Source organism: Mytilus galloprovincialis, chromosome 5, assembly GCF_965363235.1.
Source record: "Mytilus galloprovincialis chromosome 5, xbMytGall1.hap1.1, whole genome shotgun sequence".
In the NCBI taxonomy this organism is placed as follows: domain Eukaryota; kingdom Metazoa; phylum Mollusca; class Bivalvia; order Mytilida; family Mytilidae; genus Mytilus; species Mytilus galloprovincialis.
The window spans coordinates 5,736,383-5,798,266 of NC_134842.1; the positions used below are offsets into that span (position 1 = coordinate 5,736,383).

General features: G+C 31.9%; 2 protein-coding genes across 3 annotated transcripts; both read left to right on the top strand.

Moving 5' to 3' along the window:
• The first annotated feature begins 4,454 nt into the window (after positions 1–4,454).
• LOC143075025 (uncharacterized) lies at positions 4,455–19,202 on the top strand. 2 transcript variants are annotated; one of them, XM_076250260.1, is made up of 6 exons: positions 4,455–4,683; positions 11,023–11,134; positions 12,131–12,154; positions 13,750–14,055; positions 17,567–17,678; positions 18,996–19,202. In XM_076250260.1, the coding sequence occupies exons 1-6, from the start codon at positions 4,651–4,653 to the stop codon at positions 19,147–19,149; spliced, it is 741 nt and encodes a 246-aa protein (XP_076106375.1). In that variant the 5' UTR covers positions 4,455–4,650; the 3' UTR covers positions 19,150–19,202. The 2 variants fall into 2 exon arrangements, with proteins under 2 accessions (XP_076106375.1, XP_076106376.1); XM_076250261.1 differs by lacking the exon at positions 4,455–4,683 and having other exon boundaries at positions 10,966–11,134.
• Positions 19,203–47,798: 28,596 nt separating this feature from the next.
• LOC143075026 (uncharacterized) lies at positions 47,799–61,355 on the top strand. The gene is made up of 5 exons (XM_076250262.1): positions 47,799–47,944; positions 48,820–48,843; positions 52,556–52,861; positions 59,261–59,372; positions 61,149–61,355. Exons 1-5 carry the CDS (start codon positions 47,896–47,898, stop codon positions 61,300–61,302), a joined length of 645 nt encoding a protein of 214 aa, XP_076106377.1. The 5' UTR covers positions 47,799–47,895; the 3' UTR covers positions 61,303–61,355.
• Positions 61,356–61,884: the final 529 nt, after the last annotated feature.

The following is a 61,884-nucleotide window of genomic DNA, read 5'->3' on the forward strand; positions in this document are numbered from 1 at the left end:
TCAAATATGATCGCAATATCGATAAAATGAGCTGGATTTGTGTTTTTTTTATTTAGATAACATAAGGAATGTTAATTAAAAAGTGAAAATTTTGAAAGAAGACTGTTTTTATTATTGAATATTTGATTATAACATTTTGGGTATATGGTTGTAAAATGATAAAAAAGATAAATTTTCAACTTATACTATTGTTTGTGACAAATTTCTTTTAAAATTTCTAGATTGACAATTTTTAGATACATTTTTAAGTATAATTTAGACTAGTAAGTGTAACATCTCCGGTCTCGGAAAAGTCCCTTTCCACGTCATCTCATGCTTTGAACTAAGCGTCGCAATGTACTAACAAGTATGTTTTTCCATTTCTGAAGTAAGGCTGCTCGTAATTCACTATTTGAGAAGCTTGCACTGTGTTAATGATTGTCGACCAATATCCAAGACAAACTCTTTGGGTGACATGACTGACCAAGGATTAGTGTTAGTTGCCTCCTGACGTACAAAATTTGACAAAATGCGTGCTTTATGAGGCCTAGCATTATCCTCCATTTTGGTCTAGTTGCAAGATTGTGATTGTAAAAATGTGGCACAACGATAACTCAGATGATGTTATCGCGATTTTTTTGGCCCGTCATAGTCTGATTCAGACTAGTAAGGTCAGTTTTACAGTCGAACGAAAAGCATCCGCAAACTGTCAAAACCCCAACACTGAACGATATAGTTACAAGGACGTGCTGTTCCCTGTAAGCCACCATGTATTCCCCCGTTTTCGCGTAAGAGATATGCAATAGTAAATGGATGGCGACAGTTGACTATGAAAGACTTGCAGATGTTGTTCGTGGCCTACCAGAACGCTCGTGCTCATCAACGGTCAAACAATCTCTATTGCGCTTAAATGACATCGAAATGACACTGTATGCAAACCGCATATGAAAAACTATTCTGCGCAGACTCAAAGCGGCAGTACGCATACCAATGGCATACAATTTATGTGCATCTGTGAGTTTATGTATGGTCATCTTCCAAAACAAAATATTATATCGTAAATCCTGACATAGCAGCACGTTTTACTGCACGAAACTTGCAAGAAAGAAAAACTTGTATGTGTATGTTGCTTTAAAAGACCTGCTTGTTTTAGGATACTTAGTAGTATAATTTATACCCGAATTAACGAAACGAATTTAAACAAAGCAGTTACGCATTTGATTCTACAACACACAAAAAAGAAGCAAAAATATTTGGATGTTCCTTAACTTTTTGCAAGGTGTATATAAGAAACCAAAGTTTTAACTCCCTCGCGCAAAGTTGACCCTAGATTAATTTGGCTTTACTGTTATGTTCTTTTTACTTCATATAACTCTTCGAGTGTTTAGATGAATATACATTCATGGCTTAAATATATTCGGCTTTAGAGTTCCTGATGGCAGAAAACTGCTTCGGACGCATGAAATTTATAACGTAATTTTTTTTTATGGATGACTATCTACATTTCTAATTTTTTTTTCTACATTAAAAAATTTTTCATATAAAATTATCATGAATGTGATAAATTAATTTAAACCAAAACAAGAAGGATACTAGCTTGCCTGACACTTTTACAATTATTAAGGATCGCAACAATGACCATTTATATGTTCTTTAGTATGAAAAACCTGAAGAAGACTCCTAGCAATAGTATTTTTATGTTTTGTCACAAATTGAAAGAACAATTTTCAAGATATTACGACGTTGCAACTTATATCTTTTTGAAACTGAATCAGACTCTTAACCAAGCTTTCATACGAGATTAAACGGTACATATGTTGTAGCCGTTGAATGATATTTGCTGGTGAATTATGGTTTAACTGTCCATAATTACGAAGGAGATCAGAATATGAACTTCTTCAGGAAAAACGTGTTCGTTAGAGAAAGACATAAACATATCATCGGTCAAAGTCTTGAAAGTTACCATTCGATTGACAAGATGTTAGAAAATTTAGTTGCTGTCAAGTTTGAAAACAAGTCAACGTTGAAGAAAAAGAAAACAAGGATTATAGAAAAAAGCAAAATCGCAAAAAAAAACTCCCTGAAAAAATCATAATGGAAAGTCTCTAATCAAATGGCAAATTAAAATCAAAAGCTTAAACACATCAAATGAATGGATAACAACTGAATTGGTACGGGCATGTTCTTATGTGTGAATTTGCATTGCTATACGACGTGTCTCAGTATTTTGTACAACCAACATCCAACATTTATGTGTTTTTTTATATTTGAGATGTATTTTCGTCAAAAAGCCTTGTCATTTTAGCGATAATTATAAGCATATGCATAACAACGGGAGTTTTTATTGGCCATAACTCCCGCTTCAACTCACCATTTTTATTTAAATGTCTAGTACCAAGTCAGGAATATGTCAGTTGTTATCAAATAGTTCTCGTCTATTTATGTTGGCGTTTGGTTTTGTAGCACTTTAGTGTTCCTCTTGTGCCTTTGTTTTCGTCTTTATATTGATGTTTTTCATTTGGTTTTAGTTTGTAACCCATATTTATTTTCTCTCAATCTATATATTACGTTTGAACACCGGTATAATTCTTTTGCTTTTAAAAGGGTTAATATCTGTATATTGAATATAAAGCAGATGATTTAATTTTTCTTATTATAGATACCATACATTTAGCAATTCATACACATTAGATAAATATTGATTAATAAAGTGAAAAGTAAAAAAAAAAATACCTCTACAAGACAGTTTCTGGATCTACTCCTTTTTTATTTTATTTTTACGGGAATTTTTCCTTATTTCTCTGTTATTCTAGAAAGGTTGTAAAACATATTACATCTAATATGATCTGTATAAATACAAAAAAAAAACCATCTCTTTTAATAATACGTTTTTTTCCAATTACACACCATTTTTTATAAATATGTCGTAAATGGTTGCATACTTTTGACAATTGCAGTATAGAATTATGTTTCTTTTTTATTAAAGTTTTTTCAGATGTAAACATTGCCTTAAACAAACCAACAACAATGTCATCAATATTTGTGCAAACAGGATATATTTGTTGTCACTCTGAATTAGCCGTTGATGGGAAAAAAGAGTTACGGAAAGGTGACGTTTTTATGTGTGCACATACAGATAGAAACGATGATCAGCCGCCATGGTGGGCAGTCGACCTACTGAATGTTTATGATATCAATGTGATAGATATTTATGGACGCACAGATGATTGCTGCCGTGAGTGAAGTCAAGTATCTATATAAACCATATGTTGTACATCGATCAATCTAGCAACTGAATTTCAAAATGAAAAAAAATTGTCGATAAGCAAATTAAAAAACTTAACTTATTACATACAAATTAAATAGAAACAAATACGGAAAACATGAAATTGTTAAGAGTGGGCAATAAATATTTCAAATGCAATTACCGAGTTTAAAGGTATATCAGGGCGGACATAATGTTTTTTTTTCACAAATGCACCTTGGTGACTTAGCTAACAATTATTTTGATCTTGATCTTCACTATGCTTTTTCTTTCCCTTTTACGTGACACACTTTCTACTTGTTCTAGTAGTGGTTCATAATTGGTTTAAGTTTCATCATCAAATCTCATGTATTTGAAAGTTAGTAATTCGAAAAAAAATTTTCAACATGTTCACAGGACTGAACATATTTTGTTTACCAAAAAATATCTCTTATTTGTTTCGTTGTATACGATACACTTGTTAGGATTGTTTTGAAAATTTAAGTGCAAACATCTAAGTTATTACAAAGTGAGATTATAGGAATGATTGGCTCATGAATACCTCATGGACAGACAACTACCTCACTTTATCCATGTTGTTCTCAAATTTCTCAATACTACTATGTTCCATGGACCAATGGTAATTAAGTCGAACTACTAACTGTTCAGAAGTAATGACTCTTTGTGACATTAAAAACTGAATTTTATTGTTTATTCATGATAATGAAAATATTGCTTTACCATATGAATGCGGGTTTGACATTGACCGTTTAGTAATTATTCAAATAGGTTTTAAAAAATAGATTTTATTTGTTTTAGATGACAATGTAAGTACCGTTTAAAACATAGTATAAAGTGTGTTCACTGGGTCATCTTATTGTAGATTTAAAATTCTTTGAGATGACCCCTTTGTTTATCGTTATCTGTGTTACTTGGTAGTCAAAATGTAACTCAAGGAAATTAATGCCGTATTCATATAGAGCCTTTTAAAATATTGTCCTATCTATTAAAAAATGATTCAGAAAATTAAAAGAAGCCGACATTAATCAAAGGTTACGTAAGAGAAACCTACTATCTATATGTGAAACACTTTTAGAAACATTTCAAATTAAACCTTATGCTTCATACATGTAACAATTATTGTACATTTACTAATTACAAATGATATTATATAATACAATATATGTATATAACTATCTAGATTAACATCTATATTCAAACAGCTAACGATTTGGAAAACTTTGATGTGGAAATTATTCTGCCAACATGTAGTAAAGATTTAGACGAGGGAAATATATATCACTGCCACTATCAAGCCACTGGAAGTCAGATAATCACTATAAATTGCCCTCCAAACACCAGAGGGAGAATTGTCCGGATTAAACGCCGTGATAAGAAAACATTGGTTATTTGTGAAATAGAAATATATGGAGATCAGATCAACAGCCTGCTACAGTCAGGTATTTATATATTGTGATGTTATATTATTGTTTCAGATAAAAGTGAAGGTTTTGTACAATAAAACGTTTAAACCCGCTGCACCTGTCCTTAGTCCGGAATCTGATGTTCAGTAGTTGTCGTTTGTTGATGTGGTTTATAAGTATTTTTCGTTTCTTGTTTTTTTTATGTAGATACCGTCTACAGTAAACTGCATTTGTTACTTTCCAATCGTCAATTAATGGTGGCTTATCCGCAACTACTGTACCGACCGTTGTACCTAAGTTATATTAGTTTATGTAATCGTCTTTATACTCATACATTCTGGAGGATATTTCTATGAAGTGAAAAATAAACTTTATCCATCTTATGCACCTAGAATTGTTTACAGATTAAGCTGCATTTTTCCTATGTTCAGTTTCCAGCACCAGTAGCATATATAGTGATTGATTCACAGATCCTTTCAAAGCACATGCGATGACGAGTCCCACTGGTTTTTGATGGGACTTATGGTGCCATGTTTAAAGTTTTATATGTCGTGTTTCGTAGACTTTCTTTTTCTTTTGGTCTGTTTTGTTTTCGGTAATATATTCTTTTAGTTGTCAACAAAGTTTGATTATCCCTTTGCTATCTTCAACATCTCTTTTGAATGTTTCCCATTTATATAATAATCTGTTCCCCAAATTAAAACTAATGACTAATTACCAAAAACGCGAAGTGTGTTATCGATTATTCAAAACACTGTGTATCTCAAACTTAAATTTCAAAACACGATATCATGTTACTTCTGGTTTATTTCTTGATTTAGTCAAATGATGGCGAAATCAACACTACTGGTAAAATATTCGAGGAAGTTTTGTAAAATATTCCCCAAAACGAGTTATTTTTTTAAAAATTAAACGATTATGGTAATAAGTAAGGTCAAAACAATATATCTCAAATTATATAAATTCGGAAAAAATTACTTGCTTCAATATGTATGCACATCAGAAATAAAGCAGTATCTGCCGGTTGCATGTTACTCGTCAAAGAGAGACAAAAATACAAAATTGCCATTTTTAAAAACGCATAAGTCTATAATAAACAATCCCCGCCATGACGAAGAGAAAACAAGAAGGCCAAAAAAACAATAGCACAGAACACCTAATAGAAAATTTAACAATTTGACCTCCCGTTCCCCAATACAACATTGTCAAAAACCAGGATATCATGAGTTTTGGAAGTGCAAAGATATCATGCACTTGTGTATTAAAATAAAATGAATCCATAGAAAAGACAAACATAAATTAAGAAAATATTTTAACTAAATCATACATGAAATAACACCAATTCAATGAGTTTTTAAAAATGACAAACTAAATCCTGCAAACTAATCCTACACGAAGAGTGATTATTCACGAATGATAGTTTTCAACTTGCCTTTAGAAAACAACAATTTTAATACGTTTGATTTACAATAGCTCATTATCATGATCAGTGTCGACAGATTCGTCCGTTGTTTCTACTCATTCATCTGTTTTCAGTTACATTCAAAATAAATTGCCAACTAACATTTTGGTGTCATATCAACTATAAGACATTTTTCATTGATTTGATCTGTAACCTGTCTACTAAAGCGCCTTGTGACACCGCACGCAGAATCTTGGTTTTAGACAAGCCGTTTCAATAGAACATTGTTATATGTTTTTTCTACTTTAAGATGTTTCACTCTCTAAGACTGCATATGCATGTGGAAAAATCGGGTACGGATATATTGGTCCTGTCCTAGATACGTCTGTAGCAAAACATGACATTCAGTGTACAAGAAAGTGCATCACCAAGACAGCCTGTACTGCTGCAGAGTATGACAAGAAAACAAATGTCTGTACACTGAAAGGTGAAAATACAAATGGAACTCAGTCTTTTTTGTTTCAAGACATCGACAAGGATGTTTATATAATTCATTAGGACATCAGTGTGAAGCAATCGTTGTATCAGCTATACTTGCAGAATCAGATTTGTTAATTTTTTTAGACATTTGTAGTTGATTTGCTTGATGTGTTTGATTTTTAAATTTGCTGTCTGATAAAAGTAACATTTGTTTGTTTTCATTGCTATTTAGACGATATTACAATGTTGACTGTTGTACCCCTATTTTTAAAATTTTAATCAATGGTGTCTGTTTGTTTTGTTCACGCAACGTTGTTAATATATAAGAATTTGATGAGACTGTCATACAAGTGAGAGGTTTAACAAGCTATTAAATCTTCCAAATCTACATAATTAAATGCCTGTACCAAGTCAGATGTATGACATTTGTTATCCATTCGTTTGATGTGTTTGAGCTTTTGGTTTTGCCATTTGATTAGGTACTTTACTTATTGATTTTTTCTCGGAGCTCAATATTTGTGTGATTAGACTTTTTATATGTTCATTCAATTGATACACTAACCAGTTTATAATCACATGCGTAACGTTTACATGTTAACTCTACACTATTCATGTTTTCTTTCGAGGAATAACTTGTTGAATTAATTGATATACTGACTATTTTGTCATAACAATGGATTTTCTCTCTTTTTTTCATCTTCCAATATTTATTGCACTACTGGTTGTAACTAATGTCCCTAATATAATTTAGTTGATAAACTTACCAGGGGTAAATGTTACCTTTTCAGATATAAACTATTGGGAGAACAATAAGATCATCATTCTGTTTTTTTTTACATGTGTCCTTCATTTATTTGAATTATATCTGCATAAATTACCTTATGAGCGAGTTTATTTTTTTTATTTTTATTAAATCAATGTACCAGTGATGCTTATCTTATCGAGTTATGTCATCGGTAAAGTTTAACAACTTTGAATAAAACACATCCTTATGTATGGACCACATTTTATTTTAATGTATCATTTTATACTTAACTTTTACTTTACTGATTTATATACAAAAGGGGATTGTATTTATAAAAAAATGAGAATAAAACGCTCATTTTTCATTTCTTTGTTTGCACATATAAATGTTAAAGCTGTCGTTGGCAATTACCCCACATCTACCTAATTAAAAATATAGAATTATATTTGTTGTTGTGTCTTTTGGAGAATACATTTGTTTTTGCTTTTATTGTTTGTTGTTTCAACATGGATTAGTCGACCTGACAATGCTTTAACATGAACTACAGAATCCTTAACTTGTGAAGGCACTTAGTACAGGTACAAGAGTTTGGCGGGATTAAACACGTTTGTAAGCACGTATCCCTCTAATTAGCCCGGACAGTAGTGTTACAGAACAACAAAAGAAAAAATCATCAAAATCAGTAAAAAGGGCTGAAATCATTAGATCGATACATAGCAGAAAAACATCGGAGTTTATTTATGCATCCCTATAATCAAACAAAATACAAAATATACAGATCTTAGACTACTTGCAATTACTGACAGCTAGTATCTAAGACTTTGATATCAATATGATCATATCCAACATCCAATGGATTTAGTGTAAAGAGGTCACAAACATGACCTTCTGAAGTCCACGAGCAGCGGTTTATTCCCGGTGATATTAAAAATAACACTGACGTATGTCTGGATTTAAAGTGCGTCCAAGATCGACTTGCACCAGGAAGATGACAGTGTACTATGTCATAACGTACACTATATTTATCGAGTTTTACATCTGACTCATACCAGGCATGTACTAAGATCAGTGGACATTAAGTTAATTATAAATTATAAAAAGGGAGAAGGTTTGGTACCATTAAAACGTTTAATCCCATTGCGAATGTTTGCACCTGTCCTAAGTCAGGAATCTGATGTACAGTAGTTGTGGTTTGTTTATGTAATTTATACGTGTTTATTTTTTCTCGTTTTGTATATAGATTAGACCGTTGGTTTTCCCCCGTTTGATTGGTTTTTCACTAGTAATTTTTGGGCCTTTATAGCTTTTTGTTCGGTGTGAGGCCAAGGCTCCGTGTTGAAGGCCGTACATTGACTTATAATTGGTTTACTTTTAAATTGTTATTTGGATGGAGAGTTGTCTCATTGGGACTCACACCACATCTTCCTATATCTGTTAACAAAACAGAATTTTTGAAAGACTGAGGCTTTTCTACCTCAAGAAAATATAACTTTAACTGTATTTTGGCAAAACTTTTTGGAATTTGTCGTCCTCAATGCTCTTCGACTTCGTACTTTGTCTGACCTTTTTAAAAACATTGTTTGATTAGAGCGTCACTGATGAGTCTTTTGTAGACGAAACGCTCGTCTGGCGTAAATATAAAACTTGTTATGTGCAATTCTGGTACGTGAATTTTATTTTTGCGTCTCAAGTGTGATGACCCTGATTATATTGATCCTCTTATATACATATATTTCAATGTATATGTCAAGGTAGCTTATTGTTGCAAGTGTACAATGGATTGTTGTCTCAACAATAATCCTCTTCCCATTACTATGAATAAATTTGGTTGAAAAAGTGTCCTTTCATTCTCAAATTTACTGTTTATATCCTGTTCACTTTGGTATTTAAAAAAACCCACTCATTTTGAATTGGGTTTAAGTGCAAATATAAATGTTACTTTTTTGGTTTCAAATTAAATAAAGTTAAAAGATATCATCTTATAGCTGTGACCAATTATTTAATTAATTGATATATATATTTATCGAATCACACCACACGGACTGCGTGTATTTGATTGGATAATCCATAGTAATAAGACTTTATTACGGAATGTCTATTGGCTATTTGGTAGGTCTATGACGACTCTCAAAAGTTAAGACGATTGAAATTTCGTCGAAAGCAACAGACCTATGTGATGTGTTCAATGATACATAAAAAACGTACACTTTCCATTTGACAAACTTCTTTTTGTCAAATTTTGTTACATTCTAAATTGAACAAAAGGACGCAAAATGTCCAAAGATAAGTTTGACACTGTAAAAGGTCATATGACGTTACACTGGAATGTACATTTAATCATTCGTGGATTTTTTTACTAAACACAATGTGATTGTTGATCATACGATAATTTTTTTTTTAATAACTTGTAAGGACGGAATATTGTTTGATATCCTGTTGTTAATTAAGTCTGGTGGGAGAAGGGGATCGGGTCACCATACCATAATATTTCTATCTTAAATGTCATACTGTTCCTCTGGTATCTTTCGCTCATCTTATATAGCAGATGTAGAATTTCGATAATTTACCCAAGAGGGCGCCATTGCGAATAATTTGTCGATGCCACTGCTGGTGGAGATTTATTTCCCCGAGGGTATCACAAGCCCAGAAGTCAGCACTGTTTGTACTGACATGAATTATCATTGATATTGTTATATTTATAAATTAACTGTTTACAAAATTTTGATTTTTTTTTAAATACTAGTAAGGCTTTTCTACCTCAGGCATAGATTACCTTAGCTGTATTTGGCAAAACTTTAAGGAATTTTAGTCTTTATGCTCTTCAACTTCGTACTTTATTGGGCCTTTTAACTTTTTTTGGATTCGAGCGTCACTGATGGGTCTTTTGTAGACGAAACGTGGGTCTGGCGTATATATAAAATTTAGTCCTGGTATCTATGATGAGTTTATTTGTATATTTGTACTTCCCTTGTGGCTTCATAACAACGTTTTTAATATTACCAAATAAGGCTATTATGTTTGCATTTACAGATGACTAAGCGGTCTGTAAACGTTAACTTGACAATCAGATACCAGAGTGTGTATTATTATCAAATTATAATAACAGGATGATTTTATAACCATTATTAGACGATTTTCATCTTTTAAGGTATTATTAAATAAAATCGTGATGCTACGTTAATCTGAAACATGACAGCAAAAGCATGGTTGAATAAAATCATCCTCAACTTGCAAATCGTGACAAATACTTGGATTGTTACCTATTTTACTCTATGAGTAAAGCAATTTGTTAATATCATTTTGAAAAAACATATAAACTACACCAGTTTAACAGAATGAATTTAAATGTGCATAGAAATAAAGAAAATGGACAATGTCTACCCGTCAGCATAATTTGTTTTTGATATATTGTTGATAAAGTGTTATACAAATAATTTAATATGAAATAAACGAAGTGAGCTCTACATTCTGTTTGCATCTAAACTTTGAACAAATGTTATAAATAAAATGGCATGAATATTTTAAGGTCAATTTGACTATTAAATTGATAAATCAAATTATATCAGTTATGTCAAAATAATTGTGAGATACATATATAAAATTGAGAATGGAAATGGGGAATGTGTCAAAGAGACAACAACCCGAAATAAATATATATTTATGATAGTTAAAACTGAAAACAATTTCTGCTATATAATACGACAATAATAGTTCTAACTCGTTTTGTCATTCATTTCCATATAAAAAGCTGTCAGCCAGGAAACATCACCACTCCAAGTTCGATACACGTATATTCGCAACAAACGGAATAATGTGGATTAATTTAGTTTGCCTTTTATCAATAGCAGCATTATGTCCAGGTATGACGCTTATTAATATTACTCTCTAGAACACATTATATAACAATATGATAAACCATTGACAGTGCAACGCTTTCACTATAAAATATTGATCATTTGAGATATAATTTGTTGATCAATATCATTTGTTTGTTTTTTTGTAGATTTCCTAACTGTGAACTTTCTATTTTTCTACCGATGTAAAAATATTTGTTCTCGAATGTTTGTGATACATTTTAACTACAATAGAAGGCAACTAATAAGACAAGACGAATATAACGAATCAAGACACAATTATTATCAGCTAAGATTATGATTACACATTTGTTAAAATTAGATAAAATAAGACAAACCACGCATATAAACATCAGTTGAAAATAGAAACTATTATTTGTCGTTCTCTTCCTGTTAATTGATTCGGTTAAGATTTTGAGATTGTAAAGCTACAAAAGAACCCTAAGCATAGCCGCTGTCAGTATTGAATTATCTCTACGCGATGATTCAGTTTATTTCTAAATTTTTATTTTTGTTTTTAATGCACGAAGTACATCGTAATTGCCACTGGACATTTAATTAGAAATATATAATAGAATAGTTTGAGAACAGTTAACTAAATATTGTAAAGATGCTCTTTTTACTTCCTTCTTGAAAATTTTTGTAAATCTGCGAATCATAAATAACTTCAAATTCCATGAAATTAACACCAAAACTGAAAACAAACTGAAGTACTGCATTGTTCTCATGTTATTGCCTATATAGCTTACCTTTTCACAAATATCATCACAGCAGGTGCTTGTTAATCTCCAACTGTATAAGGACATGGTCATTGTTTTACAAAAAGGGAATTTTGCACGTCGAATTTACCAAACAGGACACATAAATAAGATAGTAATTTGCACATAATCGAACAAATGATACACCAGTCTGATATCTAGAGAAATAGAGGCATCCATAGTACGAAGACTCGTCTAACACTGTGTGATAAACATTTAATGTTTCTGTCCTTTCCATTCACAGGAACGCCGTTAGATGACAAAATAGGTATGTTTTTTTGTTAATATACATTGCTAACTATACTGCACAGTATTATCAACGAATCATGCATTTTTACTACATCGCATGCATATATATGTTATACTTTAATAAACTATACTGTGTTTAACCACAAAAAAAAATGGTACAGAGTATTTTGGGAAAAAGTAAATTTCAACTATATATGTAACAAACAACATTGTCTTTTAGCATAGCACTGTCAAATTAGCAATTGTATTCTCATTCCCATAAAAAGTAAAATAAAAAGAATACTGATCTCCAAGCAAAACTACAAACGGAAAATCCAATGTTAAACAAAATAAGTATTAACTAATTAACATATATTCTTCTGTTTGTTTAAAACTTTCACATCAGAATACAATTAATTATAAATTTGATACATATATTAACAACGTGATAATTTTACTGGTCTGGAATTAGCATGATAGCAAATATAATGCAAGGGGCACTTATAACCTTGTCGACATAACACAATAGGTCCGTTTACAGGTTATGGAACTCCATCAGATTTTCTCGCTTGATTTGTATACAAATGTTTCAAAATTAATTTACGAGTTAAATGCACTTTTTTTTTTTAGTTAAGTCAATGTTTTCATGTCTTTTACTTACATTAACAACAGAGTGTTCATGCTGAAAGGTCTCGTTTTACCAACCATTGATTTTATGTTAATAGTTTTAAATATAAAGATTTACTACACCTAAACTTAACATGATCCAAGAAAATCAGGTAAAGGTAGGTCAGATAAACCAAACCGAAAATACATGTACACCTTACAAACCGTACATACACCAAATATGCTTTAAATATATAGATAATCTACTGCTCTCGTAAGAAAAATAAAATAAGCAGGAAAACTTCAAATTTTAAAATGAACAATGAAAATATTTAAAGAACCTTGCCAGACATACATGTACACCTTACATTCAGTACATTTTTAAATAAAGTTGACCTATTGCATATAGTATCTAAGAAACAAAACAAACTAAACCAGGAAAACTTAAGATTGACCAATTAATATGAACGATATAAATGAGATTACGGTCGGTGATTATTGCAAGATAGACATTTAAACCTTCCAAATATTCCATACAAAAAATACAATATAATATTCTTATGACCTTAAAACTTGTCGACACCACACAATTGAGTCATTGCAAATGAGCTTAAACCTTACAAAATAAATGTCTCTTTTAGTTGTATTATCTTAATCATGCCTGTTATTGTCTGTCTTTATACGTTAATATAAGGTACACCCATATGTGTGTATAACTTCTGTCTCTCTATATATATATATTGTAGTCTGGTACCTATATTAAATCATCTTTTTATGTATATTTTTATACACTAGAATGCGTCTTTGGTGTATAATCAGAGGGCATATTTAGATAATTGAGAAGATTTCAAAAATTTTGCATGAATTAATTATGCAAGATTATGATGCATTGTCTGTGCTTTGCTCCGTCAACAAACAGAAAATATTTAAGTATCGAAATAGTTCTTCTTTCAATAACTTCTTAAAGCTGAAATCTGGTTTTTTTTTCTTCATAAAGTGGTGTTATCTGACCTACTCCTTTTATTTCAGCGATAACTTTGGATGGTACTACATATATCAACCTTCATGAACCTATTAACTTAGTATGCAATGTAACAGGTATTACTGAAGGACAGATAGACTGGTTCTTTAATGGTCACATGATACGTGAACGAGATCCAAGGTGGAAGTCACGAGTACACATAAACGAGTATGTTACTGACGTACCTGTCAGAATGATTGCTAGTGAATTGACATTAGACTATAGTATATTAGAAGATCAAGGCCACTATGTTTGCCGCGGTTTCGCAGTGAACCAGTTTTACGCCACAAGTTTGCCTATATCGATTATACCAAGTGAGTAATGTAATGACATTTAACGGTATCAATTTTCTTGCACCAGATGCGCATTTCGACAATACATGTCTCTTCAGTGATGCTCGTGGCCAAAATATTTTAAATCCAAAGCTTATATAAAAGATGAAGAGCTATAATCCAAAAGGTCTAAAAAGTATAGCCAAATCCGTGAAAGGAATCAGAGCTTTGCATGAGGGAGATACATTCCTTAATTTATAATAGTTTCTATCATTTTGTGACAGCAAATTTTAATAACACAAAAAATATTAGTTACGTGCCAATTCTACAGTTCAGTTTTGAACTTAAAGTAATCAGTAGTTGAATGAACATATCATAAGAATGAACATAGTACAATTACAATGTTCTGTAATTATAATATACATAAACATAATTGAAATACAAGTTTAGGTTTTGATGAATAGGCTGTCTGTGATCAAGAGCAATGCATCAATTGGTTTAACACCATATGTAAAGTATAAAAACAATTTTACAGGTTGGATACAAGTCACATCACCTTTTAGAATTTTATAATAGTTTGTCAAAATGAAGTTTTAATCATGCTTTTTAAAAAATATAAAAAGAAATATGGGTTTAGCTATTATGAAATTCTTAAGATAAGAACTAGAATAAATATGGGGTCACCATAACAAATTTACCTTCATATGCTACTTAAAAGATATCAGGGTCAAAGTTTTTGTTGACATTTCTATTCTTTTAATAGACACACCAAACATTTGTTTTACAACAGATAAACACCAGCGGATTTTTGTAAAAACTTTACGAAAATCATTCTGACATTAAATTTGCTCTTAATATGTACAATAATTCTTGGGAAAAATAAATTTCAAACAAGAGTGTCAAGATTTTTGGGAAAAAAAACCGTAAATTATTTTACAGTATGTTTATCAAATTTAAAAGAAATTCATGTTGGCTTTTTCATTGAAATTGAAAAATAAATGTCATGCGTAATCAAATCTAATGCCATTGTCAACCAGTGGAATCCCTGCACTCGTTTTCAAGTTGAACCAGTTAAAAGCATAACAAAACAGTCGAAACATGCATCTTTTCCCGATATGAGACAGTTTGGCGTCGCAAAAATAACATTTTACGTTAGCAACGTTATCACCTCCCCTGTAACTGTATCGTTTGCCATTTAATGTAAAGAAATTGAAGAAGTATGGAAGGAAAATAGCGAAGCAATCAATGGCAAGTTACCTATTGCGTCAAATCTCTTGTAACTCTAAATAAAATTGAGGATGAAAATGGGAAATGTGTCAAAGAGACAATAACCCTACCATAGAGCAGACAACAGCAGAAGGTCACCAACAGGTCTTCAATGCAACGAGAAATTTTCGCACCCGGAGGCGTCCTTCAGCTGGCCCCTAAACAAATATATACTGGTTCAGTGATAATGAACACCATACTTAACTCCATATTGTACACAAGAAACTAAAAATTAAAATAACAAGACTAACAAAGGTCAGAGGCTCCTGACTCGGGACAGGCTAAAAAATGCGGCGGGGTTAAACATGTTTGTGAGGTCTCAACCCTCCCCTATACCTCTAGCCAATGCAGAAAAGTAAACGCATAACAATACGCACATTAAAATTCAGTTCAAGAGAAGTCCGAGTCTGATGTCAGAAGATGTAACCAAAGAAAATAAACAAAATGACAATAATACATAAATAACATCAGACTACTAGCAGTTAACTGACATGCCAGCTCCGGACTTCAATTAAACTGATTGAAAAATTATGTCTTCATCATATGAGTATTAGGCACATTCCTCCCCGTGTTTATCTATGTTAACTTACAATTTAAAATGTTTACAAAAGGCAAACAATATACTACTCTTGAAAATCATAAATGTGTGTTACAAAATGAACCCGGGGAAAACACACCAACTATAAACATTGTACTAGACCTTAAACTGTTTATTTAGATTACCTTGTCAGACCAAACAACTTTCCTTTATTTCATGAATTTATGAACACATTATCAGATTTATATTTCTACAATATATGATTATATATTCACAAAAAGACATGCAGAATTTAAAATTGCCAACCATGTCCTTGATGTGTTCAATAGTTGCTGCCATAACCTCTTAAACTTGTATGCACATGTTGGTTTTAGTTTGCATACTTGATAATGACAGAGAATACAATACTGCCGTAACTTCAATATAAAACATAGTATTAGATATCAATGCATTAATGGATGAAAGGGGCCGTCAGATATCAAAGATACATTTTAAATCATAAATCGAAAAAAAAACCCATTGACCACACCATAACTGGAAAAGATCATAGGACAACCAACAGTTTACAAAATCCAACATTAAAAACTAAAAACTAAACAACACGAACCCCACCGTTTCCCTTGGATCATCCCATATAAAAACATGAATGGATGATATCATATCAAAACATGAATGGATGATCCCATATCAAAACATGAATGAATGATATCATATCAAACATATAAACGGATGATCTCATATCAAAACATGAATGAGTGATCTCATATCAAACATATAAATGGATGATCTCATATCAAAACATGAATGAATGATCTCATATCAAAACATGAATGGATGATCTCATATCAAACATATGGATGAATGATCTCGTATCAAACATATGAATTAATGATCTCATATCAAAACATGAATGAATGATATCATATCAAACATATAAATGGATGATCTCATATCAAAACATGAATGAATGATCTCATATCAAAACATGAATGAATGATCTCATATCAAACATATGAATGAATGATCTCATATCAAGCATATGAATGAATGATCTCATATCAAAACATGAATGAATGATCTCATATCAAACATATGAATGAATGATCTCATATCAAAACATGAATGAATGATCTCATATCAAACATATGAATGGATGATCTCATATCAAAACATTAATTTCTTTTTTCCCCATGCAATCCAGCAACTCATTAGGCGAAGCATTTTTGTAAGACAGGAATATGACAGTTATTATTTATTCCGTTTTGATGTGTTTTGTCATTTGAATTTTGCCATGATTAGGGACTTTCCGATTTGATGTTTAGTTCAGTGTTTTTGTGATTTTACTTTTTTGTTTATGCTTTAGGACTTCTTTAGAACTAAATATAAGAGAAGTTGAGTAATAAAAAAAAACTTCTAATGTTCAATTATTGTGACTAAAACCTGAAACCTCAACCATTATATAGGGGAATAGAGATATTACCAATTTTCTAGGTTTTAAAGATAGGTATTTAAACTAGGTTTTATCTTCTGGTAGTTTTCGGGCCCTTAGAGCTTTCTGTTTGATGTGATCCATTAGTCCGTGTTGAATGCCGTAGTTTGATCTATAATTGTTAACTTTAAATACATAGTGACTTGGAAGGAGGGTTGTTTCATTGGCATTCCTACAACATATATTTAATAGGTTATTTATGTCATCCAATTATCAATTTACTATGATTAGCTCGTACAGTTTTTTTTTATGTCTTTAAGGTCATGTTGCAGATGAAAAAGAAGGGGCTGTTGAATCTGTCCCTACAAGCAGCCCAGATCAATCATCAACGGAAGATGTACAGATCAATGATGTACATTTAAAGACTGAAAAGTATATATCTACACGTATTAATTTAGAATAAATGGCAATATATAGTAACCTACCGGGTATTGTCAATGTAGCATTCGGTCCCAGTAATTAAAAATCTTAAATTGTGTATGGATGGATATAACCAACGTAATAAAATTTAAAAATAAAAAAGCAATGCAAGAGGTTGTTTAATTTGCTATTTGCCTTTTGTGCTTCTTTGTTAATCTTTATTATTGCGATTGAGTTACTTGTCATTCTGTTATTATTGTTTGTAATATTCTCGTATTATTGTCTTTCATTTTGGTACTATTGTAAAACTTGTTTGTTGATTGTCTTTAATTTTTGCTATGTGCTTTGCATTTTTATGCCTTTTTATTTTTCTTTGTTACATATATGACGTGGCTCAGTACTTATACATCCCGTCATTGTGTTATTGTAAATTTGTGTATGCTTGTCTTTCATTTTTTTCTTATGTGCTTGGTCTGTATTCAATTTGTGCTTCTTTATTAAATATTTGTTTTTTTTTGTTTTTGTAGTGATTGAGATTGTAACACATTGTTGACTGCTGACTTTTTGACTTTTTGACATTTTACCTATTATGTCTGTTTTGTTCACGCCTCGTTGTCAATATAATTGAATTTGATGCAACTTTCATAAAAGTGAGAGGTTTATATAGCTTTAACACCAGCTGGTGCAATCCTCTATTTTCTACATCAGAAAATGCCTTTACCAAGCAAGGAATTTGAAAGTTGTTATCCATTCGTTTGATGTGTTTGAGATTTTGATGCTACCATTTTATTAGCTTTTTCCGTTATAAATTGTTTTCGGAGTTCAGTATTATTTTCTACCGGTCGAAAATTCCTTGTACATTCCTGTACCAGAACAAAATTTGTACTTGATCTGTAACCTGCCATGTATTAAATATCTAATCTATATCCTAAAGCATGCTGAAAAGAGTACTGAAAACAGATTATTTGTGTTAATTTTCCTAGTCAAAGGACCTTAACGCTACGAGAAAAAAAATCATCATACTGAAACCAAATTGCAGTTGATCTGTAACTTGTCATGGTTGCACTATATATAATTTAATTTGTATTGGTTCTTCTTCAATAAATTTTTTTGGTAAAAACAAACCTGACAAACAATTTGAAATGAATGACATAAATATTCAGATGTTAAGGTCTTTTTCTAAATGCAAAGAATAAAACTCTACATCAACATATTTTTAACCTCACACACAAATTTATATATTGTGAGTTACTGTTTATAATAATATACAGTCAACATATTTTGACTGCTCAAATAGAATGATTTCAATATACATTTCTATACCTTCAGATGCAAGACTGCTACGACGAAAATTAAACCAGAAGACATGACTAGAATGCAATACGAGGTTCTGTTTAAACAAAAGAACAAGCTTATTCAACAAACTAAGTACTACAAACTAATGAATCAGAAGTTGAAATTACGTCTGGGCATTAAAGACTGAATGAACTATTTTATTATTTTGATTAAATATACCAGCGTTCGGTTTTAAGAGAAGATTTGTTGTCATCTGTTCACAAATTTCACACTGGTTTGACGCATAGTATTGTTTTATCCATGTTGTCAATGTTGTAGCCATCACGACCTAAAGATCAATTGAAAAGATGTAGATGTGGTATGAGTGCCTATTTGACAGCTCTGCATCCAAGACACAATGTAGTTGAATACACTATTAAGGGTTGCAGTTTGGCCTTGTCTTACACAGAACATGCAGAACATGAAGATATTAAACTTGTTTATTGATAAAAAAAAGGATCCCTTTAACTTTAATTTATACATGTTTTGTTTAAAATTGGTGTTTTTCTTGACGTTTAAGTACTTTTACATGTTTAAAAAGCCTGAATATGTCCCAAATTTATCATTGCTTAATAACTTTTGGCTGATTTTCATGAATTTGAATGCTATGTTTGTACTGTGTAGCAAAAAACCTGCATATATCTTTAACTTTTGTCTATAAAGGTTCTTGTAATGTAGTTTCTTACACCAGTTCCATCTTCTTGGCCATTGTGTTATCCATGATTTATCTCCTCGTCCTTTCCACCATCCAAAAGCTTGTTTTTCAGTGTGAACCATCGTTCTTGACTCCTGTCAGATGGTCTGCAGTATGACGTGATTAAATATAGTTTACAGGCGTAACCACTGTCACCAAGAAAAAAACCATTTGTAAAACGTTGCTTGTGTTACTGTTCCTTAAGATATAACTACACATGACTTAGCTACAGGGACATTACAATTGCAAATAACATAGACAAATTATGTAATATTATACCCCCGCTTTGACAAAGGGGGTATACTGTTTTACCTCTGTCTGTCTATCCATTCATCCGTCAGTCCGTCTACAATAGCAGAGGGCATTATGTTTTCTGGTCAGTTCATTCGTTCGTCCGTTCGTCCTGAACAAGATTTATGTTTTGATCAAGGCAGTTTTTGTTTGAAATTTTTTCGCAGAAAGCGAGACTTTGGATAAAGATCCGGCGAGACGGGGTTCTCTTGACTGAAACGCTATAATATATATGGATGCTTCATTATCAGTTCATTGATGCATTGTGTTACGAATTTTCAATACCTTGAATATCAGCACCTCGTATCTCTTTTTTTTTCGTTTTTTGTATATGCTTTAGTAAAACGATGTTTGGTGTATGAAATAATTGAAGGTGTGTATGTCTGTCTTGTAATAATTTATCTCGCTTTGACCTTGACAACTGCACATTGATAATTTAGATATTAATTCAATGGATTTGATTGTGGTATAAACTTTTGTTTTATACTTTTAATGTAAATGCATTTATGAACATTAGCACAGGAACCAATCTGTGTGTGTATATATGCATGTTTAAAATTGGTTATTGCTGCAACCTTTACGGAGACTAACCCAAATGATATAATTATATTGAAGCCTACCCCGGGTTCCTTACAGTATTACTTACACTTGCCCGCTTTTTGGTCTTCTTTTTAAGTGCGACTATTTTTTTTCTCCCCTTGTCTCCTTAAACTAATCAGCATACATAGTCACCTCATCTATAAACTCTGGAACTCTCTCTGTCAAAAAGTTATTCCCCTCTTTATTACATTACATACAAGTAAATAAAAACTGATTTTTCAACATAAGATCATAAAGTCCATCAAATGTCTTTAAAATATTAGCCATTTCGATCCATTTACCTAAATAACTTTCAAAACGAACGGAAAAACAGCTGAAATATTCCACAAGACTCTAAAACCACCTTCGGTCATGTTAAACCTTTGTAATAAATATGTACAGCATCATAAATAAAAGCAACGTTAGTTTACCGCTGTTCAAAAGTCATAAATCGATTGAGAGAAAACAAATCCGGGTTACAAACTAAAACCGAGGGACAACGATTTATCTAAGGAAGACAAGCATACACATTTAATGTATTACTTTTCAGAATTGCACTCACACGAGTGGTCCATATTGATTTGTCCCATTTTTGCAAAAACGCATATCTTTCATAACAAAGCGATTATGAATCCATATCATCAGTACCTTCCTGAAGAGGAGGTTATTTTATGCACCTTTTAGGGTTAAACCTAACCTTGTTCGTTTTCTTCCTTTTGTTTCCAGTCTATGAGTGTTATCTAACCTTTTGAGTTCACAACATTGCTCTCAGATTATTCTCATATTCCCATTCTTCTTTCACTTTCTTTTTCTTCAACATGTGCAATACGTCAATAGGTTGCATTTCTCTAAATATTAACAATGCAGTTTGTAATAGGAACTACGGCTAAAACTTTACTACTTTTGTACTAAGTAACTACGGCTAAAATTTTACTACTTTTGTACTAAGTTTTGAAAAAAAAATATTTCCTAGAATGGATAGTTCATATGCACTACTATTTTTTTTTTCAACGGTCAAAATATAGGGCTGTGCAGCATATTTTCAACGAACTTCTAGGAGTTTAAAATCTTACACTAAAATTCGGAACTACCCCTACTTATAATAAATGTAATGTTTAGCAGTTAATCATTCCAACATTCAAGAAAGTATCCTATCCTGCCTCTGTCTCCAGTCCACATCTTACTGTAGGCCTATTATCAATGAAAGTTCACAATTTATGCCTCTAATGATCAGTTTAATTTTTTTTGTGACATAGTATTATCTCTAACCATATATCTAACTGAAGTTAGCTAATATATGAATTAGAGGTCTTTAAACAAAGCCCTATTTGCAAAAGTTACATGTATTAAGATACCAGTCTGATGTGTGAGTTCACTAGAAGTTCATAGAAATGACTGCTCACACCTGATGTTTGCATAATTTCCAAGCACAGTTATTGTTTTTTTCTAAACAAAAGACTTTTAAATAAATAAAATCTTAGCACCTACAAGTTAAAATATGAAAATTCTTATCTTTCGTACCATGAAAAAACACAATAAGGACTCGGCTAGTGTCCAGTTTGATGGTAATTTATGTAACTGTTAATAGTTATCAAAGGTACCAGGATTATAATTAAGTACGCCAGACGCGCGTTTCGTCTTCATAAGACTCATCAGTGACGCTCATATCAAAATATTTATAAAGCCAAAAAAGTACAAAGTTGAAGAGCATTGAAGATCCAAAATGTCAAAAACGACTAAGGTTATCTTTGCCCGGGATAAAAAAATCCTTAGTATATCGAAAAATCAAAGTTTTGTAATCAGGAAAGTTATAAAAATGACCACATTATTGATATTCATGTCAACACCGAAGTGTTGACTACTGGGCTGTTACTACCCTCGTGGCATGTGGCATCGACCCAGTGGTGTAAATAGTTATCGAAGTTACCATGATAATAATTTAGTACGCCAGACGCGCGTTTCGTCTTCATAAGACTCATCAGTGACGTCCATATCAAAATATTTATAAAGCCAAAAAGGTACAAAGTTGTTAACATACATGCACATGATTTTTGACTTTTTACAGAAAAAAATCGCCCTTGGAAAGCATTTAATGTTTCACAACTAATGTATGAATACAATGTAAAATCATTTCTAAAAACATTGTTTAAAAATTCATTTTGATTAGTAGAGTTGTTTTGTCAGAAAATGCGTTTAAATTAACAGTAATACATTTATAGCTAACTTCGAATTTCCCTACACAATGTTATCATACACTATAATGGTATTGTTAGATTCTCAAAACAATTTAATACAATTTCAATTCGTCTAATGAACGAAGGCATAGAACACATGTGTAGACCCCCAAAAAAGTTAAAAAGCCTTTGAACATAATGTTTCTTTAAACCAAATACCTATCTGACTTAAAGTTAAGATATTAAAATCCTGTGCTCTTTTGTTGACTCAGCCTAAATGTGTAGAAGTCAACACGTTTGTTTGTTTCTTCACGAATTCTTTTATGAAAACATAAATACAAACTCACGACACTTACAAAATTTTAAAGATGGACATGATTAGCATATTCTTTTAAAAAAGAAAGAGACCAAATCCAAAAAATCGAATGTGAAGCGCTAGGTCCTGTCATAGGAACATCTGTAGCGGACACCCTCATTCAGTGTACATTAACATGCTTCACAAATACAGCCTGTTTTGCTGCTGAGTATGAAAAGAACACACATACTTGTATACTGAAAGGTGATTGTATGAATGGAACTCAGTCTTTTCTGTTCCAAGACAACAACAAGGATGTATTATTCATTCAATAGGAAATCGAATGGTAACCAGAGCTGCATTGATTAAAAATTATAAAAAGCAAAATGAACTTGTGAAATGCCGTTTTTATACTAACAAACTTTAAACAGTATAAACAAATATATAAACCAAAATGTGTCACTTTATTTCGTTCTTTTGAAACAAATACAAATTTTGTAAACTGATGAATACTACAACACGGTCCGTATAGTGACCGGCTGGAACCGTGTTTTTTATTTTTGAATCGGTCCACCGTTGTTATAACGTAGAACTTGTTTTTAGTAATATAACATGCGATCAAACTTTATGCCAAAGTGCTATGCATGATACATTATTGGTTAGGGGCAAACTAAATTGTTCTCTCTGTATTGAAGTCCCATTGGTCGACATTTGCAGTTTCCTCTATTTGGTTGGGCAGTTGACTCTTTTACACATTTTTCCGTTTCCCTTCTATTTTATTGTTAACAACTGCTTATCTTATATAGATTACTATATTGCTTGATACAGAAACTACGCACAATATTTCCTTGGATGTCACTTAAAGGAGAAGGTGCAGTAAGACACCTTTTTGGCCCCAAAATATAGCAGTGTTATGTAAAACTTGATCATTTTATTGGAAAGCATAATACTTCTGCTACATAAAAATGGGCTGTTTTTGGCAAAACAATGCACATATATCGGGTACTAGCAACATTAAGTCATGCCAAAGTAATGAAATCTTCAAAAGTCTAGCATCTGAGTTAAATTTTAGACGGTTTCCGTCTTGAATGAATGTGGCCGTATTCGTGTTCATTCCTATTTTATAAATGTAAGTTGTAAGTTAATACATAACATATATAAAGGTCGAGAATGAACACGGATGCAGTCACTTTCATTTTTGACATAAACCACCTGAAAAGTGCTATAATATGGCATATTTGATATATTTTTCATAATTGAGCTTGGGTTTGAGCATCTGAAAAGACTAAATTAGTTCTAATCTTTCACATAAACCATTCGAATCGCCTTTCTTTAAATGAACCTGAAATTTGAGGCCAAAATCGGCCCTTACCGTACCACCTCCTTTCAGTGTTTGATATTTACCGTTTACTTTCGCTACAACATTTAAAACATCTGAGTATTTTAAAAAAAAATTGCCCGTTCTTTTTAAGAAGTTGTGACTATGAAAGAAGGCATGCTTGTCCATATAATTAATCCTTGCTTATAAACTGTAATTCAGAAAATACAACCTTATATATTTCCAAGGAGTCGCAAACAATATCACTATGCTGATAAAATTTACCACTTTTAATTTTATTTTTATACTGTTCTGTTCTGAACACAAATTGCCATACCATTGCAGTATAAAGATAATCCAGAAACTTTATATTCTTTATACAATGGTCTTTTAAAACAAGAAATGGGACTCATAACCTTTTCGATATCATGTCATGCTACTTCTGTGTATATAATGAATATGTGTACTTTTTTATCACCCCTAGTTTTTTGGTGGGGTTCGTGTTGTTTATTCTTTAGTTTTCTATGTTGTGTCATGTATGCTGTTGTTTGTTTGTCTTTTTCATTTTTAATCATGACGTTGTCAGTTTGTTTTAGATTTATTTGTTTGACTGTCCCTTTGATATCTTTCGTCCCTCTTTTATGACAAAAACATCAATAGAAAGTGACGCAACTGTGAGTTTTCACAATAGATAGGGATAAGACAACAAACGGACAGCAGTGAAAAATCATAAAAATACAATATCAATTCACATATAAGATTACCTTAGCTGTATTTGGCAACACTTTAAGGAAATTTGGATCTCAATGCTCTTCAACTTCGTACTTTATTTGGCATTTTAAACTTTTTTGGATTCGAGCGTCACTGATGAGTCTTTTGTAGACAAACAGCGCGTCTGGCGTATATATAAAATTTAGTCCTGGTATCTTTGATGAGTTTACTTATATACTACTTAACTAGGACAGGGCCCAGCCTCACTCCCCCAAAGAAAGAAAAAGCAAATACTTACATATTCCTGTCGCTTCTTTAGTTTTTACCAAGTGTAAAATATTAAAAAAAGAAGATGTAGTAGGATTGCCAATGAGACAACTGTCCAAAAGATACCAAAATGACAAAGACATTAACAACTATAGGTAACCGAAAGGCCTTCAACAATGAGCAAATCCCATACCGCATAGTCAGCTATAAAAGGCCCCGATAAGACAATGTAAAACAATTCAAACGAGAAAACTAACGGCCTTATTTATATAAAAAAAAATGAACGAAAAACAAATATGTAACACATAAACAAACGACAACAACTGAATTACAGGCTCCTGACTTGGGACAGGCACATACTTAAATAATGTGGCTGGGTTAAACATGTTAACGTGATCCCAACCCTCGCCTAACCTTGGACAGAGGTATAACAGTACAACAAAAGAACGAACTATCAAAATCAGTTGAAAAAGGCTCATCAGATAGACAAAAATAAAAGTAAAAGTCCATTTGCCAATTCCCGTAATTGACCCTGTAATTAGAGACCTTTTTGCGTTATCTTCCTTATGAGGGACATTATTTTTTTTATTAACAATGGAGAGCTAGCAGAAAGAACAAATTTGCATGTGGGTAATGCGAGTAATCTTTAAGGTTTTAAAATCTTTTAATTACATGAATTTTTTGTTAAGCTAAATACGTACGACATCAGAAATTTTTTTTCATGAAAAATTAGTTAAACCGCCGATACATCATTTTCAATTCATCATACTTTGCATTGGCAAAAGCTAATATTGTCCGGTATAGAACCCGTCTAAGATTGACAAAGGGAAGTAATTTGTTTACAAAGTGTGAAATAAAAGAATCAAATCGATAATTGGCCAATGGATTATCGATGATGGAAATGATGCACTGATGGCAATGTGTTGATCGGTGACCAGGTATGACATATGGACTATTGATGATGGAAATGAAGCACTGATGGCAATGTGTTGGTCGGTGACCAGGTATGACATATGGACTATTGATGATGGAAATGAAGCGCTGATGGCAATGTGTTGATCGGTGACCAGGTATGACATATGGACTATTGATGATGGAAATGAAGCACTGATGGCAATGTGTTGATCGGTGACCAGGTATGACATATGGACTATTGATGATGGAAATGAGGCACTGATGGCAATGTGTTGATCGGTGACCAGGTATGACATAAGGACTATTGATGATGGAAATGAAGCGCTGATGGCAATGTGTTGATCGATGACCAGGTATGACATATGGACTATTGATGATGGAAATGAAGCGCTGATGGCAATGTGTTGATCGGTGACCAGGTATGACATATGGACTATTGATGATGGAAATGAAGCGCTGATGGCAATGTGTTGATCGGTGACCAGGTATGACATATGGACTATTGATGATGGAAATGAAGCGCTGATGGCAATGTGTTGATCGGTGACCAGGTATGACATATGCTTGATCAGTTTCATAGAAGAGACATTTGATAATTGATCTTATTTTTTTTTATTTCTAGATCAATAAAAGAAATAGATTACAACCAATACAAAAAAAAAAAATGAAACCTTAACAATGCCCATTCAAATAAAAAGACAACTAGATATTGTCGTTCGTCTCAATCCTTTGTAAAAAAAAGCAATGGGAAAACTGTTCATTAAAGGGCAACAACTGCTATAAGAAGCTTCAAGGAAAAAGGAAAATAACAAAAATACCGAACCTCAAGAAATTCATAACTAAAGGCCAAAAAAAACCTAAAACACATCAAACTAATGGCCAAAACGACATTCTCCACTTCGAAAACGGATTTCCTTATGTAGGAAATGTAATTTTAAAATTCATAAATCTATAGAGAGATTTTATTTTTTGTTTGTTTGTGAAGAAAATAGTTTTTAAAACATTTTTCACATTGCAGAGGAAGTTTAAGATTTTCAAATAACTGTAGATTGGTTGTTTCTACATTGAAAATAAGATTCTTATTTTTCTTTTAAAAGAATATATACATTAAAAAATAAAAATAAATTATTTAGTCGAATTAGTCTAACGGGAAATTAAATTCATTGATTATGGCTCTGACACAAACATTACAAATAGTACAAGACGGAACAATGACATCATCAAATAGAATATCCCGTTTTGAAATAATTCAGAAACGAAATTTTCTGGGATTCTAAGTATTTTTCAAAGCAACTTTAGAAAGATATGAAAACAATAAGATCTAAAGTATGCAAGTGCTTGTTATCTTTTCTCTATTGTTCTTTCACAAAAAAAAATATTGCTTCGTGAAAATTTATAATAATTTATATGATGATCTCTTATGCTCCAAGCTGTACTAAAATAGTCAAATAAAAGGGAATATCTTTACATGCATTTCCAATAATCTCTTGTTTCTCAAATTCGTTTACTTCATTCTCAGCCAATCAATTTATAGAAGTTATATATTGGTTCCTGTTGATAACGTTAAAGATAATGTCCAACAATATAGAGAAAAACACAGTGCTAATGATGTACCAATGTCTCGTAGGATTGTCAGATTGTTGTTTTCATTAATCTGTTGTGCTAACGTAGTGATGTATTGAAGAACATTAATTTTGTGCGTTTATAAATGTTGAAATTATACACCTACATGTAGTCAAAAGTAACGACAAAACCTTTTTTTCAGAATCTATTTTTTTTTTAATTTAAAACTGATCGACATGACATATAATGAACTGAATTTGATAATGTTAATCAAAAAGTGAAAGTTAGGACTGTTTTCATGATTGAATTTTTGATTATAAAATTTTAGGTATATGGTAGTAAAATGAAAAAAAAAGATAAAGTTTCAACTTATACTGAAGTTTGTGACAAATTTCTTTTTAAATTTCTAGATCGACAATTTTTAGATACATTTAAATATGATTTAGATCAGTACAAGTTTAACATCTCCAGTTTCGGAAAAGTTCCTTCACACGTTGTCTCATGCTTTGAACTAAGCATCGTAATGTACTTACAGGTATTCTTTACCATTTCTGAATGATGCTCTTAATTCATTATTTGAGAAGCTTGAACCGTGTTAATGATTGTCGACCAATAACTCAATAGTTTCAAATCCGATGACATGGCTGCAGATGTTTTACGTGGCTTACCAGAACGCTGGCGTTCATCAACAATCTAACTATCTCTATGGCGTTTTAATAACATCGAGATAACACTGTATGCCACCCGCATATGAACAGCTATTTTGTGCAGACTCAAAGCGGCAGTACGCAAACCAATGACATGCAATTTATGTGCAACTGTTAAATAATGTATGGGAATCTTCCACATGTGTTCCAAAACTAAATATTTACCGTAAACACTGACAAAGCAGCAAGTGAAACACCTTACATTTGATTGCACGAAACTTGCAAGAAAAAACTTGTATGTGTATGTTGCTTTAAAAAACCTGTTTGTTTTAAGATATCTTGTAGTAAAATATATACCCGAATCAACGAAATGAATTAAAACAAAGCAGTATCAAATTTAGTTTGACAAAAAAGAAGAAAAAAGAAGCAAAAACAATTAGGTGTATCTTAACTTTTTGCAAGATTTATATCAGAAACCAAGGTTTGAACTCCCTCGCGCTAGGTTGACCTTATGTAAATTTGGCTTTACTGTTATGTTCTTTGATTTCATATAGTTCTTCAACTGGTTAGGTGAATATACATTCATGGCTTAAAAATATTCGGTTTTGAGTGTTCCTGATGACAGAAAATTTGCTTCGGACGGATGAAATTTATCAAAAAAAAAATTCTTATATTGAAGGATGATTATCTACATTTTAAGTTGTCTTTCTACATTACACATTTGTTCATATAAAATTATCATGAATGTCATACACAAATTTAAACCAAGACAAAATCGGTACATTTGTACTAGTTTGTCTGACATTTTTAGATTAGGGATCGCAACAATGAGAATTGTATGTTCTTTAGTATGACAAATTTAAAGAATACACATATCAGTAGTATTTTTAAGTGACAGTTCGTGTCAAATAATGAAAGAAAAATTTTAATGGTATTACGACGTTGTAACTTTATCTTTTGAAAAATGAACCAGACTCTTAACCAAGATATCATACGAGATTGAAAGGTTCATATTCTGTAGCCGTAAAAAGGATATTTGCTGATGGTCATGGTTTAACTGTCCACATTCAAAGGAAAATTATGAAAATACCATGAGTCAGCTGAAAAATTACTAAGTAGATCAGAATATGACCCTTTTGTGTCATACCCTTAAGGGCCTACATAAAAAAAATCAATGGTGGATAAAAAACTTAATTCAAATAGTTTTGGGGTGGGGGGGGGGGGGGGGGAGGATGGGTTCGAAATTGCTGGAACTTATCTTGAATTGACATCCATTATATAAATATACTTATTGGTCAATCGATTTTTTCCAAATAAAGTTCAGAGGTGGGTAGGAAGGGGTGGGGGGGGGGGGGGGGGAGGGGTCCGTGAAAAAAACTATATGAATTAAGTTTTTTTCTATCCTACATTGAACTTTTGATGTCGTCCATAAGGAAAAACGTGTTCGTTAGAGAAAATCCTAAACATATCATCGGTCAAAGTCTTGAAATTGAGCATTCGACAGACCAGATGTTAGAAAATTAAGTTGCTCGTCAAGTTTGGAAGCAAGTCAACAATGAAGAAAAAAAAGGATCATAGAAAAAAGTGAAATTACAACAAAAAAAGAACGACGAGAAAAGTCATAACGGAAAGTCTCTAATCAAATGGCAAAATCAAAATCAAACGCTTAAACACATCAAACAACTGACTTGGTACGGCCGTTTTCTTATGTGGAAAACGGTTGATTGAACCTGATTTTATAGCAATCTAAAGCTCCCACTTGTACGGCAGTTGCATCTAATTCCATTATATTGATGTTATGATATTGTAATTATTATGTTTATTTATGTTGGCCTAATTTGTGTTGTATGGCCTGATAGTTGTTTACCAAATAATCTTATAACTGTGCAGTTTAGGAATGATTGGAACTTTCTAGAATGATCCTTATAAAAGATGCGTAATTTAAACTTCTACGTTATTCCAGAAACTTCCGTTGTAACTTTCCAGGATTTTCCACAATGTTCCATTATAGAGTGTTCTAGAATTTTCCATGACAACACTATATATACAGACACTAAAGTTAAACTCTCATAATAAAACTTGGACTTAGACATTGATAGACATTAGTATTCACGGCATTTGGATTGACACTTTTATTCTACAAACAACATCATACTGGATTGTGACCTTAGTAGTGAACATAATATTCAGATTGGATTCCGAAAGATTTCCGGATACAGATAAAGATAAAAGAGTGGACTCATATTTTGACAGTTAAGTTATCAGTAATATTTGTAAAATACTTCTTGTAAACTTTTGTATAATAAATATTGTTAAATTTTAGTATTGATTTGTGTCTTTTGTTGGCTACAATTTAAAGGCGATTTCTGGTCGTAACAGAAATTGGGGGCTCGTCCGGGATTCTTAAAAATATTTTATTCAAAATTTGTTTAATATTTTTATTATAACTAGCCAACAAAATTCTACAAAATGGCATTTGATGCCGGTAAATTTTTGAAAACGCCAGACCTGGAGGGGTTTGATAATTTAAAGAAAGAGGAATTAGTGTTGCTTGCTAAACATCTGAAATTGAATTTTAAGGTATCTATGAGAAAACAAATTATAAAAAATTTGGTAATAGACAAATTAGTTGACTCAGAAATTTTAGGTGAAGAGGCTCTTGAACTTAAGGTCGAAAATGTTGACGCCTTTAAATTAAAACAGCTTGAATTAGAACATGAACTTAGATTAAAAGAACTAGAAATGAAGGAGATGGAGAAAATAAAAATAAAAGAACTCGAAATGAAGGAAAGGTTGGAAATGGAGAAAATAAAAGAAAAAGAAGATGAATTTAAATTAAAACAAGATGAATTTAAGTTAAAACAGGCAGAACTTGAAATGAGGGAAAGATTAGAGATGGAGAAACTAAAACTTGAAATGGTCAAAGAAGAAAGCAACACTAAAGTCCAGTCGAAATCAGAATATTTTGATGCAGCAAAAAATATACGTTTGGTTCCCAAATTTTGTGAAAAAACAGTCGATAAATATTTTCCACAGTTTGAGAAAATTGCTCATAATTTGAAGTGGCCAAAGCCATATGGACTACAATGCTACAAAGTGTTTTTGAGGGTAAGGCCGCTGAAATATACTCCGCACTTCCATCAGAAAAAAGTTCCGATTATGACATGGTAAAACAGGAAGTTTTGAAAGCTTATGAGCTAGTACCAGAAGCATATAGACAGAAATTTAGATCTTATAAAAAGTTTGATTCACAAACCTATGTGGAATTTGCTCGGGAAAAAGAAGATCTATTTGATAAATGGCTTACTTCAAAGGAAACAGATAACAATTTTGATAACCTAAGACAATTGATGTTATTAGAAGAGTTCAAACAATGTGTTCATTTAGACTTAAAAACACATTTAGACGACAAAACTGTTGGGACAATACATGATGCAGCTGTTATTTCAGATAATTATACCCTTTCACATAAAAGAAGTTTCAAGGGTCAAAATGTTAATACTTCAAGTGGAAATTACAAAAATCAAAGCACTGAGCGTACTGATAGTAAGCCTGTTGCACATAATAAGAGTCAGTCCAGTTTTAATATGTCTAGTCCGAAATTTGATACTTTTGAAGAAGTCACTGATTTGTGCTTATTGTAAGAAGAATGGTCACCTGATGGCTGATTGTTTTAGACTCCAGAAGAAGAATGAACGAGATAATAAGCCGAAGTCCAGTGCGTGTACGACACCTTATATTACCAGTATGTTGGAATGTCCTGCGAGTCAGGCTTTTAAGTCCAGTTTTTGTGATTACATGGAGGAATATAAACCCTTTATGTCTGATGGGTTTATTTCTATTGTTGATGATACCACTCTTCAGCCTATTAAGATTTTACGGGACACTGGAGCTTCTCAGTCTTTATTGTTAGAAGGTGTGTTGCCTTTGTCCGAGAAGACTTCTGTTGGTGCCTCCGTTTTGTTACAAGGTGTAGAGTTAGGTTGTATAGATGTTCCTCTCCATCGTATTTATCTGAAGTCAGATTTGATAACTGGACCAGTTGTTGTGGGTGTTCGTCCTAATCTCCCTGTTGAGGGTGTTACATTATTGCTAGGAAATGATCTAGCTAGGAACAAAGTGGTTGCTGAACCAATTGTTACCAGTGAACCGGTGGTGGATTTTAAATCACCTGAAGATGATGCTAAATTGTATCCAGCTTGTGTTGTTACTAGGGCGATGGCTAGAAAACAACAAAATGAGATTTTGCAAGAAGACAAGTTTGATTACATGGACCTTTCTGACACTTTTATAGCTGACATTGAAGGTCCTGGTAGCTCAGAAAAGGCCATTACAAAACCACCTAGTGTTAACAAGAATGTTATTATGCCATGGCCAGACGTTACCAGCCATTCATTAGACCGAAAGAATTTATTTGAAGAACAACATAAAGACCCTGAGGTTCTTCAGCTCAGCCAGAGAGCTCAACCACAGGAGGAAGCAGACAAAGTGGCCGAATGCTATTACCATCAGGACGGCATTTTAATGAGGAAGTGGAGGCCTCCTGATGCTACCCCAGAGGAGGAATGGAGAGTGGTGTACCAAGTGGTGGTGCCTAAAGTTTATAGGCAAGAAATTATTGGTCTTGCCCATGACACCCCCTTGGCTGGACACTTAGGTATAAGGAAGACTTGCCTAAAAATATTGCAACATTTCTACTGGCCCAGACTTCGAAATAATGTCGCAGAATACTGCAAATCATGCCATATATGCCAGGTTGTTGGTAAGCCTAACCAGAAAATACCACCAGCACCACTTCTGCCTATTCCAGCCTTTGACGAACCTTTTAGCAGAGTTCTAATTGACTGCGTTGGACCTTTACCAAAGACCAAAACTGGAAATGCGTATTTATTGACAATCATGTGTACATCCACACGCTTTCCTGAGGCTATTCCGCTAAGAAATATCAAGACACCTACTATTGTCAAAGCTCTTATCAAATTTTTCACGTTAGTAGGACTTCCTAAGTCTATACAGTCCGACCAGGGATCAAATTTCATGTCAGGTCTATTTCAGCAAGTCGTGTACCAGTTAGGGATTGATCAGTATAGATCAAGTGCGTACCATCCAGAATCTCAAGGTGCCTTAGAACGTTTTCATCAAACATTGAAGAACATGATTAGAACTTTTTGTCTTCAATTTGACAGAGACTGGGAGGATGGAGTTCACTTTCTACTTTTTGCAGTCCGAGAGGCTGTTCAAGAATCCCTTGGATTTAGTCCCTTTGAGTTGGTATTTGGTCATACTGTAAGGGGACCGTTAAAATTGATTAAGGAAAAGTGGCTTACTGAACATACTGACTTGAATCTTTTAGACTATGTATCTAGATTTAAAGAAAAACTGTATACTGCTTGTCAAATTGCTCAGAGAAACTTGAAAAATGTACAGAACAAGATGAAAATATGGTATGATAAAGATGCCAGGAACAGAGTTTTTGAGCCTGGTGATAGGGTACTTGTATTTTTGCCAGTCCCTGGACATCCTTTACAGGCTAAATATTGTGGTCCTTATACAATAGAGAGTAAAATCAATGATTTGAATTATATTGTAAAAACTCCAGGTCGGCGTAAACAAAACAGAGTGTGTCATATTAATATGTTAAAACCATATTTTGAGCGTACTAATGAATGTGAGAGTAAACCAGTTGCCACTTTAGGCATGGTTAAATTTGAGAACAATCATGACAAACCAGATGTAATTGAACCACTTTTTAGTTCTAAAACTATGGAAGAGACAGTTAGATTGAAAAATTCAGAAATTTTGTCAAATTTAGACTCAAAAGTTGCACATCTGTCTTTTGATCGTAGAGAAGAAATAAAAACTTTGGTATTTTCTTTTAAAAATCTTTTTCCAGATGTGCCAAACAAAACCACTTCTGTTTGTCATGATGTTGATGTAGGAGATGCTTCTCCAATTAAGCAACATCCTTACCGGCTCAATCCACTCAAACTTGAAGTTATGAGAAAAGAAATTAAATATATGCTTGACAATGATATTATTGAGCCGAGTAATAGTGAATGGAGCTCTCCTTGTCTCCTTGTGCCAAAACCAGATAAAACTTTTCGTTTCGTGACTGATTTCAGAAAAGTAAATTCAGTCTCAAAATCTGATTCCTACCCGATTCCAAGGATAGACGATTGTATTGACAACATTGGTCAAGCAAAATTTGTGAGCAAATTTGATTTGTTGAAAGGTTATTGGCAAGTTCCATTGACACAGAGAGCTCGTGAAATATCAGCTTTTGTTACACCAGATGGCTTATTTCAATATACTGTAATGCCATTTGGCATGAAAAGTGCTCCAGCTACATTTCAAAGAATGATCAATAATGTTATAAAAGATTTAGACTGTTGTTATGCTTATATTGATGATCTAATTGTATGTAGTGATGGCTGGGAACAGCATTTAACACATTTGTATGATACTTTTGATAGATTGTCACAATCAAATTTGACTGTTAATCTTGGTAAAAGTGAATTTTGTCGGGCCACTGTTGATTATTTAGGGCATACGGTTGGCCAAGGTCAAGTGAAACCTATTATGGCTAAAGTGGAAGCTATTTCCAAATTTCCTCCTCCTACAAATAGAAAACAACTTATGAGATATTTAGGCATGATTGGATTTTACAGAAAATTTTGTTCAAATTTTGCTACTGTGGTTCAACCATTGACTCATCTTTTACGAAAAGATTCTAAATTTATCTGGAGTGAAAATTGTCAAAACGCTTTTGAAAATAGCAAATCACTTTTAATTAATAGTCCAGTTCTGATTACTCCAAACTTTGAAAAACAATTTAAACTTGCCGTTGATGCAAGCGATGTAGGAATTGGAGCTGTTTTATATCAAGAGACAGATGATAATGTTGAGAAACCTATATCATATTTTTCTAAGAAATTAGATAAACATCAGAAAAATTATTCAACTATTGAAAAAGAGTGTTTTGCAATGTTGTCAGCACTTCAACATTTTGATGTATATTTGAATCCCACTGTATATCCTATTCTTGTTTGTACTGATCATAATCCTCTCACCTTCATGCATAAAATGAGAAACAAGAATCAGAGGTTGACTAGGTGGAGTTTATTGTTACAGGAATATGATGTAATTGTAAAACATATTAAGGGTAAAGATAATGTAATAGCAGATGCTTTATCTAGAGCTTATTAAATCACTTTGTGTATATTATGTATTTTTGTTCATATTATTCATGATAAGTTTTTGTTACACTAAAACTTCTTTTAAGGGGGGAGGTGTTATGATATTGTAATTATTATGTTTATTTATGTTGGCCTAATTTGTGTTGTATGGCCTGATAGTTGTTTACCAAATAATCTTATAACTGTGCAGTTTAGGAATGATTGGAACTTTCTAGAATGATCCTTATAAAAGATGCGTAATTTAAACTTCTACGTTATTCCAGAAACTTCCGTTGTAACTTTCCAGGATTTTCCACAATGTTCCATTATAGAGTGTTCTAGAATTTTCCATGACAACACTATATATACAGACACTAAAGTTAAACTCTCATAATAAAACTTGGACTTAGACATTGATAGACATTAGTATTCACGGCATTTGGATTGACACTTTTATTCTACAAACAACATCATACTGGATTGTGACCTTAGTAGTGAACATAATATTCAGATTGGATTCCGAAAGATTTCCGGATACAGATAAAGATAAAAGAGTGGACTCATATTTTGACAGTTAAGTTATCAGTAATATTTGTAAAATACTTCTTGTAAACTTTTGTATAATAAATATTGTTAAATTTTAGTATTGATTTGTGTCTTTTGTTGGCTACAATTTAAAGGCGATTTCTGGCCGTAACATTGACAACTATGCGTGGACAAAACAAACAGACACAATAGGTAAAAAGTCAAACACAGCAGTCAACATTGTGTAATAACCCTAATTATTACAGTTGAGAAGAATGATTATATGGTATATAACCACTAATTCAAACCAGGTCGGGGAGAATATATATATATATATATATAAGAAAGTAATACATATTTTAAACAGAATTGTTCCAACGCATAACTGTATCTTTGCCAATAGGTGAACTATTTTGGTAGTTTTGATATAAAATGAAAGCCTGAGGAATAAGGATCACTATAGTTAAACATCATATATACTAGGGTTAAACTTAATATTGACTCCAGACGCGCTTTTAATCTAAAAAAGACTCATCGAATCAACTTTTATTAAAAAGAACTCTTGATAAAAGAATAATGAAGAAGTATATAAACAATTGATAAGAGGGTACATTTGCCCGTTGTTCAGATAAGAAGAACCTGAAGAACTTTGTACTATCAAACCTCTTGGAAGTAGTACACTCTAATATGCAACTAGAGGTTAGTTGAATTTTTCAACACAAGTCAGGATAAGGTATAGTTCTGACAGTTTAATCCACCATTGTCTGATAAGAAATGCAAAGTCGGAAATATAACAGTTGTTGTCCATTCGTTTGATGTGTTTGAGATTTTGATTTTGTCATTTGATAAGAGACTTTCCGTTTTGAATTTTCCTCTGAGTTCAATATCTTTGTGATTTCACTTTTAAACACTATACGTCTTCTTACCTTAAACGGTGATGTAAAAACAAAAGATAAATGCAAGCTGTTAAAAAGCAATTCCAATATATTTCTTCAATCCAAATTTTGTACTGCATTTTAGAATTATTCTTATCATTGATTGTAACATATGCTTTATCCAGCAAAAATTGAGAATGAGTGATTTAAATAATTACGCAACTTATTTGTCAACAACTATACGATTGAGTATAATGTATCGAAAATATTTCCATTGAATGATCTTTCAAGCTATAAGGTGACTACACCAGATGGTCATCATGTCCAGAGAATATATAGGAATGTTTTATTTACTTATTTCATATGGTAATGTATTAACTTAATTTTTTGGTAATATATTAACTTAATTTTGTTTCAATCTTTCTTCTGGAATAATAGACTATATAGCATATTTTATATATTTTTAGCTTGTAACCAAGACTTGTGTCCTCTCAATCGTTTTTTTGTACTTTCGAAAAGTGGTATAGTACTGTTGCCTTTAATTATAAGGTGTGTTTTGAATCAGGAATGTACAAGACAGAATTTGTAATCAGCCGAACTCATATATAAAAATCTAGAGTATAATTTAACGATACGGATAAAGTTTGTAGAACTATTAAGATTAACTGTATCGTTATCAGACCTTTTTTGCACTCATCTTGAAGTGTTTGTAGAGTATAGTCAGTTTCATACGGCCCAATACCTAATACTTTAACTTGTTGTTGATTTCGTTGTTGTTGATAAGATATTTAGGTCATTTCAATTTTTTTAACGACTTATTGTAATTGTACAGTGTTGATCAATTAAAGTTGTTTACTGCTTCCACCAATCAATTTCCATTTGGTCTTAGGCTGATTCGTAAGATATCCCTTATTTATGTTGGATATTATATCGAAAAGTTATTAAAAATATCTTGTTAGAGTCAATGTAAGGTACTTCAAATCTCAATTGATATTATATGCTCGTGAATGTTCACACTATACTGACTTCATATACAGGACGTGTTAGATGAACGAATAATGTTGACAAATAACAAACGAGAGTCGAGAGATGATAAAACTTTGAAAGGGTGGTCTTAACATGTTTTTCTATCGTTAATAGAATGTATTTCTTTTTAGTTGTATGAAACATGATAAAGTGAAGCTTTCATTATGCTCTGTCAATTCAATTGTGACCCTTTCTACCAAACCAGCGCAAAATTTAACATTGATATTTATTTAACATTTAAGTCTGCGAATAGCATTTTCGACATTTAATCGTATTGGATAACGGTAAGCACAATTCTATTCGTTAATGTAAACAGGTTCTCTATGAAATCGTCAAGTTTAAGTCCGTCGTGTCTCTTTTCTTGAATCGAATTGAATTATTGTGCATCTCTTTAGTGGCCAATGAAACAGCTTCGTACAATTTTATGGGGTTTTGGTTATCAATTAAAACTGGTTTTGTACCGAGTTCAGCCATTTTCAACCTACTTTACCGTCAACTGTATAGAACATAGTGATCGAAGAAATACCAAACAACAAATATAAACACGAATAATATTAAGTTCTTAGCCACAAAATGACCATCAAAAGACGGTTTCTAGGAGGCCAGTTGCAAAAGACCGATTTATAAGAAATCAACTTCCAAATCTTTTAAAGGTGTTTGGTATTGATACTTATTAAAATAAACAGAATATCTTTGTTTATGAGTCATTTATTTTTGTTAATAGATCGGTATTTCATAATTTTTTTTTTACAAATATTATACATAATATGTAGTTTGACTCTGCTCTCTGAACTGAAAAAACATTATCGTCGAGTAGGGTAGCATTGGCTGATCCGGAGGTAGAACTCCACTATGACTTCCGATTTATTTTTTTAATTATATAAACGTTCCTTTGTTCATAAAAAGCAGGATCGGCGTCTGTGAAGCAATATTAAAACAAATATTATTGTACCTAGTATATCATTAATTATACTTGTGCGATGGTATCTTATTTGAATGTCTCAATTGTAGATTTTCGACTCTCAATTGTAAACAATAGTCGTATATCTAACATGTCTAATGCAGACACTTCTCCAACAGTTATTATGAAGATATATCAAACATGACACTCCGTAAATTTTATGGACATAATCACAAATTTGATAAAACATACAATGTGTCTGTGTCTAAAATAACTAACTATGATTTTACCCCGTCTTACATTAACCGTCTAGTATTGGTTTAACTCTTCTATGAAGTCTGTCTGCATGAAACTGAATGTGCTCTATTCACGAATATGACTGATATACTGAGTGTGAATTTGCATTGCTATATGACATGTCTCAGTATTTTGTACATCCAACATCCAACATTCATGTGTTTTTTTTTATGTTTGAGATGTATTTTTGTCAAAAAGTGTTGTCATTTTAGCGATAATTATAAACATTGGCATATCAACGGGAGTTTTACACCCGCTTCAACTCACCATTTTTTATTTAAGTGTCTAGTACCAAGTCTGGAATATGTCAATTGTTATTAAATAGTTCTCGTCTATGTATGTTGGCGTTTGGTTTTGTTGCAATTTAGTGTTCCTCTCGTGCCTTTGTTTTCGTCTTAATATTGATGTGTTTCATTCGGCTTTAGTTTGTAACCCAGATTTATTTTCTCTCAATCTATTTATGACGTTTGAACACCGGTATGATAAGGCTTATATCTGTATAAATATGAAGCAGATATTTTACTCTTTCTTATTATAGATACCATACATTTAGCAATTCATACACATAAGATAAATATTGATTATTAAAGTGAAAAGTAAAAAAAATACCTCTACAAGACAATTCCTGGTTCTACTCCTTTTTTATTTCATTTTAACGGGCATTTTTCCTTATTTCTTTGTTATTTTAGAAAGGTTATAGAACATATTACATCTCATATGATCTGTATAAATAACGAATAACAAAAAAAAAAAAAAAAAAAAAAAATAGAAAAAAAAACCATCTCTTTTAATAACACGTTTTTTTTCTTTCAATTTTACACAATGTTTTATGAATATATGCACTATAGAATTTTCATATCAAATTTTTTTTTCTTTTTTTTTTAAAAGTTTTTTTCAGATGTAAACATTGCATTAAACAAACCAACAACAATGTCATCAATATTTGTGCGAACAGGATATAATTGTTGTCACTCCGATTTAGCTGTTGATGGGAAAAAAGCGTTATGGGAAGGTGACATTTTTATGTGTGCGCATACAGATAGAAACGATCATCATCGACCATGGTGGGCAGTCGACCTACTGAATGTTTATGATATCAATGTGATAGATATTTATGGACGCACAGATGATTGCTGCCGTGAGTGAAGTCAAGTATCTATATAAACCATATGTTGTACATCGCCCAATCTAGCAACTGAATTTCAAAATGAAAAAAAATATGTTGATAAGCAAATTAAAAAACTTAACTTATTACATACAAATTAATTAGAAACAAATACGGAAAACATGAAATTGTTAAGAGTGGGCAATATATATTTCAAATGCAATTACCGAGTTCAAAGTTATATCAGGGCGGACATAATGTTTCTTTTCTTCACAAATGCACCTTGGTGACTTAGCTAACAATTATTTTGATCTTGATCTTCACTATGCTTTTTCTTTTCTTTTTACGTAATACACGTTCTACTTGTTCTAGTAGTGGTTCATAATTGGTTTAAGTTTCATCACCAAATCTCCTGGATTTGAAAGTTAATAATTCAAAAACAATTTTTCAACATGTTCACTGAGGACTGAACATATACCATACACTTGTTAGGATTGTTTTGAAACTTTAAGTGCAAACATCCAAGCTATTACAAAGTGAGATTGTAGGAATGATTGGCTACTGAAAAAACTCAAGGACAGATAACTACATCACTTTATCTATGTTGTTCTCAAATTTCTCAACAATATTATGTTTCATGGATCAGTGGTAATTTTGAGAGTCGAACTACTAACTGTTCAGACGTAATGACTCTTTGTGACCTTAAAAACTGAATTTTATTGTTTATTTATGATAATGAAAATATTGCTTTACCATATGAATGCGGGTTTGACATTGACCGTTTAGTAATTATTCAAATAGGTTTTAAAAAATAGATTTTATTGGTTTTAGATGACAATGTAAGTACCGTTTTAAACATAGTAAAAAGTGTGTTCACTAGATCATCTTATTGAAGGTTTAAAATTCTTTGAGATGTCCCCTTTGTTTATCGTTATCTGTGTTACTTGGTAGTCAAAGTGTAACTCAATGAAATTAATGCCGTTTTCATAAAGAGCCTTTTTAAAATATTGTCTTATCTATTAAAAAAATGATTAAGACAATTAAATAAGCCGACATTAATGAAAGGTTACATAAGAGAAAACAACTATCTATATGTGAAACACTTTTAGAAACATTTCAACTTAACCCTAATGCTTGATACATGTAACATTTGTTCTACATTTACTAATTACAAATGATATTATATAATACAATATATGTATATAACTATCTAGATTAACATCTTTAAACAGCAAACGATTTGGAAAACTTTGATGTGGAAATTATTATGCCAACATGTAGTAAAAATTTAGACAAGGGAAATATATATCACTGCCAATATCAAGCCACTGGAAGTCAAAGAATCACTATTGATTGCTCTCCAAACACCAGAGGGAGAATTGTCCGGATTAAACGCCGTGACAAGAAAGCATGGGTTATTTGTGAAATAGAAATATACGGAGATCAGATCAACAGCCTGCTACAGTCAGGTATTTATATATTGTGATGTTATATTAATTTATCAGATAAAAGTAAAGGTTTGGTACAATTAAAACGTTTAAACCCGCTGCAATTGTTTGCACCTGTCCTTAGTCCGGAATCTGATGTTCAGTAATTGTCGTTTGTTGATATGGTTAATAAATGTTTCTCGTTCCTTGATTTTTTTATGTAGATTATACCGTCTACAGTAAAACTGCATTTGCTACTTTCCAATCGTCAATTGATGGTGGCTAATCCTCAACTACTGTACTGTTATACCTAAGTGATATTGGTTTATGTGATCGTCTTTATACGTCATACATTCTGGAGGATATTTCTATGAAGTGAAAAATAAACTTTATCCATCTTATGCACCTAGATTTGTTTACAGATTAAGCTGCATAAGAAACTCTATCTTTGATATATGTCTATCACCTTTTTTTCCTATGTTCAGTTTCCAGCACGAGTAGCATATGTAGTGATTGATTCACAGATCCTTTCAAAGCATATGCGATGACGAGTTCCACCTGTTTTTGATGGGACTCATGGTGCCATGTTTGTAGTTTTATATGTCGCATTTTGTAGACTTTCTTTCTCTTTTGGTCTGTTTTTTTTTCGATAAAATATTCTTTTAGTTGTCAACAAAGTTTGATTATCCCTTTGATATCTTCAACCTCTCTTTTGAATGTTTCCTATTTATATAACAATCTGTTCCCCAAATTATAACTAGTGACTATTACCAAAAATGCGAAATGTGTTATCGAGGATTCAAAACACTTTGTATTTCAAACTTAAATTTTAAAACACGATATCATGTTACTTCTGGTTTATTTCTAGATTTAGTCTAGATTTAGTCAAATGATGTCGCAATCAACACAACTGGTAAAATGTTTCCCAAAACGAGTTATTTTAAAAAAAATTAAACGATTATGGTAATAAGTAAGGTCAAAACAACGTATCTCAAATTATTCGGAAAAATTACTTGCTACAATATGTATGTACATCCGAAATACAGCAGTATCGGCCGGTTGCATGTTACTCGTCAAAGAGAGACAAAAAATACAGAATTGACATTTTTAAAAACGCACAAGTCTATAATAAACAATCACCACCATGACGAAGAGAAAACAAGAAGGCAAAAAAACAATAGCACAGAACACCTAATAGAAAATTTAACAATTTGACCTCCCGTTCCCCAATACAACATTATCAAAAACCAGGATATCATGAGTTTTGGAAGTGCAAAGATATCATGCACTTGTGTATTAAAATCAAATGAATCCACAAAAAAGACAAACATAAATTAAGAAAATATTTTAACTAAATTATACATGAAATAACACCAATTCAATGAGATTTTAAAAATGACAAATTTATTTCTGCAAACTAATCATACACGAAGAGTGATTATTTACCTCAACTTGTCTTGAAGAAAACAACAATTTTAATACGTTTGATTTACAATAGCTCATTATCATGATCAGCATTGACAGATTCGTCCGTTGTTTCTACTCACTCATCTGTTTTCAGTTACATTCAAAATAAATTGCCAACTAACATTTTGGTGTCATATCAACTATAAGGCATTTTCATCGATTTGATCTGTAACCTGCCTACTAAAGCTCCTTGTGACACTGCACGCAAAATCTTGGTTTTAGGCAAGCCGTTTGAATAGAACATTGTTATATGTTTTTTTCTACTTTTAGGTGCTTCACTCTCTAAGACTGCATATGCATGTGGAAGAATCGGGTACGGATGTATTGGTCCTGTCCTAGACACGTCTGTAGCAAAAAATGACATTCAGTGTACAAGAAAGTGCATCGCCAAGACAGCCTGTACTGCTGCAGAGTATGACAAGAAAACCAACGTGTGTACACTGAAAGGTGAATTTATGAATGGAACTAAGTCTTTTTTGTTTCAAGACATCGACAAGGATGTTTATATAATTCCTTAGGACATCAGTGTGAAGCAATCTTTGTATCAGCTATACTTGCAGAATCAGATTTGTCAAGTTTTTTAGACAGTTGTAATTAATTTGTTTGATGTGTTTGATTTTTAAATTTGCTATTGGATAAGGGTAACATTTGTTTGTTTTCATTGTGATTAAGATGATATATGAATGTTGACTGCTGTACCCCTATTTTTAAAATTTTAACCAATTGTGTATGTTTATTTTGTTCACGCATCGTTGTTAATATATAAGAATTTGATGCGACTGTCATACAAGTGAGAGGTTTAACTAGCTATTAAATCTGCCAATTCTACATAATAAAATGCCTGTACCAAGTCAGATATATTACAGTTGTTATCCATTGATTGTTTGAGCTTTTGATTTTGCCATTTGATTAGGTACTTTCCTTTTAGAATTTTTCCCGGAGTTCAATATTTTTGTGATTTGATTTTTATATGTTCATTCAATTGATACACTAACCAGCTTATAATCACATGCGTAACGTATACATTTTAACTCTACACTATTCATGTTCTCTTTCGAGGACTAACTTGTTGAATTAATTGATATACTAACCATTTTGTCATAACAATGAATTTTCTCCCTTTTTTTCATCTTCCAATATTTATATAACTTCTGGTTGTAACTAATGTCCCTAATATAATTTAGTTGATAAACTTACCAGGGGTAAATGTTACCTTTTCAGATATAAACTATTGGGAGAACAAAAAGATCATAATTCTGTTCTTTTTACATGTGTCCTTCATTTATTCGAATTGTCTCTGCATAAATTATCTTACGGGCGAGTTTTTTTATTTTTTATTTTTTATTAAATCAATGTACCAGTGATGCTTATCTTATCGAGTTATGTCATTGGTAAAGTTTCACAACTTTGGATAAAACACATCCTTATGTATGGACCACTTTTTATTTCAATGTATTATTTTATACTTAACTTTTACATTACTGTTTTATTATAAAAGGGGATTGTATTTATAAAAAAATGAGAATAAAACGCTCATTTTTTCATTTCTTTGTTTGTACATATTAATGTTAATGCTGTCGTTGGCAATTACCCCACATCTACCTAATCAAAAATATATATTATTATATTTGTTTTTGATTCTTTTGGAGAATACATTTGTTTTTGCTTTCATTGTATGTTGTTTCAAAATGGATTAGTCGGCCTGACAATGCTTTAACATGAACTACAAAATCCTCAACTTGTAAAGGCACTCGGTACAGGTACAAAAGTTTGGCGGATCAAACACGTTTGTAAGCGCGCATCCCTCCACTTACCAGGGACAGTAGTGTTTCAGAACAACAAAAGAAAAAAATCATCAAAATCAGAAAAAAAGGGTTGAAATCATCAGATCGATAGATAGCAGAAAAACACCTGGACGTCGGAGGTTATTTATACATCCCTATCACCAAACAAAATACAAATTGTACAGATCTTAGACTACTTGAAATTACTGACAGCTAGTATAAAAGTCATGTATCTCAGACTTTGATATCAATCTGTTCACATCCAACATGCAATGGATTAAGTGTAAAGAGGTCACAAACATGACCTTCTGAAGTCCACCATCAGCGGTTTATTCCCCGTGATATTAAAAATAACACTCACGTATGTCTGGGTTTAAAGTGCGTCCACGATCGACTTGCACCAGGAAGATGACAGTGTACTATGTCATGACGTACACTATATTTATCGAGTTTGACATCTTACTCATACCAGACAGCTACTAAGATCAGTGGACATTTAGTTAATTATAAATTAACTGTTAACAAAACTTTGAATTTTTGAAATACTAAGGCTTTTCTACCTCAGGAATAGATTACTTTCACAGTATTTGGCAAAACTTTTAGGAATTTGTCGTCCTCAATGCTCTTCAACTTCGTACTTTGTTTGGTCTTTTTAAAACATTGTTTGATTAGAGCGTCACTGATGAGTCTTTTGTAGACGAAACGCTCGTCTGGCGTAAATATAAAACTTCAATCTCGGTTTACTATGATGAGTTTATTTACTTACCGTCTGCTCATACCATGTACAATTCTGGCACGTTTATTTTATTTATTCGAGTGTGATGACCCTGCTTAGATTGATCCTCTAATAAACATTTATTTCGAGTTATATGTCAAGGTAGCTTATGGTTGCAAGTGTACAATGGATTATTGTCTCAACAATAATCATCTTCCCATTACTATGAATAAATTTGGTTGAAAAAGTGTCCTTTAGATAGATGCATAATTACTGTTTATATCCTGTTTTAAAAAAACCCACTCATTTTGAATTGAGTGTAAGTGCAAATATAAATGTTACTTTTTTGGTTTCAAATTAAATAAAGTTAAAAGATATGTGACCAGTTATTTAATTGATTTATTTATATTTATCGAATCACACCGCACGGACTGCGTGTATTTGATTGGTTAATCCATCGTAACAAGACTTTATTACGGCATGTCTTTTGGCTATTTGGTAGGTCTATGACGACTCTCAAAAGTTAAGACGATTAAAATTTCGTCGAAAGCAACAGACCTATGTGATTTATTCAATAATGCATAAAACACTCACACTTTCCATTTGGCAATCTTATTTTTGTCAAATTTTGTTACATTGTAAATCGTACAAAAAGACGCAAAATGTCCAAAGATAAAGTTTGACACCGTAAAAGGTCTTATGACGTTACACTGGAATGTACATTTAATCATTCGTGGAGATTTTATTAAACACAATGAGATTGTTGATCATAAGAGAAAAATGTTTTTAATACCTTGTAAGAACGGCATATTGTTTGATATCCTGTTGTTAATTTAGTTTAGTGGGAGAAGGGGATCGGGTCACCAAACCATAATATTTCTGTCTTAAATTTAAGACTGTTCCTCAGGTATCTTTCGCTTATCTTATATAGCAGATGTAGAATTTCGATAAATTACCCAACAGGTCATTGCGAATAATGTGTCGATGCCACTGCTGGTGGAGATTTATTTCCCCGAGGGTATCACAAGCCTAGTAGTCAGCACTTTTTGTGCTGACATCAATTATCATTGATATTGTTATATTTATAAATTAACTGTTTACAAAATTTTGATTTTTTTTAAATACTAAGGCTTTTCTACCTCAGGCATAGATTACCTTAGCTGTATTGGGCAAAACTTTAAAGGAATTTTGGTCCTCAATGCTCTTAAACTTCGTACTTTATTTGGCTTTTTAATTTTTTTGGATTCGAGCGTCACTGATTGGTCTTTTGTAGACGAAACGCGCGTCTGGCGTATATATAAAATTTAGTCCTGGTATCTATGATGAGTTTATTTGTATATTTGTACTTCCCTTGTGGCTTCATAACAACGTTTTTGATATTATCAAAATAAGTCAATTATGTTTGCCTTTACAGATGACTAAGCGGTCTGTAAACGTTAACTTGACAATCAGATACCAGAGTGTGTATAATTATCAAATTATAATAACAGTATGATTTAATAACCATAATTAGACGATTTTCATCTTTTAAGGTATTATTAAATAAAATCGTGATGCTATGTTAATCTGACACATGACAGCAAAAGTATGGTTGAATAAAATCATCTTCAACTCGCTAATCTTGACAAATACTTGGATTGTTACCTATTTTACTCTATGAGTAAAGCAATTTTTTAATATCATTTTGAAAAACATATAAGCTACATAAGCTAAACAGAATTAATTTAAATGTCCATAGAAATAAAGAAAATTGACATTTTTTTACCGTCAGCTTAAATTTTCTTTGATATATTGTTGATAAAGTTTTATACAAATAATTTAATATGAAATAAACGAAAAGAACTCTACATTCTGTTTGCATCTAAAATTTTGAACAAATGTTATAAATAACATGGCCTTTAATATTTTAAGGTCAATTTGACTATTAAATTGATAAATCAAATTATATCAATTATGTCAAATTAACTGTGAGATACATATATATGAATATTTATGATAGTTAAGTCTGAAAACAATTTCTGCTTTCTAATACGACAATAATAGTTCTAACTCGTTTTGTCATTCATTTCCATATAAAAAGCTGTTAGCCAGGAAACATCACCACTCCAAGTTAGATACACGTTAATTCGCAACAAACGGAATAATGTGGATTAATTTAGTTTGCCTTTTATCAATAGGAGCATTCTGTTCAGGTATGACGCTTACCAATATTTCCTAACTGTGAACTTTCTATTTTTCTACCGATGTAAGAATATTTTTTCCGAATGTTTGTGATGCAATGTAACTACAATAGAAGGCAAACAATAAGACAAGAAGAATATAACGAATCAAGACACAATTATTATCAGCTAAGATTATGATTACACATTTGTTAAAATTAGATAAAATAAGACAAACCACGCATATAAACATCAGTTGAAAAAAGAAACTTTTATTTGTCGTTCTCTTCCTGTTAATTGATTCTGTTAAGCTTTTGTGATTGTAAAGCTACAAAAGAACCCTAGCCTATATAGCCGCTGTCAGTAATGAATTATCTGTACGCGGTGATTCAGTTTATTTCTAAATTTTTGTTTTTGTTTTTAATGCACGAAGTACATCGTAATTGCCACTGGACTTTTAATAAGAAATATCTAATAGAATAGTTTGAGAACAGTTGACTAAATATTGTAAACATGCTCTTTTTACTTCCTTCTTGATTTTTTTTGTAAATCTACGAATCATGAATAACTTCAAATTCCATAAAATTAACACCAAAACTGAAAACAAACTGAAGTACTGCATTGTTCTCATGTTATCAACGCCTATATAGCTTACCTTTTCACAAATATCATCACAGCAGGTGCTTGTTAATCTCCAACTGTATAAGGACATGGTAATTGTTTTACAAAAAGGAGATTTTGCACGTCGACCATACCAAACAGGGCACATAAATAAAATAGTAATTTGCACATATTCGGACAAATGCTACACCAGTCTGATATCTAGAGAAATCGCGGCATCCATAAGACGAAGACTCGTCTAACACTGTGTGATAACAATTTAATGTTTCTGTCCTTTCCATTCACAGGAACGCCGCTAGATGACAATATAGGTATGTTTTTTTGTTAATATGTACATTGCTAACTATATTGCACAATATTATCAACGAATCATGCATGTTTACTGCAATATTGTTATGCAGTCATCGCATGCATATATATGTAATACTTTTATAAACTAGTATGCTTTAAACCAAAAACTATGTACAGAGGGTTGGTTAAGTATTTTGGGAAAAGTAGATTTCAATTATATATATGTAGGACTCTAAAGTGCGATGGTACTCTAAAGTGCAATGGTCACGCTGAAGTTTGATGGTCTACGCTAAAGTGCGTTGGTTGTTTGTTCGCTAAAGTACGATGGTCTATCACGCTAAAGTGTGATGGTCCAAAGGGTAAGATTCCAAGTATTAAAACATAGAGGTTTAAAAAGTCTTTTTGCAAAAGCTATTATGCTAAGATATAACATATGTGATAGGCTTTACAATTTACCGGTAGGCGTAATGAATTGTTTCTAAATTAACAAGTCTAATTGCTATAAAGGTTATTGATGTTTTGCTAATATTATATTTCATGTAAAATAATTTTTTAACAATTCAGAGCGTATTGAATATTTGGATAATTGGTGAAGATTGCCGTTCACACTAATGTTACAACCTCTCTTATATTTGTCCTTTGAAAATTAAAAATCCCTAATTCGTTCATTATCGGAAAATGCAACATTTATTTGCATAAGCTTAAATCTCAATGCGAGAGAAATTCAATGTTCGACGAGCTTTCTCCTTTTCCGTTTTTTCCTACAATATACAGTACGAACTTATGTTTTAGCAGACATTTTATAGTTAACGCATGAAAACATGTATCTCTATTTTACCGACGTTACTTTTCATAAAAATCGACAGCATTTTAACGGGGATCACAAAGTATAAACTGCCACATAAACAATGATTCGAATGTATCCGTTTGCTTCAAATAGAAGCAGGATAAGTATGCGCATGTATACTGTGTTGTATTTATATAGTAAAATGGTCGACTGTAGGGCACAAGTCCTTTTTCCAGCACTCGAAAAAAATAAACATTGTGATTCAGCCGACAAAAAAACGGTTAAATTCAATCAATTACTCGTAAGTCATGGACATATGGTGTAAAAATTGTTAATCAAATATTCCTAATATATTTTCCGGTATATTCATTTTTAGTTTGTATAAACAACTGTTAACGTCATTATCGAACTACGTTTTTACGTCTATATTTTCACGGAACATCGCACTTTAGTGTATGGAACCACGTACTTTAGCGTAGACTATCGCACTTTAGCGAGACCATTGTACTATAGCGTCCCCATCGCACTTTAGAGTCCTACATATATAAAAAACAACACTGTATTTTAGCATAGTACTGTCAAATAAACACGAATATTTGCTACAATCGTATTCATAAAAAGTAAAATAAAAAGAATACTGACCTCCAAGGAAAACTGCAAACGGAAAATCCAATGTTAAACAAAATAAGTATTAACTAATTAACATATATATTCTTCTGTTTGTTTAAAACTTTCACATCAGAATACAATTAATTATAAATTTGATACATATATTAACAACGTGATAATTTTACTGGTCTAGATTTGCATGATAGCAAGTATAATGCAAGGGGCACTTATAACCTTGTCGAAATAACACAATAGGTCCGTTTTCAGGTTGTGCGACTCCATCAAATTTTCTCGCTTGATTTGTATACAAATGTTTTAAAATCAATTCACAAGTTAAATGCACCTCTTATTTAGTTTAGACAATTTTCATGTCTTTTACTAGCATTTTCAAAAGAGGGCTCGTACGGAAAATAAACTCATCATAGATACCAGGACTAAATTTTGTATATACGCCAGACGCACGTTTCGTCTACAAAAGACTCATCAGTGACGCTCGAATCCAAAGAAGTTAAAAAGACCAAATAAACTATGAAGTTGAAGAGCATTGAGGACCACAATTCCTAAAAGTTTTGCCAAATACAGCTAAGGTAATCTATGCTTGTGAAATGTCTCGCTTTACTAGCCATTTATTTTATGTTGATAGTTTTAAATATAAAGCTTTAATTCAAATAAACTTAGCATGACCCAAGAATATCAGATGAAGGTAGGTCAGAAAAACCAAAAGAAAAAAACCTGTTCACCTTACAAACATAACAAACACCAAATATGCTTTAAATTATGCCTGATATTCATATGATGAATACATAATCTTTCAATCAGTTTAATTGAGGTATGGAGCTCATGTCAGAACATGTTTAACTCCGCCGCAATTTTGCGCATGTCCCAATTCAGGAGCCTCTGGCCTGTGTTAGTCTTGTATGATTTTTAATTTTAGTTTCTTGTGTATAATTCGGAGTTTAGTATGACGTTCATTATCACTGTACTAGTATACATATTTTTTAAGGGGCCAGCTGAAGGACGCCTACGGGTGCGGGAGTTTCTCGCTACATTGAAGACCCATTGGTGGCCTTCCGCTGTTGTCTGCTCTATGGTCGGGTTGTTGTCGCTTTGACACATTCCCCATTTCCTTTCCCAATTTCATTTAAATATATAGATAATCTATTGCTCTGGTAAGAAAAATAAAATAACCAGGAAAACTTTATATATACAATGAAAAAGGACGCTAAATTTTATAAAACATTGCATGACATACATGTACACCTTACATTCAGTTCATATTTTAAAAATAGTTTATATAGTATCTAAGAAACAAACTAAACCAGGAAAACTCAAGATTGACCAATTAGTATGAGCGATATAAATGAGGTTATGGTCGGTTATTATTGCCAGATAAAAATACAAAACTTCAAAATATTCCATACACCAAATGCAGTTGAACTATTGCTTGTAGAATTAGAAAAACTGACCTTAAACACAAAATTTAACATTTAGTAATGAGGTGACGATAAAAAATAAAAACATGTTAAAAAATGGAAAACAATACGTTTATAAATTTCTTGCGTTCGAAGCGCTTTTCTGGATTTACCTTCATCGGGAACGCTCAAATCCAAACATTTGAAATCCGAAGATGTATAAGTACCGAAACCTTTGAAGAGCTATGTGCCAAAACTGACTAAAATAAATAGCCAAATTCATCTAAAGCCAATTTTGCCTGAGGGAGTTGAAACCTTAGTTTCTTAATAATTTCAAAATTTATAAACAGACAAAGTTTGTTCAATCATGTCAGTACCGAAGTACTGAGCTGATGATACCCTCGGGGACTGATAGTCCACCAGCAGAGGTATCGACCCATTGATGTAAAAAATGGAAAACAACACGTTTAATAATTTCTTGCGTCCGACATCCTCATCATTAAATATTTTAAGACACGACAGATAATTGGACTATTGCATACAGCATTAAAAAGAAGTAAAATCACAAAAATATTGAATTCCGAGGACAATTCAAAACGGAAAGTCCTTAATTAAATGACAAATTCAAAAAGCTTAAACACGTCAAACGAATCTTTAACAATGTCATATTCCTGACTTGGTACAGACATTTTCTTATGTAGAAAATGGTTGATGGAACCTGAATTTATAGCCAGCTTAACCTCATACTTGTATGACAAGTCACATCAAATTTCATTATATTTACTACGATTCAATGCTTCGTAAACAAACAATCAATATTTATGAAACAAAAGTATTCTTCTTTCAAATAAACATGATAAATAGCTAACAAATAGAAAATTTTGTATTTTTCTGGTCTTAACGGGCCTACTCTTTTTATTTCAGCAATAACTGTAGATGGTACTAAGTTTATCAATCTTACAGAACCTATCAAATTAGTATGCAATATAACAGGTATTACTGAAGGAGAGATAGACTGGTTCTTTAATGGCCACATGATACGTGAACGAGATCCAAGGTGGAAGTCACGAGTACGCATAAACGAGTATGTTATTGACGTACCTGTCAGAATGCTTGCTAGTGAATTGACATTAGACTATAGTATATTAGAAGATCAAGGCACTTATGTTTGCCGCGGTTCCGCAGTGAACCAGTCTTATATCACAAGTTTGAATATATTTGTTGTAAAAAGTGAGTTATTTAAGTAATGTGTCATTTAATCGGTATGGTTTTTAGCATAAATTTATAAGTTGCTAAATGAAAATATCATTAGAATAAGACAGAGTATAATTTCAATCACAATGTTCTGTAATTATAATATGCATACATTAATTGAAATACAATTTGAGGTTCTGATAAATGGCCTGTGACCAAGAGCAACGCATCAATTGTTTCATTACTATGCGTTTAGTAAATCAACAAATTACAGATTAGATACATGTCTCATCTCCTTTTAGAATTTTATAATAATTTGTCAAAATAAAGTTGTGATCATGATTTTTCCAAAAGTATAATAACAAATATGGGCTAGCAGTTATACTATTATTTCAGAAAAGAAATACAAAAAATGTGTTCCCTAAGTTTTTTTGCTACATATTAAAATATGTAATAGTACAACCCTTTCACAACCCTTTCTATTATAAACTAACTGTAATTGAGTAATTTTCGTTTTATTTGAGGTATCTCCACTTATTTGGCAAAGCTAAAAACACACATGATTTTCTATAATTATTTTTAAAAGTCCTCCACACACGGCTGGTAATCTACACATAGCAGAACAATTGGTTCTGCAATAAAAACCTTGAGAGGATTTTCCGGTTGTGCTTGAGTGGAGCAATTGTCACCGCTTCAAAAGGTATGTACATTTCTAAATCGCAATTTTCTAATTCAACTGATCAAAATATTGAAAATCGGAGAATGCTATGCTGTGGTGAATACTTTAACGAAGAGATACATGTATCATTTACTATTGTGCATGGAGCTGAACGCCTACAAAATTAGTTGTCCCGCGAGAAATTGGCGAAAAAAGTGACTTTTAAATTTTGAAATGGTTATAATAACAGACATACAAGTTTAAATTTGAATTTTTTCTGTCAATGGGTATAAATGTTGTTTTGATCGGCATGTACGCTGTCCAAAGTTGATAGACATCTTAAAAAATCTAAAAACTACAAATTTTCATTATTTTATGCGTGAGGAGATCGGTTCTGATTGAGGACATCGTAAATGCGTGAGGGGACGTGAAATCATATTATCTTTTTATCCATGCTATGAGTCGTTGAAATTGTCTAAATTTGGTTAAACTGTTCATGAAAAAACACATTTGAGTGTATAAAAATAAACTGCTGCGCTCTGGATACGCCCGCAGAGGTTCAACCCTAAACAGTTGGAACAAAAATGAACACAATATTTAAGCTTTATACATGTCTGAATTTGGATTGTAATTGAATATTTGGCACATATTATAGGTTCTGAAAAAATGTAGTCAAAGAACTTGAAATTGGTTATATATAAATCGAATATAATATATTCAATTAAAGATTTATTGCTGTAGTTCAATACACTGTGCTGTTGCACAATACTTATTATGGTCAAATAAAGTTCAATAACTTCTCAATGATATATCAGAAATTTATCAAATAAACTAAAAGGAGGTTATTTTAGTAGATATAAATCAGTCATCAAAGTTTAATGAAAACTTCTCTAAGCACTTTAAGGATATTGGTAAAAAAAATATACACTGGATTGAATAACAAGAAAAGAAAATTGTTGACACCATTTTTATGTTTATTTTTCTTATAAAAACATATAAAAGAAAAAAACATATAATAAAACGTATCTTCCCGAAATTTATTTCAAAATTCTATCTAATCGATTTGTTATGCACACAAATATGTTTTTTCATGAACAATTTAAACAAATTTAGGCAACTTTCAACAACTCATAGCTTGGATAAAAAAATAATATGATTTCACGTATTCACGATGTCCTCAATCAGAATCGATCCCCTCACGCCTAAAATACTAAAAATTTGATGTTTTTAGATTTATTAAGATGTCTATCAACTTCGGACAGCGTACACTCCACCCAAAACAACATTTATAACCATTGACAGAAAAAGACCTTAAATTTAACCTTGTATGTCTGTTAATATAACCATTTCAAAATTTAAATGTCACTTTTTTAGCCAATTTCTCGTGGGACAACTAATTTTGTAGGAGTTTAGCTCCATGCACAATAGTATATGATACATGTATCTCTTCGTTAAAGTATTCACCACAGCATAGCTTTTCCCGATTTTCAATTTTTTGATCAGTTGAATTAGAAAATTGCGATTTAGAAATGTACATACCTTTTGAAGCGGTGACAATTGCTCTACTCAAGCACAACCGGAAAATCCTTTCACGGTTTTTATTGCAGAACCAATTGTTCTGCGTGTGTAGATTACCAGCCGTGCCACATAAATAACATACTACCGATAAAATGTGCACATTTTATTAAAGATCTAGACCAATTGTTATCTGCTACTCAGAATTCAAGATGGAGATAGATAACCGAGCAACTTTATAATTTTTTTTCAAGAGAAAACGTACGAACGCTTAACGAGAAAATTACGAAGGAGCTAAGAGCGTATCTTCGATCCACTCTCGGGAAACTCTCCCAATTTTACAGTACATGTATCTTAGTATACACTTGCGCTTTCGAGTAAATATTGTACCCTTATCGACTTTTCCCAAGTGACCATTTTTAAGAGAATATTACATTTCGAGGCAAAATCGATAGAAAAAGTCATTTGTGCGTATAAAGGGGAACTATCCGTCAATTTCATGTTCACTGATTTGACTCAAATTCTTACATATGTTTGACAACAATGTAAAACATGTATCCAAATTATAAAAAAAACCGTTTTAAATAAACAATTAACAGTGAATAGGATCGATAAGATATAGCTTCTTTCTTGTTAATTTCAGTCTAGACGCCATCCAATTAATTATCTAGAAAACAACCGACGGTCACATAACACTATTTAAACATTATCATAAATATAAATAGATATATGAACCTCATGAAAATGGATTTTTTTCTATGTCTGTTTGAATTCAATTTTAATGTTAAAAAAATTAATCTATGATTTTACCTGTTTGAGAATGATTTAATTCGGATCGAACCCATCAATTAAATGATTTACCTTTGTTATACTTTCAATTTTGGTATTACTTTTTTTTAATAGCATAACATACATAAATCATGCACAATCCATCACTAGCTAAAGAGTTCAATGAAGTTCACATGAATACGGATTCAATGAGGTCGAATTATTTAAGAAAATAATTCATCATCGATGTTCTTAGCTTATTTTGACAAAATTGAACCACACTAGCGGCTTACAGCGTAATATTTCACTTTCATTAAAGATTGAACACAAAAAATTTTATGTATCTCGCAGCAAGTGCCCTCTCAAAAATATTGTAGAAAAATACTCAAATTCAATACTTCTTTTGTTGTACTGTTAAACCACTGTTCCAGGTTCAGGTAGGCTTGGCGCCTACATGCACACATGTTTAACTCCGCTACATTCTATATGATACTATATGTGTCGGTCCAAAGTCTTAGTTGATTATTTAGCATCGAGTGTTCTTGAGTGGTTATCGTTCATCTGGTTGTCGTTGGAATATGTCTGTCTTCACATCTTCTTATTTCTTTCATAAAGTGCTGTTTTTAATAATTAAGTAGACCGTTAGTTTTTTTCAATTGATTTTTTTTTTTTTTTTTTTTTTTTTTTTTTTTCAATTGATTAGTTTAATATTTGCCATGCGAATTCCTTTTATAACCAAAAATACATATTTGTAAACACTTTTATTGGCTTTAATTGATTACACCCTCTTCATTTAAGGAAGCTCGAGGGTACAAAAAAAAAAACCAGTTTGTTTTCATTACAATTTTTTATTATTACACAATTAGTTGTTACTTTAGGATATGGTACAAAAATCAACCCAAAAATCAATTCTTTTTAGCACCAGTTGACTTTAAAAATGTTTATATCATTAAAAAAGCTCTAAATTATCTCCCTTTGGTGAAACAAATGCCATTTTTGCATTAAAATTGAAATATCTTTCTTAACTCATCATTGACCTTTAATTTTTATTATATTTTTCAAATAAGCTGTACTTAATATAAACTATTGTAAAATTTAAGCGATTTCTGTAATTAATCTCCTATTAGTTCAACAATAAAAAAAGGACCTAATTAAAAATGCATGCTTCTTTCGAAGGCAGATTGTGAGCTTAAATCAACGGTGACCCCATATTTTATTTTATTTTTATTTGAGGCATAGGATAAAAGTTTATTTTAAGAAAAAAAATAGCTAAATCCTATATATAAGAAAAAAATATATACCCGCGAGCCCCCTTAAACGTTGCTGGAAAGTTGTCTCATTGGCAATTATACCATCGTTCTCAATTTTTTATATTAAAGAAATATTTCCTGATGAGTTTTTCAACTGATTTTCAGAGTTTCTTCTTATTTTGTACTGTAAATAAAGGCAACAGTAGTTTACCGGTGTTCGAACACTAGATTATGGAAGGTATAAGCGCTTAAACCACTCTCTGTTTAACTACGCCACATTCTGTCTGTGTCTGTCAGGAGCCTATATTTCGATGGTTGATGTTGGTTCTTAACTGTCATATTTGTCTTTCTTACATTTTTCCTATTTTAGAGTTGGCCCATCATTTTATTATTTGGATTCTTCATTTTTTTTGGTGTCGGAGACTTTTTATATAGTCGACTACATGGTATAGGTTTGTGTCATTGTTTAAGGCCGTACTATTTTAGTTACACCCACTACATTTGAACCTTATACGATAGGTTGCAATGATTACTTTTATTCGAACAGCCAGCTTTAACAAATACCAAACGCGACTAATGCTGACAGATAGTATTATGAAAAAAAATGCTGTAACATGTACACGGAGCATTTTCTTATTTTTACGGACAATCAAACTGTCGTCTAGGAACGATGTTTTCGATCTCTGTATATCCTTTTGGATATCCTATTTTATTATTTTGAACGTACAGACAAGGACATTGCAAGTGCCATATTATCAATTTAGTGAACGATAGGGGTGCCCATGGCTACTTTTAGAAATTTCTGTAAAGTTCTTAGAAGTAATGAATGCTGATATACTCATAATTTGCTAAGAATAACCCAAGACGATAAAAAGCTGATTATCGTTGATCGAAATACCCAGTCGTTAATATATAACATAAGATAACATTCCGAGAAAGATAAAGAGTACTCTAAGGGTTGCGAGTGCGGCATTAAATTCAAGGGCTGTCATTCATTCTTATATTATTTTAAGATACACTCTTAGCATATAACGAATCAATCAATGTCATATTACCTAGGTCATCACATCTCATAGAAATCTGTATCTATGCAAACTTACAATTGAAAATGCTTATAAAAGGCAACTAGTATACTGTTGTTCAAATAAAAAGTCATCAATCGATTGAGAGACAGCAAATGCAGGTTACAAACTGAAACACATCAACTATATACATTGTGCTAGACCTTAATTTGTTTATTTATATTACTTTGTCAGACCAAACATTGTGCCTTTATTTCATGAATTTATGAACACACAGTATTAGAAATATTTATTTACATGTTATAAAAAGATATGCAGAGTTCACGGTTGACACACATGTCCGTAATTTGTTCAATAGTTTTTGCTATAACCTTTTAAATTTGTATGTACATGTTGGTTTTATTATGCATACTTGATAATGACAGAGAATGCAATACTGCCGTAACTTCAATATAACACATAGTATTAGATATCCATGCATTAATGGATGAAAGAGGCCGTCAGATATCAAAGATACATTTTAAATCATAAATCGAAAGAAAAAAACCAACTGATAACGCCATGACTGAAAAAGACCATAGGACAACATACAGTTTACGAAATCCAACATTGAATGCTATGCTAAAAACTAAACAACACGAACCCTTGGATGATCGCATATCAAGAAATGTATGGATGATCTCGTATCAAAACATGCATTTCTCTTCACCACTGACAATTAAGCAACTCATTAGGCGAAGCATTTTTGTAAGACAGCAAATAGACGTGTGAAATGATGAAAGAGATACTGACAGCCACAGAAAATATAGCCCAAAGGCCATATGCTATATAATTACTTTAGAACTAATATGAGATAAGCTGTAAGGAGAGTAATAACAAAACTTCTAATGAGCATTTTTCGTGACTAAAACTTGAATCCTGAACCATTAGGTAGGAGAATAGAGATATCACCAACTTTCTAGGTTTTAAAGATAGGTATTTAAACTAGGTTTTATCTTCTGGTAATTTTCGGGCCCTTAGAGTTCGCTGTTGTGGGTGAGCCATATGGGTCCGTGTTAAATGCCGTAATTTGATCTATAATTGTTAACTTTAAATACATGGTGACTTGGATGGAGTATCGTCTTATTGGCATTCATGCAACATATATATGTAATAGGTTATTTATTACATCCAATTATCAATTTACTATGTTTAGCTTGTACAGTTTTTTTATGTCTTTAAGGTCATGTTGCAGTTGAAAAAGAAGGGGCTGTTGAATCTGTTCCTACAAGCAACCCAGATTCATCACCAACGGAAGATGTACAGATCAATGATGTGCATTTGACGACTGAAAAGTATATATCTACACATATTAATTTAGAATAAATGGCAATACATAGTTCCCTACCGGGTTTTGTTAATGTAGCATTCGGTCCCAGTAATTAAAAATTTTCAATCGTGTATGGATGTATAAAACATACGTTATAAAATTCAAAAATAAGAAAGCAATGCATGAGGTTGTTTAATTTGATATTTGCCTTTTGTGCTTCTTTGTTAAATCTTTATCATTGGAATTGAGATACTTGTTGTACTTGTACATTCTGTCATTATTGTTTGTGATATTCTCGTATTGTTGTCTTTCATTTTGGTACTATTGTCAAACTTGTTTGTTGCTTGTCTTTCATTTTTGCTATGTGCTTTGAATTTGTATGCCTTTTTATGTTTCTTTGTTACATATATGACGTGGCTCAGTACTTATACATCCCGTCATTGTGTTATTGTACCATGGTAAATTTGTGTATTTTTATCCTTAATTTTAATGCTTCACCTACGATAGTAGAGGGGCATTATGTTTTCTGGTCTGTGCCTCCGTTCGTCTGTGCGTCCGTTCGTCTGTGCGTCCGTTCGCTTCAGGTTAAAATGTTTGTTCAATGTAGTTTTTGAAGAAGTTGAAGTCTAATCAACTTGAAACTTAATACACATTTTCCCTATGATATGATCTTTCTAATTTTAATTCCAAATTAAAGTTTTGACCCCAATTTCACGGTCCACTGAACATAGAAAATGATAGTGCGAGTGGGGCATCCGTGTACTTGGGACACATTCTTGTTTCTGATGTGCTTGGTCTGTATGCCATTTGTGCTTCTTTTTTAAATATTTGTTTTTTGTTTTTGTTGTGATTGAGATTAAAACACATTGTTGACTGCTGACTTTTTGAAATTTTTCCTATTATGTCTGTTTTGTTCACGCCTTGTTGTCAATATAATTGAATTTGATGCAACTTTTATACAAGTGAGAGGTTTAGCTTGCTATAAAACCAGCTGGTGCAATCCTCTATTTTCTACATCAGAAAATGCCTTTACCAAGCAAGGAATGTGACAGTTGTTATCCATTCGTTTGATGTGTTTAAGCTTTCGATGTTACCACTCAATTAGCTTATTCCGTTTTAAATTGTTTTCGGAGTTCAGTATTTTTTCTACCGGTTGAAAATTCCTTGTACATTGTTGTACCAGAACAAAATTTATACTTTATTTGTAACCTGTCATATATTAAATATCCAATCAATATCCAAAAGCATGGTGAAAAAAGTACTTAAAACAGATTATTTGTGTTAATTTTCCTAGTCAAAGGACCTTTACGCTTCGAGAAAAAAAATAATCATACTTAAACCACATTGCAACTGATCTGTAACTTGTCATGGTTGCACTATATATACCAAATATCAAATCAATATAAAAGTGTTGAAGACCGATTTTTTAGACTAAAAGATAGACTTATGGAAGGATTTTTAATCCTTAAGTACACTCCCTTCGGTATTGCAGGCAGGGGACTAATATCTTTTTTACAAATTAAAAATTTAATTTGTATTTTTAGACAAGATATTGGTCATTCTTCAATAAATTATTTCGGTAAAAAACAAACCGGACAAACAATTTGAAATGAATGACATTAATATTCAGATGTTAATGTCTTTTTCTAAAATCAATGAATAAAACTCTACATCAACATATTTTCAACCTCACACACAAATTTATATATGGTGAGTTACTGTTTATGACCAAATAATATACAGTCAACATATTTTGAGTGCTCAAATAGAATGATTTCGATATACATTTCTATACCTTCAGATGCAAGATTGCTATGACGAAAATTACACCAGAAGACATGACTAGAATGCAATACGAGGTTCTGATTGAACAGAAGAAGAAGATTATTCAACAAACTAAATACTACAAACTAATGAATCAGAAGTTAAAATTACGTCTTGGCATTAAAGACTGAATGAACTATTTAATTATTTTGATTAAATATACCAGCGTTTGGTTTTAAGTGAAGATTTGTTGTTATCTATTCATAAGTTTCACACTGGTTTGATGCATAATATTGTTTTATCCATGTTGTCAATTTTTTAGCCTACATGACCTAAAGATCATTTGAAAAGATGTAGATGTGGTATGAGTGCCTATTGTATAGCTATGCATCCAAGACGCAATGTAATTGAGTACGCAATTAAGGGTTGCAGTTTGGCCTTGTTTTACACAGAATATGCAGAACATGAAGATATTAAAAAAAATAATGATAGAAAAAGGATTCCATTAACTTAAATGTTTTAGTAATTGTTTTAAAAGTATAATACTAATATTTCTTTCATCCCAAAAGACACTACGTCAGTGATTAGTTCGAAATACTTGATTCCGACATATTCTCTTCTAATAAAAGAACAGATACTTTTAAAATATATTACGCATATCGATCGGCAGCTATCATAAAAATAAGTATGACTTCTCGGCGTTTTGATAAATGATGGCAGCTATAATAATGTTTACAATTAAATATTGAAGATGATCATATGTCGTCAATACT

Excerpts from the sequence above, each read along its gene's own strand:
- LOC143075025 (XM_076250260.1), top strand. The coding sequence starts at position 4,651 with ATGGAGATCAGATCAACAGCCTGCTACAGTCAG. Across the intron at positions 11,135-12,130 it reads AATAGCAGCATTATGTCCAG|GAACGCCGTTAGATGACAAA; the intron begins GTATGACGCTTA and ends TTCCATTCACAG. Across the intron at positions 14,056-17,566 it reads GCCTATATCGATTATACCAA|GTCATGTTGCAGATGAAAAA; the intron begins GTGAGTAATGTA and ends TATGTCTTTAAG.
- LOC143075026 (XM_076250262.1), top strand. The coding sequence starts at position 47,896 with ATGTGGATTAATTTAGTTTGCCTTTTATCAATAGGAGCATTCTGTTCA. Across the intron at positions 47,945-48,819 it reads AATAGGAGCATTCTGTTCAG|GAACGCCGCTAGATGACAAT; the intron begins GTATGACGCTTA and ends TTCCATTCACAG. Across the intron at positions 52,862-59,260 it reads GAATATATTTGTTGTAAAAA|GTCATGTTGCAGTTGAAAAA; the intron begins GTGAGTTATTTA and ends TATGTCTTTAAG.